The sequence below is a fragment of the Malus sylvestris genome, chromosome 11, assembly GCF_916048215.2.
Source record: "Malus sylvestris chromosome 11, drMalSylv7.2, whole genome shotgun sequence".
NCBI lineage: Eukaryota > Viridiplantae > Streptophyta > Magnoliopsida > Rosales > Rosaceae > Malus > Malus sylvestris.
The window spans coordinates 22,790,972-22,863,060 of record NC_062270.1 but is presented as its reverse complement, the minus strand read 5'-3'; the positions used below and the strand labels follow the sequence as shown (position 1 = coordinate 22,863,060).

At 39.0% G+C, this 72,089-nt stretch overlaps 1 long non-coding RNA gene and 1 pseudogene across 1 annotated transcript; one reads left to right on the top strand and one right to left on the bottom strand.

Moving 5' to 3' along the window:
* Nucleotides 1-30,953: 30,953 nt before the first annotated feature.
* Nucleotides 30,954-32,441, top strand: LOC126590313 (uncharacterized; annotated as a pseudogene).
* An 8,839-nt stretch (nt 32,442-41,280) lies between these two features.
* LOC126588188 (uncharacterized) lies at nt 41,281-47,235 on the bottom strand. Its single transcript, XR_007611355.1, has 2 exons — nt 42,151-47,235; nt 41,281-41,943 (listed from the first exon to the last, which is right to left on the bottom strand). It is a non-coding gene; the product is annotated as an uncharacterized LOC126588188 (long non-coding RNA).
* Between the last annotated feature and the right edge of the window lie 24,854 nt (nt 47,236-72,089).

Below are 72,089 nucleotides of genomic sequence, written 5' to 3'. Positions count from 1 at the left end.
TGGCTTTAATGAAAAGGTGATGGAAATCTCCTAGACAAGTCTAGGGTTTTAAAAGTTTTAATATGGTTATGGATGGTAAGAACATCATCCAAAACCATAAAACTATGCATGAAAACCAAATAAAATCATTTTCACCCAAAACCAAACTATGAACACCAAGAACAAAACCATGAACACTTTTTCAAGATTTGTGTCTTCTTGGTGATTTTTCAAACCCAAAAACTAAAGTGACAAGGTTTCTACTTTCTAGCTTTAAAATGATGTGTGGGTGTCTTACAATAAAACACAAACACATGCCCAAAAACCCCCAAAACCGTGCCAACCACAAAGAACAAAACCCCAAATTTTGTTCATGACTTATTCTTCATTCATGCATCTAAAACACCTTTTTACATGCATATCTTTTTCAACTCTTGATTTATATTTTTCAACCATTGAAAAACAAAAGACAAACATACTTTAAATGAAGAAATAATATCTCAAACTAGTTCAAAACTCAATTTTCATTCATGCATACAAAACATCTTTTGCATACATATCTTTCTCAACTATTGACTAACATTTTTCAACTAGTGAAAACAAAAGAAAAACATATTTTGAATGAAGCAATAATTATGTCATACATAATATTAATACCCATATGCATAAAATCTAAAAGGACATAGTATACATAAACCTTTGGCTCTGATACCACTTGAAGGGAAAATTATGAGCTTAACATGTGGGATTTCTAAATGACTAGCATGCACATACAATTCAAAATTTATATACATGAGCAACGGAAGCAATTTATCAAAAAAAATCAAAGCTATAGTCATGCAAATCCCCTTCAAGGTTCATAGGTTTATATATAATGCATAAAAACATTTTAGTAAAGAACAAAGTGAAAGTTTAGTCTTATACCTCTTGATCTAGACTTGAGACCAAGGATGGACCACCTCCCAGCCCTTTGTTCCTTGAAGTCCTTGAGCCTAGCCTCCCTCCTTGCCTCCTCCACTTTGTTAGTAAGAGTGCTCCAAGGTTCTCCTTAAGTCTCCAAAGGAGAAGACCTCTAAAGATCCACACCCACTAGTGTAGTGAGATGGATGGAGGAATAACCAAAAGGGTGAAAAATTGTTAGTAAATTCACCCTCTAGGTGGCCGGCCTTTGTGGTTTTAGAGAGCTATTTTCTTTTGCCTCTTTGTTGTTCAAAAACACACAAAAACCCTAATGAACTTTGTGCTATAAAGTTCCTTATATAGACAAAAAGAAACCTAGTCAACAACTTGACTAAATATCCCTCCCAAACCCTTTAAGTGGCCGGCCCTTTAGTGTTTGGTTTGGGCTTTGGGCTTTTATTATTTCAAGTCATCCTATGCTTGAATAAAAGCCCAATGGGTTTAGGCCCAATGGGCCCAATTAAACCCGAACGTTTCTTTAAGCCCAAAACGATCTTTTATCGCTTTCATGATTTCTTTAGACTTTCTAAATTAATCACAACACTTAATTTATCCAATTAATTATTTCCTTCATCCATTAATTACTCACTACAAGAGTGTATCGGTGTACAATCATTTTAGGTTCTAATTAGCAAGGCAGTGAGGTGATTGACATCAATTCATTTGATTATATTTAATCCAATCACTTAGTGAATTAAAACTTCATTTTAATTCACCTTTCTTCTTTGATGACTACATTTAATCATCTAGAAGAACTCACAAGCTATGAGTGACATCTTACCATATGTCATAGCTACCCAAGCTAATGTAGAAGTTGTTCGGAGAACCTATTCAGTTGGAATTACAATGCAATTCGATCCTTCTCTAAAACAATACTCTCAATCACATTATTAGGGTATGGATATATTATGTCAAACCCCTAATGTGATTATTCCTTCTTATATGATTCTATTGAGTCGTATAGGAACGCTTTCCTTTATTACGCTCGATACTTCGGCCGAAGATTCCCGAATCATATCTTAGAGTATTCTTCCTCTCTAATCCAGGATTAGAGATTCCTTGTTGCGTATTCACTTGCCTTCATGACTAAGTGGCTTAACCCCAATTATGCCGTGGACATCCGCGAATGGGGTGACTTTGACATAATCAAAGATTAAGTACTTAGCCACAAGACAACGACGATGCCTCAGGTCAAAGGACTACTTACATTATTCCAACCATTAGAGTTACTTGCTTGACATGTAAGTAGACCTCCATGCAAGTACTCTCGTTCGATTGTGTTCAGTGAACTCATTCCCTTAATGAGCACCTACATACTTGTCTTAGTGTCACAACACGAATGGGATGAGACTTTCCATCCTTCCATTTGAAGAGGACACAGTATGTACCGGTCTAAGCATTGTCAGTTTCCCTCTGACAATCCAATGACTAGGAACCTTTTGGACATAATGGTTATGTGAAGAAGGTCTCTGTAGTCTAACATCATTAGATTACTTCTTCAATCAATCCATTATCCATGGATATACTATTTAGGACATATATCGTTTATTGAGATAGTCCTAATTCGTGTCTTTGCCATTTGATGTATAAGAGTCATCCATACATCGATTCATTTGTCCTGAAAGGTTTCTTCCAAAGATTGACTTTCAGGGCATATTTCCAACATCACACATACCAGTTGCATGACATTTATGTCATGCACCACTTGCATGCTTTATGTCTAAAACTACAAATCAACACACACATCACTCCCTTCTCTCCAAAACCGGCCACCCTACAAGTGGGGTGTTTTTTGGGCTTTTATGTAATTACATAAAGTTTTGGTACTTTTGTGTAATTTGTAGTTTGACCCAAAAGTTTACGTATTTACGTAAAGGCCCAAAATCATTAAAGGACAAATTGTTTTGTTCCTTTAATGAAGTTTTTGAATTTGTTGAAATTTTTGGGTTCTAGTTGTAATTACATGAAGTAGTGGACTTTTGTGTTTGTACAAAGTGACCCCAAAAGTTTAAGTTTTGCAACATAGCCCAAAAGTTGAGGTTATTGCATTTTGGCCCAAATTAGGATGAGAACAAAATGGTTTTGTCTCTTTAAATGAGAATTGGATTTTCATTTCATTTAGCTCCATTTAAATCAATTTTATGGGTACAAAAACCAAATGAAAATGTTGCATTCAAGTTTAATTGGTTAAAGCGTTAATTAATTAAAGAAAGGGTGATTATGAACCTAAGCCTAATATAATTGAGCTATGTGAACGGCCGTTTCAAATTTGTTTGAACCATGGGAATGTGTAGATTAGATTTTGATTGTAATTTGATTTGATCAAATGTTGTAAAAGAGACAATCTGCAAAACGTGCGATAAAGCGATCTTCTGTCAAGGGTTCTCAATAGTAAACAATTGATGGTGAATCATAACCGACATAGATTCTCATTTTTCTCTGACGACCTATTTTAGTATGTAGTGGCGGTGCTATTGACACATAAACTGCGCACTCAATCACACGTAAATGTGAGACGTAATGCTCGTATCCAGTAACCAATTGTAATGGTGAATGAGGTTGGGTAGCAGTGGCCCTTAGGCGAACTAGTATAGTTGTGTGCAATATTGCATAGCCCTAGGCAGATACTAGCAGTTTGGTTCACATAACCAAAGTCCGAGCTATCAATTGAAGGCGCTTTTTGAAAGCTTCTGCCAGGCCATTTTGGGTGTGAACATGGGGTACAGGATGTTCCAGTTCAATCCCTAGTGACATATAATAATTGTCAAAAGTCTGTGACGTAAACTTTCCAGCGTTATCCAGTTGATTCGACTTTATCAGATAATTAGGGTGGTGAGCTGTTAGCTTAACAATTTGTGCTAGGAGTTTCACAAATGTAGCGTTGCATGTGGATAACAGGCAAAGATGTGACCATTGTGTCGATGCATCAACCAACACCATAAAATATCTAAATGGTATGCATGTTGGTTGGATAGGTCCACAAATATCCCCTTGAATCCTCTGAAGAAACTTAGGGGGGTTGTGAATAATCTTTGTAATCGAGGGTTGAGTATTCAACTACCCCAAAGAACACACTTTGCATGGTGGAATCCAACATAGGCAGGTAAATGATGCATGTTGATGCAAATTTCCGTCGTCTTCCGTCTTGACAAAAATGCATCTACAAAACAATCAACACCTTTGATCAGAGACCTAAGCCTCACACGCCCACGAGGTGGAGAGGGGTTAGGTCAACGGATCTTCGATGCCTAAGTTAGTTTCTCTGAGAGAGTAAAGTGTTTACGGCTTTTTAGGGTTGCAAAAAACTCTGAAAATTTGGTATAATATGGATCATTTATAAGGCTAGGGCCGACCATATAGTGTTTAATGGAGAGATATTCACTAAATATTACCAAGATATTTAATAGGAGATAATATCTTGAGATAATGGGGTAATTATCCCTAATATACTTAAATTGGGATTACTTACTTGATTGGAGTCAATCTTCAATTAGGAATGTATTAAAGATAGGATTTGGGTAATTAATCCTTATCTTTAATTCCTTGCCAAGGGCAGGTGAGCTGTGGGCAGTTATGTTCAGCTGCTGAGACCTCTAAGGGTGTGAGCTACACATGGGAGCATTTGAGAAGCCTACCCATTTATTGAGGGCAATCTTGTCTTTCTTGAATAAAAGTCTATGTGTCGCCTCTAGAATATTTAGGATTATTTTAGGCTCCATAAATGCCCTCACACCTACTGTGCTGCACACAGGAAAATGATTGTAGGTGTAGGAATCCCAAGCTGCTTAGGCTTGCAGAATTGTTTTCTAATTTGAACTTGATCCTTTTTTTTTATTTGGAGATAGAATTCTTCTAGGAAAAGGAAAATAATTATCCCCAATACCTATTTAACAATGCCTTAAGCAGGGGATTAAATAAATTTGGAGAACAGTTATTAACCTAACAAGAATGAGAAGCCAGTGGAAATTTTTATTCTCCATTCTTTAGCGTTCTTCTTTTCTTGCCCTTGCAAAGAGGCGTTTCTCATTGTTCTTCTTCTTCTCCGTGCCATACTAAGGTAAGAAAATTTTAAATTTTCGGGAGTCTTGGGACTTGAAAAATTGGCTCGGCGAGGGCCGAGGTGGTGTGAGTGAGACACAGCATAGAAGTCGTGGGCTGCTGCACGTGGATTGGTAGCATAGTTGTGCGGCACAGGGGTTGTCTGGCTTGGGTCAGGTGGACAGGCGTAGAAGGGTTGACTCAGCTTGGCCGAGGTGCTGGCGTGGACCAGGTGACACGATGCTGTGCTTGGGTCTGCTGGAAATTAGAAAAGGGAGTGAAAGTGGGAGTTTGACTCTTCTCCTAAGCTGCGTGTTGGGATTTAAATTTCCCATGCCGTGTCTTTTCTAGGAGGTGATCTGCTACATGAAATGTGCGCATCCTCAGTGTTCCTCAAATGCAGTTCGTGCAATGGTAGGGTTCTCGAACTTAAGCAGGTTCTTTGATCTTGGCTTGACCATAAATGAGTTTTGGTACTTCTTTGAGATTGGCCACAAGAAAGGTGTAGGGTAGCTGAGGTCTTGCCATAGGCTGCTCGATGCTTCTAGCAAAGGTGACCATGAGTGGGTGAGAAATACCTTGAAGGTAAGTAGAGCTGCATGTCCTGAAGGCCTTTATTAGTGGTAAGTGAATTGCTTCATTCTTGTCCTGCTTAAATTTTTGTTGCGCTACTCCATGACTTGGGCATTCCTGTTCAGTACCGTGAGTGGCGTTGGCTGCTCAACCCTTTTCGTCAGGAGAAGGGTGGCTTGCCTCCAAAGAAAGAGATAAAGTGGATAAAAGACGAGGTGTTGGCTCGCCCGATCGTTGCTGTAGAACCTACTACCAATAGTAGTGGAAAGAAAAGGTCTTTATCACCTACTTGTGAGCTTTCAGTTAAGAAGAAGCTTGGCTTCTTCTGCTGCTCATTCTGCTGCCAAGAAACTTGTCATTGATCTAACTTCCCCCAAAAAGGTGAAAGTAACCGTTGAGCCTGATCCCGTTAAACCTGTTTTTCTGAAGATGACCGACTTCATTGTTGAAAGGCTTGCCCAGTAAAAGAGTTCGATGACACTTTCGATGTCTGGGTTTGTATTGAAGCGTTCATCGGGAGTTAAGTCTGGATCAACTACTGAAAGGCTAGCCGCTATGAATAGCGAGAATGTGGATTCTATTGCTAAGGTGGTGCTTGGCCCAATTCCTCATTCTGTTGTGACTGACTTGTCTGCTAAGAAAGGGAAATCTACTCACAAGGGCAGTTGTGAGAGATCCACTGAGTCTGCGGTTGGAAAGTTTCCTGAGGTTTGTACGTTGCTGAATGCTAACTTGCTTGAGGACATCGATGCATACGTGAAGCTTGTTGACAGTGTTAGGGAAGTTGTCGTCCGTTCAGACTCTTTTGTGAATCTTCCTGCCTACTCGAGGAGATCCTCCCTGATTGCTACAATGCATAAGACTTTGAGCCTGGTAGCTAAGTTTATGTGCATTGATCAGGATGTTGTCAAGTGTGCTAAGGAAGCCGAAATGGCATCGGTGGCTCAGCTTGTTGGAAATATGCCCACAAAGCCACTCATTTGATGTGATAGCTTTTTGGAATACTTATTATGTTAAACTTTTATATGTTTAATGGAGGGCAAATCTTATTGTTAATCACTGTTTATTGTATCATGTGTTTAAGCAATAAGTGAATCCAAGGAATGTATTTGTTCTAAGAGATAAGTGATCTAAGTGAGTTAGATTATCGAGACCTTTCTCTTATGTTCATTCCTAAAACGTTCCTAGCCATAGGATTGCCAATTGGGCATTGACAATCCGTTAAGGTTAGTATGTGTTATGTTGACTCAAGTGTGAGTATGACTAGTCTCAAGTGATTTGGTGTTGGACACTAAGACAGACACATAGGTGCTCGAAATAGTAATCGAGTACACTGAACTACGATCAAATCAGAGTTTGAACATACATGTCATGTAAGAACTCTAAGGTTGCAATATGCAAAGTAGTCCTTTGACCTGAGGCATCATAGATGTCTAATGGTTAGGTCCTTGATCTTTGATCCTGTCAACGGCATTCCCTCAGAGTGTCCACGGCATTGTTGGGGTCAAGCTATCTAGTCATGTAGGCATATGAATGTACAACAAGGGATCTCTAACCTTCCATGGTGGAGGGAGAATACTCTAAGATATGATTCTAAAGTCTTTGGCCAAAGCAAATGAATATGACTAAAGGAAGGTTGTTCCAAATCATATTCAAGGGAATCATATAAGAAAGAATCACATTGGATAGTAGACATGAAACAAACTATCACTTAAACAATGTGATTAAGAGTATTGTATTAGAGAAGGACCGTATTGCATTGTAGTTGTAACTGGATAGGTTCTCCAACCAATTCTACTTAGCTTGGGTAACCATGACATGCTGCTAGGCGTCAACCATGGTTTGTGGAAGCCCTAATGGTTAGCAAACACTAATCAATGAAAGGGATAATTGAAATGTGGTTTCAATTCATAATCGATAGTTAAAAGTAACATCGCCCACTGCCTCGCTAATTAGAACCTAATGGATCGTACACCGAGTAAGGATGTATGTGAAGAAATCAAATGAAATGGATAAGCAATTAAATGGTTTAATTGAAGAATGGTCAAGATTAATTAATTAGTTAATTAATTATACGAAAGGTTCGTATTGGGCTTATATGTTGGTTTTGGGTTTCGGGGCCCAAAAGCGTTTTGGTCCAAAAGGCCCATTATGTTTAAGTTGTATGACAACTAAAACAAAATGGGCAAATAGCCCAATAACACCAAGGAGGCCGGCCATTAGGGTTGGATGGGCAAAGTTTGCTTAATTGCAAGTTTGCCACTCACCAAAGAAATGAAGTATAAATTCAACTTTATAGCTTTAGGGTTTGGTAAGTTGAAATTTGATGAGACATTTTTCTCTCTATTTCTTCTAAGAGGCCGGCCATTAAAGGAAGAAAACATCTAGCAATTTCTTCTTCTTTTAATCATCCATATCATCTTCACAAGATACAACCTTGGTGAAGAGACTTAGAGACATCAAGCTTTTGGTGTTTTGGAGAACAAATCCTTTTTCCTCAAATCATCAAATGAGCACTAAAGGGAAGAAAACACAAGAAGGATTCAAGGAGCTTGGAGGTGACTTGAAGGCCCTCCACTTGGGTGAATCCCTTGTGTAAACAAGGATGAGCTTCAAGGGTAAAGAATCACTAAATTCTTCTTTCTCTTTAATGTTGTTAAAGAGTTCATTTTGGTTCACCATATACTAGGCTTTGAAAGTCATGGGTTTTATTGAATTGTTTTTGGATGCATGCCTATATTAATGAGTTAATAGTATGCATATGTATTCAAATGTTCATACTTGTTCTTAGCTAGGACAAAATTTTTCCTTCACAGCTTCCCTTAGCTGCTGAAAACATCGATAAGCTCAAATATAAACTCGTCATTTTGAAGGGGTCTGATGTCTCTGCCCCCACTTCTTTCCAGCTGGAGATCACTCATCGGGAGCTCGCCCACTTGACTATTAGGCTTAGTGCAACTCAGGCGATGTTGGAAGCTAAAAAAAATGAAGTTAGTCATGTTTCTCTGGTGGTCGAGGACCTTGAGCGTGTCAATTCGGAGCTATAATATGCTTGCTTTGCCAAGGATGAGGAGCTTATCTTCATGCATGCTGAAGTGTTTCGCCTCGAAGAGGTTGCCAGTAAGCTTGACTCCAAGGAGATGGATCTGCAAGATGCATTGTCTGCTAGCGAGAACCTGAAAAAGGAACTGGATGAGCTGCATGGTGCTTACACTGGGCTTGTTAAAGACAATGTGCAGTTGAAAAATGAGAAAGTTGGTCATGAAGCGGCGCTTGCTTCTTATCAGGTCGATTTCTACAAGCTTGGCTATGTAGACCATCTTCTGGGCAGGCCGTCGGATTATGAGTTTTTTGAAAATGACTTCAAGATTCTTTCCATTTATCCAGTTAATCTGCTTGATTTCTTGTTTAAGGCTGCCTTTGGTGGAGCAGCTGAGGGTCGAGTAGTCCAGGCAGGGGCGGCTAAGGATGAGCTGATGGAAGCTTTGGCTGCTGGGAGTGGTGCAGCCACTGAAGGCGTGGCAGTCGGGGAATCAGTGGTTGTGCAAGCCACCAAGGAGTAGTCTTTTTGCTTTGACCTAGGAGTTTTCTTCTTTTCCTTTTTGTTCTACTTTGCTTGAACTTTGTTAGCCTTCGAGCCGGTTTATCAATTTGCTAGAAATTTAACAAACTGTTTTCCTTGTTTTTGCTTCATCCTTCTATTTTGCTGTGTCTTTTGTGAAACTTTATTGTAGGACGGGGGATTAGGTGAGCTGCTTCAATGAAGCAGTTAATGCCATGTCATCACTTAGGTTTTAGTTTTGGAAGCCCTGCCTGCTTGACGCGTCTTGCAAAACTCTGTCGTAGGATAGACAGTTGAGTTGGCTACTTCGGTGGAGCAGTTAACTCACGCGGTCACTTTAGGCTTCAGTTTTGGCTTTGGGGCTTCGGGAGCCTTGCCTACTTGAGGTGTCTTGCAAAACTTTACCGTAGGACGAGCAGTTGAGTTGGCTACTTCGATGGAGCAGTTGACTCATGCAGTCACTTTAGGATTCAGTTTTGGCTTTAGGGCCTCTAGAGCTTTACCTGCAAAAGGAAGAAATGCAAGATTTCCAACTTATAGAGCCGGCAGCCGAACTCGATGTCTTCATAGGAGACAAGTGAGTTCGTGTAGCTACCATAGCTGTGAATCTCAACTTTGTCTAGCTTCATGAGCTATAGCCCTCCCAGGGCGTATTGCGAATTTTTTTAACCTATAAGGCCAGCGGTCGAACACGTGCTTCGCTTAGAAAGTAGAGGACTTTTTGTGGCCATTATGGTTGTATTCCGACTTTCCAGTGGCTTTTTGATCTTTGGCCCTCCCAGGGCATGTTATAATATTTTTAACTTAGAGAGCTGTCGGTCGGACTCATGCTTCTCGTAAGAAATAGAAGAGGTCCACGTAACTGCTATAGTCATGACACTTAACTTTGTGGCTTCTTAAGCTTTGGCCTTCCCGGGGCATGTTGTGAGATTTTTTACTTATAGAGACGTCGGATAGACTTTTACTTCTTGTAGGAAGCAAACCAGGTCAACATAGCTGTTATAGTTGTGACACTCGACTATGTGGCTTATTGAGCTTTGGCCCTTCTCGGGCATGTTGCGAGACTTATAGAGCTTTCGGTCAGACTCGTGCTTCTCGTTGCAAGCAGAAGAGGTTCGCGTAGCTTCTATAGTCGTGACATTCGACTTTGTCCTGGTAAAACTTAAACCATAGACCGTTTGCTGGAAGTGCTGCTTGTAATAAGCAGGAAAGTCCGCATAGTCATGGTAGGCGTAAGTTTTAGCTTACGGGCTGCCTTGGGCTTTTAGCCATCGAGTTGTCAGCCAGGTGTCTTACTTACAGAATCAGACGACCCGCGTAACCACTTCAGGAGCCATCCATGGCTCTCAGAGGCGTTTTTTTGGCGTGAGATGTAGGCGAAGTCGTTCTTCAGAGGCCATATCTTTTCGAGTTGCAGCTTTGATCCCACAGGTCGTTTACCTAGTATTGCAACACTTTAAAATCAAGCCAGTTTATGAAAATTTGTGCGTCGAGGACAGACTATCTTGTCACGAGAGCTCTTTCATGGGCAGGGTTCCTGCATTTAGTGTATCTTTGGGTTAGAGACCTGAGATCCCGCGAAATTGAATCCTTTAGTAGGCTAAGTCTATTCCAATGGAATGACTATTTTGGCCACTTCTGGGAGTCATCCGACTCAGGTAGTCACTAACATCAGGCGAAACTAAGCAGTCGTACCACCCATCCACGTCTGGATATTCTAGATACGCCATGGCTGAACGTTGAGCGAGTATCTTCTGCTTGTCATATGGGTGGTTCTGCCATGTCTGCAAGGTAGTGGGCTTCTTACACCATGTCTGCAGGGCAGCAAACATCTTACACCATGTCTACCAGGCAATGGGCGTCATACACCATGTATGCACGGCAGCAAGTGTCTTGCACTATGTCTATAGGGCAACAAGTGTTTTACACCATGTCTGCAAGGCAACGAGTGTCTTCTGTTTTTCACAGGAGTTGGTCGGTTTGTTTATGCATTTGGCCCAGGCTTGCGAATAATTCATTTAATCCTCATTGAAAATAAAGGCTTTTATTAACTTTACTCATAGGCAATAATGTCATAACAACTAATAATCCTTGGCATGCGAGGTCTATATCCGTCGAGCTGCTTGAGTCTTTAAAATTTTTTATCTTGAAAAGGGTCCAAGAAACGGTGGGAGGTCACACGTAGTACTTCCTCAGGTTGTAGGCATTCCACTGTTTGTCGATTTCTTTGTCGCTCATAGTGGTTAGGGTGCAGTTGCCCCTTCCTCCTACTCGGCTAATTTTGTACGAACCTTCCCAGATGTAAGCCATCTTTTTAGGGCATTCCCATCTGGCGGTGATGAAGGCTTTCCTGAGGACTAAGTCTCTTGGTTGGTACTGCCAAATTTTTGCCCTTTTGTTGTAGCTGAAAATGAGCTACTACTGATAAATTACAATGCGGGTGATGACCTTCTCGCGTTCTTCCTCTACTAGGTCTAAGTTGGTGGCCATCTCCTTCTCGTTCTGCTCTAGGTTTGGCAGTATAGGGCTGATGCATGGCACTATGATGTTGGGAGGAATCATCACCTCAGAACTATATGCCATGGAGAATAAAGTTTCGCTGGTTGCTCGTTTCTTGGTGATGCAATATCCCCACATAACATCGAGGAGCTCATCTGGCCATTTGCCTTTCTTGTCTGAGAGGGTATTCTTGAGGCAATCGAGGATGGTCTTGTTGTACGCCTTGACCTGCCCATTGCCCTGCAGATACCGGGGCATGGACATGTGCTACTTAATGCCATATTTTTTGAATAACCTCGCCAAGTCTTTGCCCATGAACTGCTGACCATTGTCTGTGACGATGGAGTATGGGATGCCAAAGCGACAGATAATGTTCTTCCAAATGAAGTGCTCTATGTCCATATGGGTAGTTGTAATCATGGGTTCGGCTTCGACCCATTTTGTGAAGTAGTCGATCGTTACGATCATCATGCATCTACCCCCAGTAGCAGGCAGCATAGGTCATACCAGGTCAATCGCCCACTGTATGAATGGCCAAGGGCTCGTCTGTGGGTGCAGTTCGCTGGCAAGTAGTGCGGGCATGGGCTTGAAGTGCTGGTAGCTGTCGTACCTTTGTACATAATCCTTGGCATCTTGATGCATGGTTGGCCAATAGTACTAGTGTTAAAAGCTTTTTGCGCCAGGGAGCAGCCACCAAAATGGTTGGCCAATAGTACTAGTGTCAATGCCTTCGTGGATTGAGCAAAGGATCTTCAGGTTGTAGGGAGGCGATAGGCAATGAAGATGCAGTCTTGAGAATGATCTTCGAACGAGCATGTCGTTCCACATGTAGTAGTGTGTTGCCTTTATTTGTAGCTTCCTGGACTCTAGTCTGTCTGCGGGGAGAATTCCATTAACTATATAATCGATGATGGGATCTTGCCAACTCGCGGTCATGTTGATCAACGCCACTTCGCCTATTGGTTTTTCATCTATGCTTGGCTTTTCCAGGTATTCGACTAGGATTGAGCGTCTGAGCTGATGGTCTAGCGCGGAGCCTAGGCTTACTAATGCTCTCCATGGGCATTTTATGCTCGTGAAACCTGAGTTAGTGTGTACACTTGGAACGTCGCTAGCTGCTCTTGTACCTTTATAAGGTATCGGGCCATCTTTAGATGCTTTACTGCATACTCCGCTAAGGTTTGGTTGGTGATTAGTTGGGAATCAGAATAGATCGCGAGCTTCTTCACCGCTAGGTCTTTTGCTAATGGGATACCTACTAATAGGGTTTCATACTCCCCTTCTTTGTTTGATGCTTTGAAGCTCAGAGTGATGGCCTGATCGAGGATCGAGTCGTTTGGGGTAAACTAAGCCTGCCCCCGATCCTTGATAATTGGATGATCCATAGACTTGTAAACGCCAAAGATCTCTACCAAGTAGGGCAGGTACGGCTATGGCATGCTCAGCTGCCTCCAGAGCGCTTTTGAGCTGTGTTCCTGCATCCTTTTGTTGGAAATATGCCCTGAAAGTCAATCTTTGGAAGAAACCTTTCAGGACAAATGAATGGATGTATAGATGACTTTTATACATCAAATGGCAAAGATACTAATTAGGACTATCTCAATTAACGATATATGTCCTAAATAGTGAATCCATGGACAATGGATCGATTGAAGAAGTAATCTAATGATGTTAGACTACAGAGAACTTCTTCACATAATCATCATGTCCAAAAGGTCCTGGTCATAGGATTGTCGGAGGGAAACTGACAATGCATAGACCGGTACATACTATGTCCGCTTCAATTGGAAGGATGGAAAGTCTCATCCCATTCGTGTAATGAATCTAAGACAAGTATGTAGGTGCTCATTAAGGGAATGAGTTCACTGAACAAAATCGAACGAGAGTACTTGCATGGAGGTCTACTCACATGTCAAGCAAGTAACTCTTATGGTTGGAATAATGTAAGTAGTCCTTTGACCTGAGGCATCGTCGTTGTCTTGTGGTTAAGTACTTGATCTTTGATTATGTCAAAGTCACCCCATTCGCGGGTGTCCACGGCATAGTTGGGGTTAAGCCACTTAGTCATGAAGGCAAATGAATGTGCAACAAGGAATCTCTAATCTTCGTTAAGAGAGGAAGAATACTCTAAGATATGATTCTGGAATCTTCGGCCGAAGTATCGAGCGTAATAAAGGAAAGCGTTCCTATACGACTCAATTGAATCATATAAGAAGGAGTAATCACATTAGGGGTTTGACATAATATATCCATACCCCAATGATGTGATTGAGAGTATTGTTTTAGAGAAGGATCGAATTACATTGTAATTCCAACTGAATAGGTTCTCCGAACAAATTCTACATTAGCTTGGGTAGCCATGATATATGGTTAGATGTCACTCATGGCTTGTGAGTTCTTCTAGATGATTAAATGTAGTAGTCAAAGAAGAAGGTGAATTAAAAGGAAGTTTTAATTCAATAAGTGATTGGATTAAATATAATCAATTGGATTGGTGCCAATCACCTCACTGCCTTGCTAATTAGAACCTAAAATGATTGTACACCGATACACTCTTGTAGTGATACCACTAATGGATGATGTGATTAATTAGAAAGTCTAATGAAATCATAAAAGCGATATAAGATCGTTTTGGGCTTAAAGAAACGTTCGGGTTTAATTGGGCCCATTGGGCCTAGACCCATTGGGCTTTTATTCAAGCATAGGATGACTTGAAATAATAAAAGCCCAAAGCCCAAACCAAACACTAAAGGTCGGCCACTTAAAGGGAAAGGGAGAGAGTGAAAGTCAAGTTGTTGACTAGGTTTCTTTTTGTTTATATAAGGAACTTTATAGAGATAATTTGAAGGAGGGTTTTTGTGTGTTCAAAACAACTAAAGAGAAAGAGAAAATTACTCTCTCTTCAACACCAAAGGCCGGCCACCTTAAGGGTGATTTTAGCTAATCATCTTTTCACCCTTTTGGTCATTCCTCCATCCATCTCACTACACTAGTGGGTGTGGATCTTTAGAGGTCTTCTACTTTGGAGACTAAAGGAGAACCAAAGGAGCACTCATACTAACAAAGTGGAGGAGGCAAGGAGGGAGGCTAGGCTCAAGGAGTTCAAGGAACAAAGGGCTTGGAGGTGGTCCATCCTTGGTCTAAAATCTAGATCAAGAGGTATAGATTTATTCCTACACTTTGTTCTTTACTTATATGTTTTGATGCATCATATATAAACCTATGAACCTTGAAGGGGATTTGCATGACTACAGCTTTGATATTATTTGATAACATGCTTCCGTTGCTTTCATATATAAATTTTGAATTGTATATGCATGCTAGTCATTAGAAATCCCACATGAATCTCATAGATTTCCCTTCACCTTTAGGCTTGGGGTGAATTCTACTATGAAGTCCGCCAATGTCTGGGCTTTTATCGTCATGTGGGGTTGGTATGCTAAGCTGTATTGACCAAGTTCCAACGCCCACTTCATCATTCGTGATGAAGCATCTAGACTATGCAAAACCGATCACAGTGGGTACTGGGTCATGACAATGACCGGATGCCCTTGAAAGTAAGGTTTGAGCTTCCAAGCAGCAACACTAGCACCAAAATTATTTTTTCAATCTTCAGGTATCTAGTTTTCGCAACGAGAAGAGCTTTATATGTGTAGAATACAGGCAGTTGGGCACCCAGCTCTTCTTGTATGAGGGTAGAGCTTACTACTACTTCTGATACCACTAGATAGATGTATAGGTTCTTCGCTGCTTCCGGTTTGGATAGTAGTGGAGGTGATGTCAGGTACTACTTTAGGTTCTGAAATATTTTCTCGCACTCATCGTCCCTCTTATCCTTCTGCGCTTTTTTTATTACCTTGAAGAATGGCTTGCATTGGTCAGTGGATTCGAAAATGAAACGATTGAGTACGGTTACTCATCCAGTTAGACTTTGGATCTCCTTCAGAGTTGTAGGCAATTTCATGTCCAGGATCGCTTTGATCCGCCTTGGATGAGCCTCGATTCCTCGTTGGGTTACAAGGTACCCTAAGAATCAGCCTGAGGAGACACCAAATATGCACTTGGATGGGTTGAGCTTCATGTTGTATTCTCGAAGAATGGAAAGAGTTTCTGCCAAGTTACGAATGTGGTTTGACTGCTGCTTGCCTTTCACCATAATGTCGTCGACGTAGACTTCCATGGTGACTCTGATCTGCTTCTTGAACATCGTGTTTACAAGTCGTTGGTAGGTTGCTCCTGCATTCTTGAGGCCAAAAGGCATGACCTTGTAGCAGTATGTGCCTTACTAGATCACGAATGCGGTCTTTTCTTTATCAGGCTTGTGCATGGCAATATGATTATAGTGTGAGTACACATCCAAGAAGCTGAGTAGCTGGTTCCCGGATGTTAAGTCAAAGAACAAGTCGATTTGGGGAACTGAGTAGTTATCTTTAGGGCATGTCGATTTGGGGAACTAAGTAGTTATCTTTAGGGCATGTCTTGTTGAGATCGGTGTAATCTACGTATACTCTCCATTTGCCCTTCTTTTTTTTCATCACTAGCACGATGTTGGCCAGCCATGCTGAGTGTGCCACTTTCTTAATCAATCAAGCTTTTAGTAACTTGTTGATTTCTGCCTCAGTGATCGTTACTCACTATCGCTAGATCAATGCCAGGCATGTCAGAGGGTATCCATACGAAGACGTCGCGATTCTTCCTAAGGAAAGCCATAAGCTTTTCCTTTTTCTCTGGGCTCAAACGTGAGTCGATTCTAGCCGTCTTCTTCGGCTGGTGGGGATCAAGAATGTTGTTTTCTGCGTCCTCTTAGGGTTTCCATCTTGATTCATCTTCTAAGGCATTGTCAACCCTGACGCCATCTGACGGAGGTAGAGTCTTTTTTCTGCACTTCAGCTACTACTGCTGGGGCAAAAGATTTCTTCTTCGACTCCATGAGAACTTGCATAATGCATTGCTTGGACATGGCCTGGTCGCCTTTGATCTCTCTAACTGTTCATCCGAGATACGGAATCGAATTTTCCAATACTCGATCGATGTCACAACTCCAATCTTCACTAGCCAAGGATAGCCCAATATCCCATTATGAGGATATGGGTCGTTGAAGATCATGAAGGTCTGCGATGAGACAATCTGTGGGCTGGTTACGGCAAGTGTGATAATGTCAATGGCAGTTGAGGTGAGTTCATTGAATCTGGTTAAGACCTCCGTTTTAAGTTTGATTGTGCTTTCCAGGCCTGTCTTTTGGATGATTGAAAATTGTAGAAGGTTGATTGAGCTGCGGTTCTCCACATGACTCGGTCAACGATGTCGTGGGCCAGTTGTACAGAAATCACCAGAGTGTCATCATAGGGAAAGTCTACTCCCTCAGGATCCTGCTCGGTGAAGCCGATAATTGGTCCAAGTACAGCATCTACTACTTGAACTTGATTGACCAATCTCACCTACTGGATCTGTTGATTCAGATTGTCTTGGTCGGGGGTTCGGTATCGGCATCTACTTCTCACCTTGGCTGGGCAGCTGGTTTGTTGACAAACTGGTCGCACTTGCCTTCCTTCATGAGCTGCTCAAGGTACCTTTTCCATGTGTTGCAATCATTGGTTGTATACCCAAGACCTCTGTGGAATGCGCAGTATTTGGTCTGGTCCATCTTGGAGGTGTCGCCCCTTAAAAGTGGCAACGACTTAAACCATGGCCTGTCCTTGACGTTGTAAAGGATTTAGCTAATCGAGACTGAGAACTTGGTGTACGTCTTGGGCGTTGTGCCTCCCTTTGTTGGGGACCGGTCCCTGTGTTTGTCTCCTAGCTTGCTTTTGTTATTGAGTGGTTTATCGCTCGCCTTCTTTTGAGTTGGTTCAGAGTCTTTGCACGGCTACTCAGGCGGCTTCTAGGAGCTCTTTTCCTTATCCCAAAGGGAGTGCCTTTCTACCAAAGCATAAAAGTTTTCCAGGGATAGGTTCTCGCCCATAATCAATTCCTTGAAAAGTGGGTGATCTACTGGAAGCCCAATTCGGAAAGCTAAGCATGCAATGCTGTTATCGCATCCGACAATCTTTGCTTTCTTCGCTTTGAATCTCTTGACGTAAGTGCGGAGTGACTCATTCGGGTCCTTCTTCATGCTGAAGAGGTGGTCAGACTTCTTCTTGATCGAGCGGTAGAATGAATATTCCTTAGAGAAAACCAAGGAAATTTCACTGAAGTTCTGAATTGAACGTGGCGGTAGGGTGTGGAACCAGTCTTGCTTCTCGTCTTGGAGCGTTGTGGCAAAGATCTTGCACATGAGAGCATTATCGTCGATGTAGAGTTTCATGACACTTCGGTAGTGCATCAAGTGCCTGTCCGGATCTTCATCTCCTTTGAACAAGGTGAAATGTGGCGAACTGAACTTCCTCGGTGGTTCCGTCTACTGGATCTCATCCATAAAAGGTGACCTGCTCAGGTTGGCCACGTCTCTTCATAAGGCATTGTCGGTAGTGTCAATGCGTTATAATCTGCGTAACTTCTCTGCTACAAGCCTTTGTAGTTCCTTCTGGATTTGTGCCTGATGAGGTAGTAGAGCCTCCAGCTGCCTCTAGTGTTGACCTGCTGATCCATGTTACTTTTCGACATGTCCTCCTCATAGTTGCCCTTGGCGGGGGGCTACTAGTGGAATTTAAGCTGGATCGCTCTCATGCTCTCTTTTGGGCATCATGCGACTACCTGCTCCGTTACCTCGTAGGAAAATCTCTTTGTGGGCCTAGCCTTATGTAGACGCTTCTCCATGAAGGTCTTGAGTGCTCGCGGAGTATGGACCCAACCTCGAATGCACACTGACTCGTAAACCGAGTCAGGAATGAATGCTTCTCTACGCATATAGGCAAAATAAGACGTTTCCCCGAAAGTCCAAACGAGAGTGCACACTACCCGAACGCATGGTTCATGGAGGGCTAAGCAGCTCTTTGTCGGGACGTCGTTGAAATGAGTCACGTTCTTTCGCTCTTGACCTACTTCGAGACACCTCGTCTAGGGCGCACTGCATCTTGATGCGCTCAATGAGTTGGTTCACCAAGGTGGTTTGTAGTACGAAGGCGATCGTTAAATAGGTGAACTACTGAGGCAGGTGGTGGTCGCCATTCAGATTAGAAGAGTCTGGAAAATGGGCATCTCCATGTGTGGTGGATGTATAGTGGACTACAAGTACAAAGTTTGAGCCCAAAGCAGGCATTCCTACAAAAAAAAGTGAGGTGTAAGTAACCCTGAATCAATCGTGGGACCTGTGGTCAGAATCTAAACCGCTGGAGGTGGCCTTAGAATAGATTGAGCCACAAGCCAGGTTGTCTGAGCGGGTCACGAGGCACATTGGACTGGCGCCTGCTAGCCTTGGGCCTGCATGCCCGTGAGCCCTCCTGGCCGTTGGGTTACCACATCATGGCATGCTGGCTAAGTAGCTTGGGCCTAGGCCCGTTGGGCTGCCATGTTAGCAGCAGCTGTTGCATTCTAGTCTCAGGTTTGGGCCTGCTGTGGAACAAGGCATGTTATTACAGTGGGTTGGGCCTTCTGCACAGGGCTCACTGTGGCAGCTGCGAAGTTTTGGGCCTCCTCCCCATGGGCTTAGAAATGGACTTGGGCTTCCTACCTAGGGTGTGGTAACCTAACAAATATTCCCTTGAATCATCTGAAGAAACTTAAGCAGGTTGTGAATAATATTTGTAATCGAGGGTTGAGTATTCAACTTCCCCAAAGAACACGCTTTGCATGGCGGAATCCAATGTAGGAAGGTAAATGATGCCCATGAGATGATTTGAGGATACGTCACATCATGCCACGTCCGGGATGTACCAAACGGTCATGCCAAAGCAACAAAGTGTTCTGGAACTTAGGCATAGGGTCGGCCACATGGTGGGCTTCTATGCCGCTAATGGTTGTGATGCACAACCCACTCAGGAGACGTTCCAACTTGATACAGGCCTTTCCATATCCTTCAATCAATTTGAATGGGCCTACAAAAGTTGTCAGATGTGCTTTCTTAGGTACAAAGTTAGTAAAATAATGTCGCTCATGCAATATGGTGTGCATGGTAATACTATCAGCCAAACAACTAACTTTCCCACTAGACATATACCTAGAAATAAATTGATTAAATTGGTCATATGCATAAATATAATTCCATTCATTCAATTAATCAATTTGAGAAATAATATCCATAACATAACAATCCATAATTCAAAACAAACCAAAACCAAACAAATTATTCCAAATACTTGGAATAATTGTTCAAAATTAAACCATAAACCTTGAAAAATAGGGGGAGGGTCCGGCCACTCCTAGTGGGTTTGGCCACTAAGGCTAAAACACCCTAAAACATGTCTAAAATTTAATTGTTCATAGAAGTATATGCCTCCTGAAAAATCTGATATCTCTATAGATGTATTAGCATCTTTCGGATGATCCACATGTGAAAAGTTAGAGTCACGACGGGAATGATACTTGGCAATGGCCTCGGGGGTAGCTCGACATACGCGTGACCAATGATCCCTTGATCCATAGTGGTAGCACATGTCCATTTCAGTGGAAGCCGATTGAACGGGAGCTTTTCCCTTGTTTTGGAAGTTTGGAGCCTTAAGGGTAAGGGGTTGGCATTGCTGGGTCACATTTCCTCCTTTAGGTGGGCCTTAATTCTATTGACCTTGGGCTCATGGTGGAGCTTGCGATTATTTCATTGTTTCTAGCTGCTAGAATTTTTCGTATGTGCTTCAGGCGCGGTGTTCAAGCCAGTCTGTCGAGCTTGATGATTCTTCATTAAAAGCTGGTTCTACTTTTCAGCAAGAAGTAAAACAAAGATCAAATAAAAAAATTTGGTGAACTTTTGTGCCCTATACTGTTGCTGCATGACAATGTTGGTGGCGTGGAAGGTCGAATAAGTTTTCTCTAGGAGATCTGATTCAGTTAGTTCCACTTTACAAAACTTCAGAAGTGATCCGATTCTACAAACTTTAGATTTGTATTAATTCACGGACTTAAAGTCTTGGAAGCAAAGATGCTGCCAGCCGTGTCTTACTTCAGGCAAGTAGCTATCTTTCTCAATGAGGTACTCGATCTGCAATGCATAATGGATGTGTCTTCGAATGAAGATCATTGCATTAGCTTTTTGAGCTTCGTCAACAGGTTTGTCGTTGGTACGTGCCTCGATGGTGGCTCTAATACCCTTTGCAGTAAGATGGAGCTTCACGTCTTAAACCCACTTCAGGTAGTTTCTTCCAGATACTTCTAGAGCGATGAAATCGAGTTTGTTCAAGTTCGACATGTCCCTAAAACGGAGGGTACAACAAAAACATGGTTAGTCATACGGTGATCTATCTGTAGACATATATCGTAGGACATTTGGGTTCCATAGACATGTATTGGTTTAATTTATGCATGAAAACTATAAGTTTCATGGGGTAAGTTTTGAATGAAAACTTCTGGTTTCAAAGGCACTAAATATGAAACTATAGGTTCAATTTAGTTTTATTAACGATTAGTTCATAAAGGAGAGGTTCCTAGAAGAAACACAGAATGCAATATGATGATTTAAGTGTAGTGGATTTGAGTTTCTTCGAGAACTCAAGTGTGAGTGCTTCGGGACTACAAAAGTATGTCCACGGTTCAAAGTATACAAATAAATTATTGAATCGTTAATGTCCAAAAGTGATCTTCAGGTCAATCATTTTGGATTAATTATAAGATTAATGGACTGCAAATCACTTTTAATTAATTTAATAGATCGCAGTCGATCATGGAAGCAAAATTCATAATAACATTCAAGTTAAAATTATTTTAAAAAATGCCAAATAATAGCATTGGGTCTAAAAAAAGCATAGCCCAAAAGGGTTTGGGCATGCCACGGGCCTAGGTTGGGGAGCCCAGCAGCAGTAGCTGCTAGCGTTTGGGTCAAATGGTTGGACACGGGACAGGCCCATCAAAAGCTAGCCTTGGGTTGAGTTTGTGAAGCCCATCCGAAGTTGTGTTTCATTATTATTGGGTTAGGGCGAGCTAAGCCCAGCAGACACGGCTGCGGGTAAACAGGTCGGGGAGCAAGACAAGGCCAAGCAGCCTATTGCTGCTGATATTTTGGGCCAGGGACACATGGACAGATCCAAGGAAGGTTGCGGGGTTCCTTATATGGTAGGTTGGACTTTGAGCCCAAGGTAGCCAACCAAGCCGAAGACCTGGTGTGTCCGTGTGGTTACAGCAAGGCCCAAAGGGCTGCTGCCATGGTCGAGATGTTGAAACGACGTCGTCCAAGTGGCATGCTCGACGTGGATTAGTTGCAAGCCAGTGCGGAGGACTATGTTGATGGTGCGGCGATAATCCGTTAATTCCTACAATCCCTCAATTCCTTAGCTTTTGGCAAGAGCGCGCTGATAACGTGTTTTAGGCCTATGTAACAGAGCTATTATAAGGGAATAGAGAGAGGGAGGCCAGTGGTAATGAGAGAGAGAGAAGAGAGAGATTTAATTGTGAGGTGTTTGTTGTATCACCTCATTGTGCCTTTATTTATAGTAGTAGGAGAGGTAAAATCCTTACCCTTTTAGGATTACAACTCTTAATAGGTAATCAACTCCTAATAGGAATATAAGAGATATTCCTAGATTCACTAGGATTTACACAATCACATTCATATTTTAAATATGACTGCAACAAAAATGACTAATTAGAGCTCATATGATTATTTTTAAAAATATATTTTATAAATGCACCCCCAAATTTACTGTGATATTCTCTTCTATTCTCATTATAATTGGACGATTCCAAATAGGGTTTTCATGGCTGAACTTAACCTGCTTGAAAGTCTTATTTATCAAACCCACCATTTGAGCACAAAATCCCATTTGATTTCAATATGCTTGCTTCTTTTTAGAAAGGGTCGAGAAACTGATTTTGCGATAAACTTATAGGTACTTGAATTAATAATGGCAATCATTATCTTCCTTGAAATGGCGGTGATTGCCCAAGAACTAAAGCTCTATTTTATACATTTATACATAGCAAACAATAGATTACATTGAACTCAAATTAAATTACTATATATTTAGTTGGAGATTTGAGAAGAAAGAAAACGAGTCCGTGGAACAAACATAGAGTTTTTGTTACGACCCGTTCCTTAATTCAAAAATTGTACCCTTGCTCAGTCAATCATACTAGCGTCCACTAGCATAAGTATAGCAAGCAGGTTATGCTAGCATCGACCAGCTAACTCACTACTTGTAAAAATGAATAATCCTAGCATCTATTACGATAAAATATCACCTGCACATAATATATGGTTAGAGATAGCTATACAACATATATAAGAGACCATGTGGTGAAAATAAATCACCAATAATCTCAAGATATTGTCAAATATCATCATAAGTCTCATCAAAGACCAACATATATATATATAAAATGCAAAAACGTTTAGTTTTCAAAGGGATCCACTCAATATGAGCGTGATGTCTCGATAGCCAATTCATACCCAAGATAAGGTACAAATCTACCATGTGCAGGGGTGCAAGATCCGCTTCCATGAGTACTGCACCCACGAAGATTAGACAATTTTTTAATTCCTAACTTATTCAAATGGTTTCTCCCGTAAGGATAGATAGGCCAAATTCATAATCGAAAGGAGTAGGTTGAACACTCGCCATACGAGCAAATTGAGGAGATAAACAAGAATAAGTAGAACCTAGATCAATTAAAATCCGAGCAAGATATCCAAAAACATTCAACGTATCGGTGATAACATTAGGATCCTCATCGGCCTGCTGACGATTCATTAAAAACATCTGATTCTGCACTGCACCACCTGAATCACTTGAAGTACGTCCGTCACGAGATCTCTGAGTCTGACCCCAATGACCATGTTGGTTATTTCGACTCCAACTACTAAAGGCTGCACTGCTAGACTGTCCTTGAGAAGTATTATGATGAACTAACTGCGAAGTAGATTGTGGAACTAGAGGCATAACAGGTTGAGGAAAGTAGTGAATATGAGGATAAGAATATGGACTGGGCTGAAAGAAATGCTGCCCATAAGTACGATACGGTGCAAACCGTTGATATGGATTATTCGAAATTTCAGGCTCAAGTGGCTGAGTCATCCCATAAGATATCCTCGAATATTGCCTCGGATTAGGGCAATTCCTTCGATAATGTCCCATCTTACCACAATTGAAACAAACTCTCGTACCCGCTCTGCACTCACCTTCATGGTACATGAAGCAAGTAATTAGAGAAGTTTAGGATCCTTAGGAAAAGAGCCACCCCGAGATCCACTACCAGAGAATCGGCCACTACCACTAGAATCTTTGCTTGCACAAGGTGTAGTATTGTTAGATCCACCGCTAGTAGTAGATCCAGAAGGCTAACCCGTCTTCTTAAAAATCATCTTACTCTTCACTCCGCCCATAGACCTGTATCCTTAATTTTTTTTTTTTCCTTGAACTTATTTTTAAATCCTCTAAACTGTTTTTCACCACCACTAGTGCTCGCCTGTTTACCTTTTGCGCTTTTCCTTTTTCCGATTAATCACTTGTTCAACCCATTAAGCTGTGCTAAAAACTGTTTCATAGGTGACACCATCATTGACTATGACATAGGTGCACAACTCCGGATTAAGGCTACAAATAAACTGCTTCCTCTTCTCATCGGCGTCATCATGAATACCAAGGCAATACTCGACCAAGCGCTGAAATTCTCATTCATAGTGTACAATAGCCATGTCCCCTTGTTTAAAGCCAAGAACTCCTACCTCTTGATAGCTTGAAACTCATGGCTTAGAAAACTATTCTTAAACCACTCATTGAAGAGATCCTAAACTGTTGTGCCTTGGCCGTTCGTCAGTGCGGAAGTGAGATTCAGATTATCTCACTAAACTACAGACCCACAGTTGAACAGTTTAAATTAAAAGAAATAAAGACACTGAGAAATTTACGAGGTTCAGCAAAAACCTACCTACGTCCTCGGAGAGATATTGCTCTTCACTATGAGAATAACTAGTACAAGATACACTTGAGTTAAATCGACATAACCCAAACCCCAATCCCTTGTACACTCACAGAATTTTCCCAAGAGCCTCACTCTACCCCAAGAGTTTCTCACTCTCACTCTATTTTCTCTCCTTTGTGTCCTCCTTCGGATGCCTCTCAATGCATTACTAAATGCACAAATATTGCATCTAGTTATAGGCATACACTAGCAACTATGCTAACAAACAAGACCAAAAAGTCTTAAGTTCACATCACATAATTATCACCTAACCTACCTAGCATGCACCAAAGTCTATACCTAGTCTATAAAGTACAACTTTTCTCCATTTGTCATTTAATGCATATAAAATAAAACATGCACAATAAAACATGTACAATTGTGTGCAAGCAACCACAAAGTCAAGTCTTGCTTCCAACTTTGCTTGTGGTAGTCACCATGTCTTCTCTTGAAACAAGACTTCCATGCCACAACCGAAAGCCAAACACAAAGTGGCTACTGCCATTTCCCTGTAGCACTCAGAAAGTTACACTATCAAAATTATTGCCAACTCATAAGTATATGAGCCAAACACAACACAAACCTCATCAGCCCGACAGTTAAGATGCTTCGTCTTCCACCAAACTCTTGGCACTGTTGACCATGAAGAAAATCGTTGTGCTTACTCTCTGGTTCATCGGACATCTCACAACTTCAAGAACATCATCCATATGCTCCAACAAAGATTTTGCTTCTTCCCCGGCTCCACAACAATCGAAAGAGTAGGTAGCATGAATCATGACAATTTCTGCCTAAGTGTGACCATGACTCGCATTAGGAATCAGTTAGGCTATGCCTCAGTTAATTTTTGTAACCTCAGAATAGGAGTAGGTTCACGCTTAGGCGGCATAATTCTATCAAGTAGACACTTAGTACTACGGTCTAGTGGTATTCTTCTTCACTTGTAAGTGAGAGATCTTAGGTTTGGTTCTCACCAAAGGCGAATTTGAACCACATTATTACTAGCCCATTTTGAGGCTAAGCACACCCCTCCTCCTTAGTGTAGATAATATCGTTTGTTGAAAATTAAAAATAAATAAAAAGATTGTTTTATTCACACCTCGCATTTTTTTATTATACCCTACTTAGTATACCCCATATATACTTTTTAAATTGTATTTTATCTTACAACACCCTACTTATTTTCCAATACTACCTCACACCCCCACACTACACAATACATACACCCCACTCTCCACTTGACGCCACATCAAACTAACACACCCTGACCCCAATAACACAAGTTATGAGGCCGTGATGTGCTACCTAACACTAAATTGACTATAGTAAATGAAATCACAACAATCTCCATAATCGAAAGCATTTAATCAATAATTCAGAAATCGTACATTGACTCAATAAATCATACTAGCGTCCAATAGCATAAGTATAGCATGCAGGGTATGCTAGCATCAACTAGCTAAACTCACTACCTGTAAAAATCAATAATCCTATTGTCTACTAGGATAAAATATCACTTGCACATAATCTATGGCCAAAGATAGCTATACAACATATTTAAGAGACTATGCGGTGAAAATAAATCACCAATAATCTCAAGATATTATCAAATATCATCATAAGTCTCATCAAAGACCAACTTAGTAATATGCATTCCCATATAAAACATACATACATACATATATGTATGTCTATATATATATATATATATATATATATATAACGTAAAAATGTTTAGTTTTTGAATGGGTCCACTCATAGGTAAAGAAAACACCACAAATAACTGTAGGAACTTGCCAAAAACAAATTTGGGTTAAATAGGGGTCGGATCCCCCTCGGATTCGACATATTTTCTTCGAGTGCTCTTGCTAGATTCTGGAAAATAGAAATAGAATGCATGCCCAGGTTAGAGCCTGCATATTGGGTTAAGAACCACTCTTAATTATTAACAGAAATGTAGAAAGACACAGAAATGCAGAAAGAGCATGTATCGAAGAAGAAGAGAGAGAAGGGAAGAAGAGAAAGAGAGAAAGTAATTGATTACATTGATAATGAATTAATCTTTACAACTATGAGAATACAGTTTATATAGCCATCATGACTAGCTTACAACCTAAGCTATTTAACTAACTAATTTGATAACAGCCTAACTAACTATTGATGAGCTGGAATGATGAGGTGGACTGATATATTCAACATCCCCCCTCAATCTCAACTGGGTTTCCCAGTTGGAGATTGAATGAGTGCTTTGAGAAATGTAGAACTTAGGAAGTCCTTCTTGTCCATATACTCCTAGCTCTGCTGCTCCTCACCAATTAATCCTCCATGGCTTGCAAGCATTGAAAATTACTTAAGAACGATGCAATTTCATACTCATCCATCAACTTCCCAAAGAATTTCAGCCCCTCAAACTGATTTCTACACCTCTGTAGCTACTGTTTTCTTTTGCGATAAGGTACAACCACATATAGTTATCATCCTTTCAAACTTGCCAAAACTAAAACAGGTTGCTCATCCCATTATCATCACACATCACTTTTGCAGATAGAATATGAACAACTTTGCAGAATCTTGAACTAAGACACTCTTGGCAATCAGCCTTCTTGAGTGTACAATACCCAACAAACAATCAAACAATACCCAATAATGAATCAAAGATTCAATCTTTCAGCAATCTTTCAACAATGGCAATCGACCTTCAAATCCTACTAAACAATCTTTCTCTTAGAAGAAATGGCAATCGGCCTTCATATTCTTCTAAATCAGTTAATGTTCTACACACACTTCAGGCTATCGGCCTTTCTGAAGTGAAACATAAAAGGGAAATGGCTATCGGCCTCTCTATCCCAACAAACAGAAAACAACTTTCAGACAGCTTTATACTCCGGCAATTGGCCTTAAGGGAGTACAGCATACAATCACAGAGAACCCAATTAACAGACAATCTTTTAGACAACATAAAATCCCGGCAATCGGCCTTAGGGAAATACAATCAACAATTTTATAGCAACTGAGAAATGACAATTGGCCTTAAAGATTCTCAAATATGACATTCGACCTTGAACTCTTCACAAATCTGAAGTATACGGCGATTGGCCTTGACACTTCCGAAATTCCCAACAAAATTCTCAGTGAGACATTATCACAATAGTTGATATGCAGGAAAGAAAACTAGTAATCAGAAACAAAACCTGAGAACTTGAATCTTGAAACCCAGAAAACGCACTCGAACATCCAAGCTTGTACGAAGAAAAACTTGTTCACCCACAACGGAAGAGCAACAAATCACCAAGAACCGACCTCCAGCGATGACACACCTATACCAGAATCCTCGCAAACTCCGGCAATTGGCTGACATAAATTATCAAACACCTGGAGCGCACAGATCTTCATCACCAACGAAAACTCCATAGACAAGTATCGAAGCCTCCCAAGAACAGCAAAACATCATCATCAACCTTACACAAAGATCAGCTACCCATCAGAGGTACTACAGCGGAAGTCAAAAGATCATCCATGGCTCTGATACCATATTAACAGAAATGTAGAAAGACACAGAAATGCAAAAAGAGCATGTATCGAAGAAGAAGAGAGAGAAGGGAAGAAGAGAAAGAGAGAAAGTAATTGATTACATTGATACTGAATTAATCTTTACAACTATGAGAATACAGTTTATATAGCCATCATGACTAGCTTACAACCTAAGCTATTTAACTAACTAATTTGATAACAGCCTAACTAACTATTGATGAACTGGAATGATGAGGTGGACTGATATATTCAACATTAATTCGTCCCCAACACTTACGAATTAAAAACACAAAGAGAGATCCCTAATGGCTTTGAGCTCAACAGCTCTTGCAAGAGTTAGTCACCGGGGTTGGTGATACATTCACAGATAAGTAGCAGGGTCTAAACCCAAGATTTCTCAGCTCAAAAACACCCCCAAAAAACAAGGAAATAACTCAAACAAACGAAATAGGGCAATGAGTCTCACTTGAGTTCAAGTTACAAAGGTTTGAAGGGCTCGGCTTTAATGGTGGATCACCCTATAGTGGCTCGATGATGCATGCAAGGACATATTCAGTTTCCTTGAGTCTTAGGGATTCCAAATATATGATTTTGGGAGCTGGGTTTATGAAAGAATCGAAGTGAGAGCAAGGGTGAAGCTCTCGTAGCTTAGAGAGAGAAATAGTGTGTCAAAGAGTTAGAGAGAGAGAGAGAGAGAGAGATTTCAGAAAATGAGGAGGGAGAGAGAGAGGCTGGAATGGGTAGTAAACCCACTTCAAATATTTTGTGAAATTACAGATTTACCCCTCCATTTGCTTTTAATTACAAATAAACCCTTGAGGTCTCAATTCGTAGTTTGCTTTTGACGTAGAACTAACGTACGAAAATAAAATTATGAAACCTAAGAAAGTACGAGGATAGAATTCTCGAGTCGAGGCTTAATAGATTAATTAAGACACCTACTCAAGGGCAAAATAGTCATTTCACATATCTCGGAAATACAATACAATATTTTAATTGATTGAATGCTTCGATTATGGAGATTGTTGCGATTTCATTTACTATTATGGTAGTAAATACTATTATGTAGTTTTCACTAAACTGGTTTTCAAAACAGGGGTATTATGTTGAATGATTTTAAATGTGATAAACTGGTCCATTCACGTTTTGTTTTATCAACCCCTTCAAGACATAACAAGAGAAAGGAGAACACCAGTGGTGACGAGTGGATTTGGCAATGAGGCTTTCATCCTATGGATTTAGGGTGACGGTTTACTTACTGCAGTTTTATCCATTTTGTAATAATTGCATGATTGTACTTTTGATTATGCATAGCACTGCACTTTTACGTGTTTACTGTTGTGTGAAACTTCTAGTTGCTCTAATGTTATGTGATAATAACGGGGTTAAACCTTAGATAATTTGTGTCCCCAAGTGGGGAGTTTGATAAGCGAATTTGGTTGCAGCTTTGGATTTATTATTAATGAACGTTTCTGGTTCAATTCTTACACACCATAAATATCTTACCATGGCTTCGTCATTAAGTTGGCTTGTGACGTCATCTCCCGATGGGACCATATAGTCAATTTAGTGTCAACCTGTATCACAGCCTCATAACTTGTGTTATTGCGGTTGGGGTGTGTCAGTTTGATGTGGCGTCAACTGGAGAGTGAGGGGGGGCGTATGTATTGTGTAGTGTGGGGTGTGAGGTTGTATTGGAAAATAAGTATGGTGTCTAATGATAAATTATAATTTAAAAAGCATATATGGGGTGTACTAAGTAACTAGGGTATAATAAAAAGTTGTGAGGTGTGAATAAAACAATATTTTTTTTTAAACAAGTGATATTAGCTACACTAAAAGGGAGGAGTGGGCTTAGCCTCACAATGGACTAGCAATAATGTGGTTCAAATTCGTCTTTGGCAAGAATTAAACTTAATATTTCTTACTTACAAGTGAAGACAAATACCACTAGACCATAGTACTAAAATGCTAAAACAACCCTTTAAACATTATGAAATTAAAGTTAATGCATACAAATAAAGGAAAACTAATGAAAATGGTTTCAAAATTTTGAGTTTTAACGATAAGGACAAAATAAAGGATAAAGTGAATAGTACCATAATTGACTTTTTTAGTTAAAAATGTGGTTTGTTGTTAAAGTGAACAGTACTATGAGCTTTTCATTAAAGTTTCCTACAAATAAACGTTAATAAGTACACAACTTAATATTATGCGCCCTTTTTAATTTCACGCAAACTTATTTAGTTGTGTAAGATAAATATGTAGTGATGTGTATTGGAGAAAATTTGTTGTTAGCGATAGTCCAAATACCTCCCGAGAGATGAACTAAAAGTCCGTCATATTTAATAGGTTAGGAAAATAAGAAAGAGTAATGTTAGATAGACCACATATATAATACCATATTGGTATACAATTTGATGCGGCAATTCATATATACAACTAACATTTAATAAGATAAGTTCATTAATTGACGTGTTATATACACATTACTTGCTACACTATAAGTAAATCAATATAGTACAAAATGTGATCTAATTTTTTTTAATAAGGAATATTATAAGCGTTTGAACTTTAAAATTTAACTTTTTTGTCTTCTTAGTATAAGGAAGTCGGCAAGAATTCCATGCTTGTAATGTTTGATGTTCTATGGGGAAGAACCAATCGATCAAATGTTTACCGTACATCATCCATTTCAAGGCTTCACAGATATGTATGCCAAAAGGTATGGAATCATAGCTCCGAAAGCTGTGAGTTCTCTCGTATCCTTCTCCTTTTTGAGGATTTGGGGTGCCAAGTTGTGAACTTTTTCAAAGAATACACAACCATCATGGACTATGAGGCAGAAGTCACGGACTGCCTAAATATCACATTCGAAGATAGCCTCGATCTTGAGGAAAGGTTCGAAAATGACATTCATCTGGTGGGAAGGCTCATTGCAGACAACGAACCATCACAGACAATGGTCAAGGAAACCCTTAAGGCCATCTCCAACCGATGGCTGGCCAAATGGCTCGTTTTAGCCCTCTGTCCCTTCAAGATATTAATATTTTAATGAACAATACATGGCCATATTTACCTTCGTCTCCAACCGAGGACCAAAGGGCCAGATGGCTTGTTTTAGCCCTGTCGCAAAAAATCGTCTCCAACCAAGGGCCATAGGGCCAAACATAATTTATTATTTAAATTTAAAAACTACAACAACTTAAATTTAAAAACAACAACAACTTAAATATAAAAACTCAACCTATATTTCAAAACTACAACTAAAATTTAAAAATGACAATTTAAATTTAAAAACTACAAATTAAATTTGAAAACAACATTAACTTAAATTTAAAAATTTTGTGAGGAATGGTGAATGAATGGTTTACGTATTGATAGAGAAAAAAATAGAATTTTTGAGAATTAAAAAAAAAAGGCCCAAAAAACGTAAAAAAAAAAAGTTTTGAATCCAACGGTAACTGGCGCCAGCTAGCCGTTGGATTCAAAATTCTTTTTAAGAATTCTTGTCGGTTATAACCGATAGGAATACATTTATATTAAATAATATAAATGTGTTTCTGTCGGTTATAACCGACAGGATTAAGCGGTTTTTTGGCCAGCCCTCCAGCCCTCTCCGATTCTATGGGGCCCTCTTAGATTCCATAGCCCTCTGGCCTAGACCTCGGTTGGAGACAGTTTTTGGGTTATTTTCGGCCCTCTGGCCCTCTAGACCCTTCGATTGGAGATGGCCTAAGTTAGCACGGAACAAGATGGGTATGGTGAGGGTTCTACGAACTAAAGTGAACATTTACGCCATTACTGTAGGAGAGGAGGCTGTGGCAAGGAAAATTATGGAAGGAAACCCATGGTTCATCAGAGATTAACCTTTTCTGTCAAACTATGGCCCTCCAACCACTCACTCGACAACATCGAGCTTGATCGAGCAATTTATTAGATCCAAGCTCATGGGATTCTAAGGAATTTCTGTACAATGAAGAACGCTCGAAATTTGGGATAAAAAATTGGTTTTGTCTTGGAGGTTGAAGACCCTATGGAGACTCGATTCCAGGGATTCTTACGCCTAAGGGTAGATTTCGATGCGAACAAGCCCTTAATCACTAACTTCTCTGCCCCATGCCCAAGATTAGGTTCCTATACCATTCGATTAAGGTATGAAGGTCTTTGAATTTTTTGTTATAAATGTGGTTGACTTGGTCACTCAACTCGAGCAGTTGCCCTCACCTTGCTCCTCTATTACCTTCTAGCGAGAATAGGTACAATGGGAACCACAGGGTTGAACCCTCATCCAAAGCACCGAGAAAGGCCGCTCTAATGGGTGGCGCCAATGAGTAACACTGGAGATGTAAATGGAAGGGTAATGTGAAGGAAAAAATTTTTGTCCTAGCTAAGAACAAGTATGAACATTTGAATACACATGCAAGCTATCAACACTTTAAAGTAGGCATGCATCCAAAAACAATTCATAAAACCCATGACTTTCAAAGCCTAGTATATGGTGAACCAAAATAAACTCTTTAACAAAATTAAAGAGAAGTAAAGATTTAGTGATTCTTTACCCTTGAAGCTCATCCTTGTTTACACAAGGGATTCACCCAAGTGGAGGGCCTTCAAGTCACCTCCAAGCTCCTTGAATCCTCCTTGTGTTTTCCTCCCTTTAGTGCTCCTTTGATGATTAGAGGAAAAAGGATTTGTTCTCCAAAAACATCAAAAGCTTGATGTCTCTAAGTCTCTTCACCAAGGTTGTATATTGTGAAGATGATATGGATGACTTAGAGAGATTTTAGATGCTAGTAAAAATCCTCTAAGTGGCCGGCCTCTATGTAGAAAAAGAGAGAAAATGTTTCACCCAATTTCTATTAGAAAAACCCTAATGAGAAAATTGCTATAAAGTTCCTTTTATAACATTTTCTTTGGTGAGTGGCAAACTTGTAATTAAGCAAGCTTGCCCATTCACCCTAATGGCCGGCCTCTCCTTGTTATTGGGCTAATTTGCCCATTTTGTTTTAGTTGTCATACAACTTAAACATAATGGGCCTTGTGGACCAAAACACTTTTGGGCCCCGAAACCCAAAACCAACATATAAGCCCAATACGAACCTTTCGTATAATTAATTAACTAATTAATTAATCTTGACCATTCTTCAATTAAACCATTTAATTGCTTATCCATTTCATATAATTTCTTCAGTAACATCCTTATGTGGTGTGCGATCCATTAGGTTCCAATTAGCGAGGCAGTGGGCGATGTTACTCTTAACGATCGATTGTGAATTGAAACCACATTTCAATTCTCCCTTAAGATTAGTGTTTGCTAATCTTCAGGGCTTCCACAAACCATGAGTGACACCTAGCAGCATATCATGGTTACCCAAGCTAAGTAGAATTGGTTGGAGAACCTATCCAGTTACAACTACAATGCAATACGGTCCTTCTCTAATACAATACTCTTAATCACATTGTTTAAGTGATAGTTTGTTTCATGTCTACTATCCAATGTGATACTTTCCTATATGATTCCTTTGAATATGATTTGGAACAAACTTCCTAAGTCATATTCATATGCTTTGGCCAAAGACTTTAGAATCATATCTTAGAGTATTCTCCTTCCACCATGGAAGGTTAGAGATCCCTTGTTGTACATTCATATGCCTACATGACTAGATAGCTTGACCCCAACAATGCCGTGGACAATCCGAAGGAATGCCATTGACATGATCAAAGATCAAGGACCTAACCATTAGACATCTATGATGCCTCAGGTCAAAGGACTACTTTGCATATTGCAACTTTAGAGTTCATACATGACATGTATGTTCGAACTCTCTTTTGATCGACGTTCAGTGTACTCGATTACTCTTTCGAGCACCTATGTGTTTGTCTCAGTGTCCAACACCAAATGACTTGAGACTAGTTCATACTCACGTTCGAGTCAACATAACACATACTAACCTTAGCGGATTGTCAATGCCCAATTGGCAATCCTATGGCTAGGAACGTTTTAGGAATGAACATAAGAGAGAGGTCTCGATAATCTAACTCATTAGATCACTTCTCTCTTAGAACAAATACATTCCTTGGATTCCCTTATTGCTTAAACACATGATACAATAAATAGTGATTAACAATAAGCTTTGCCCTTCATTAAACATATAAAAGTTTAATACAATAAGTATTCCAAAAAAGCTATTACATCAAATGAGTGGCTTTGTGGGCATACTTCCAACATAATGATGGTGGTTTTTATGGTCTACCAGAAGAGGAGATGGATATTCAGACGAACATGTGTCTGGCCAAAAGAAAACCAGATGAGCTAGGAAAAATTCTCGTGGTACGATCTAATAATTCTCTGCAGACTTGGTCTCCCACGATGACACGGTCTCCCACACTCTTCCTGCAGGGATGAGTCACAATTCAAAACATACCCTCACCACACGATTAGACAAACGGCCAGATTATGGACACATATGGCATGCAGATATACGGTACACTCACAATTGTTGTTAATGAGCTATCCCTGGAAAAGGATTGGTTTGATCCCAGAAGAATACCACATCGAGGAAAGTTCGAACAGGCCCAACCCAGTTTAGAGTTCACAATCATGGACTTCTTCCCACCTCAAACTAAGTTTAATGAAGTGAGTCTTGAAAGCCTTAATATGGCATCTCAATTTATCAAACAATCCAACGGTGGTGAGGGAGAGAATATCGCAGCTTTAACTCTACCAGCCAGAAAACCAGAGTCGCTGTTAAAGCTTAAGAGTGGGCGTCCCCTTCATCTTTCCAACCTGAAACCCAAGGGATCTAAAGCTATTTTAATGAACTTCTCTATATCCATCAGAAGGAAGATGGCTTAGTGAGACTGATAAGTCAGGTTCTCGCATTACGCAAGGCGGTGGTGGGTTCTCAAGTACTCCAAACACTTGGATCACAACTCAATTAGAGGGTATAAAAGAGCAATTGGACAGGGTGCTGGTGACATCCAAGTGGAAAGAGAAATTCATCAATGCTTCAGTGACTTATCTTGACCTTAGTCAGTTAGATCACATTCCCCTTTTTCTATCGGTGGATGGGTAAATGGCTAGGCGTGGTGGTAGAAATGTTGATCAGGGAATCGAAAACATTAAAGGTCTAAAAGTTGAAACAATTGGGTTAATGATGATCAGGGAAACTTATTGGCAATCCAGATCCTGAAATTGCCAACTATATGTTTCGAAGGCAACGAGAGAAAAACGACTTTTTGTCATTGAAATTAGACATTAGTAAAGCCTATGATTGAATCAAATGTAAATACCTTCAAGGAATTCTGGAGAAATGGGGTTCTTAACCAAGTGGATCAGGTTGATGATGGTGTGTGTCTCAACTGTATCTTACTCGATTATCTTCAATGGTACCTCACGTGGTTATATAAGGCCATCCATAGGATTAAGGCAGGGTGATCCTCTGTCACTATACCTTTTCCTCTTATATGTTGAAGGATGTAGGCATTAATTGAGGTGAAAGAACGATCTAGGGTTCTAAAGGGTATCTCGATTTGCCTAGAATTCCCTTGACAAACCACTTACTATTTGTTGACAATAGTTTGCCTTTCTACCGTGCCAACAGGCTGAATGTCAGCAAATTATTGAAGTTTTCCAATCTTATGAAAGTTCCTCTAGAAAAAAGAAAAAAAGTTAATTTAGCCAAAAGCAAGGTATGCTTTAAACGTAACATAAAGAGACATGAGTAACTTAGGTTGGCTGCAATACTGGGTGTTCTTTGGGTTGACTGCTAGGTTGGCTGTAATACTGGGTGTTCTTTGGGTTGACTGCCATGCAAAATATCTAGGCATGCCGACCTTCGTTGGGAGAAATAAAAGTCGTCATTTTTTGCTACATTAAGGGATGCGTGTGGAAAAGACTTCAAAGTTGGAAAGGTAAACTTCTCAATGCAGCAAGGAAGGAAGTTCTGGTCAAGGTCGTGGTTTTATCCATCCTTATTTACACCATGAGTTATTTCTTGCTACTGAAACATTTCTGTGAGGATCTCAACATAATGATTGCCTCCTTTTGGTGGAATGGAAATGAAGGGGAAAACAAACTTCACTGGTGCTCTGGGGACAAGTTATGCATACCAAAAAAATGAGAGGGACTTGGATTTCAGAATCTATATGCCCATGCTCGCCAAACAAGGATGGAGACTTATTACCAAGCCTCATGCCTTGGTGGCAAGAATGTTGAAGGCTAAGTACTTCCCTAACGAAAACTTCTTGGATGCACAGCTTAAGTCATGTGTGTCATACTATTGGAAAAGTATGTGCACTGTTCATCAAGTTATTCGACGTGGCTCAAGGTGGCAGATAAGTGGTGGCCATTTAATTAGGATATGAAAGTATCCTTGGAGTCCACTTCCTTCCACCCTTTTCTCTTAGGCCGGCTTGATGTAATTTGGAGATGGTCAATGAGCTCACCCATCCTATTACTATGTCATGGAATCATGAGTTAATGCGTTCTCTCTTTTCTAGAATGTAGGTGGACTTAATTCGATCAATCCCATTAAGTTTTCATTCTTCTCTGGCTTATCTGAGCTGGCACTATGAGAAGAAAAGGAAATTCACGGTTAGGAATGCATATCACATTCCTAGATTAGGGATCCAACCAACGAACAATGGTGCTTCATCCTCGTTTACGGTTGTTTCACAAATTTGGCTCAAGGTTTGGCCGGCCAATGTCCCACCAAAGGTGAAAGTGTGCATCTAGAGGCTTGTGCAATAATTTTATCCCAACTAAGGCAAATCTTGTTGCTCACCACATTGCTACTAATTCATCCTATGTAGTGTGGAACTTTTATGAGGAAACAACTGTTCATATCTTGAAGGATTGCCCTTATGCCAAATGTGTATGGATGACTTCACATTTGGGCGTACAGTTGTGTGATTCTGCTCCTACTTCTTATATGGTATGGATTGAGGAAATCAGTGAAGGACTTCCCCTTAGTGACTTTGATTCATTTCTTATTCTTTGATGGGCTTTATGGGGAGCAAGAAATGAAAAACTTTGGTCAGACAACATTGAGCAAATGGACATATATGCTGCTAAGGTTATCTATCACTAGCAGGAACTCATTTCTACTACTAAAGCTCAGTTAGGAGTCAGAACTCGATTTCAAACACCCCCCAGGTAGTTGCCTCCGAGCGCTGGGTTAATCAAGACGGATATTGAGGTGCATGGAAACATGATTTGAGGGTGGCAGGTTATGGAATCATTGTTCGCGGAGACACCGGGAACTTTTTAGCAGCAAAGTGTGGCTAATTTGAGGATGCTTTCTATCGTTTTTAAGCAGAAGCTATGGCAGTCAGAGAAGGCTCGATTTGGGCAATGGAAATGGGGTTTTAAAACATTCATTTGGAGAGTTATTCGCTTCAAATTGTGGAAGCGTTGAATGACTCATCCATTAACTTGTCCTCAATTGGGCAAGTTCTGAAAGATATCAAGGCGTTGCCCATACTTTTTCCACAAGCTAATGCTGCTGCCCATAGGCTCGCACAATTCACTCTTTCCTATAGTCAAATTTGTATATGGTATGAGTCTCCTCCAAGTATAGTCCATGATTTACGTGTTGACAAAAGTTTGGTACTGTAATTGGCTTATGTAATGATCTTTTGTAACGACCTTATATAAGGGCTTTTATTAATGAATATGCTATCATTTCCTTTAAAAACATGGAGGGGTTTATTGGTATATGGGGTCTTATATTCAATAATACATTGTTAAGATAAATTTTTCACTATATGACATTGTATTATTAAATTGGAACATCACGTGACGTGAACTCGTTCTATATAAGTTGCTCTCAAAATCAATATATTTATCTGACAACAAACCTGTAGCCATGTACGGCTGTAACACGGGTTGTAAGTTTGCATTCCTAAAATGAAGTAAATTAAACTATGAGCTTGCAGTATGTGGAGCTTTCTATCATGGATGGCTGGTATTGGTTCCACTCGATTGAATTCTAACGCTGAAATTATTGGTTTTTGACTTTCTCTTTGAAGATTCTCTCTCCGTCGCGAGAGTTCTTCTTTTCGGTGTGAGCGTTTTCCTTTCTTGTTAAACTCTATTGTTATTGCTGGCCCTAGCTATGGCTGGGGTCGGTGGCTGTTCACCCTTGCCTTCTTTTTTTTCTTTCTTTCTAATTTCTTTTACTTCATTTTCCATATGTTTGCCATCTCGATTATCACTGCCTTTCCATCTCAATTGCTACTGATTTCATCTCTTTAAACCCCACATCAAATCCCTTTTTAACTCCATCCCTTGTGTCCATCCATTTCTATGTCTTTCAGCAACCCTTCTCTTTTGCTCCATCCTTTAACGTTTCTACCCCAACTCCGATCTGTATACACTTTTCTTTACCGCTCCTTGCAGTGCTTTCAGAAGGTGTGTAGAGCTCCGGCTAGGGTGTTTACACCACCACATTCACTCTGTTTGCCTTTATTGGCTCTTTTGTTAATGGGTTACGTATTTCCATTAGTGTTTTTCGTTCAGTGGATGCGATCGGAAGGATGTTCGTTGTGGGATGCGGCAAACTCCATTTTCTTCTCTTTAAGAAACATGATATCTGGCAGCCGTTGGGGATGCTAACAAGCAGTGGTTTAGAGGCACTATTTTGGTGATGTTGGCAATAACAAAAGGATAGGGTATTCTGTTTTGGAGTGTTTCTCTTTTTTGTCTTCAATGTAAGACTGGGCACAGGCTTGGTCGGGCCTAATTTTGAAGAGACCAGACCGGACCCAAGTGTAAAAGAAACTGGCCGGGCTTGACAGGGGATAACAAATTTTAATATAAGAACCGGACTGGGTCCACGGGTCATTGGTTGAAACGGGCCTGGTCCACAGGTCCTTGGTTTTTTTTTTTCGAAACCACCACTTTTCTCAACGTCTTCACCAACATCTGTCGAGGCCACCCTGTCCTCTCCTTCGACGCTAAATCCCTAAAGCCCCTGGAGTCCCAATCCTAGGAATCCCAACCCCTCAACTCATCTACCTTCGTAGCGAAAAGCTAAGTCCATCACGATCATAAATCTACAAAATCTGTATGAAATCGAAAAGGGTATAAGCAATGCAAATTGCCCTTCACACACCAACGCCAAATACACAAAACCCAAATCAAATAATGCAAAACAATAAGAGGAAAATGAATTGTAAGGTTGAGCAACACCTTCGCCGTAGCTAAGCCAGTAACATAGAGAAACTGGTATGCCGTCTGGCTTCAGCTGACGGTTCGAACTTGGTGGCCTTCTGATGGCTCGAGCTGGTAGAATGACTGCAACTTTAAAATTCCCTAGAAATCGTACATCCACACGGAGTAGTCGTAGCTACCGAAAACAACTCGAGACCCAGTGTGATCGACGACGAGGGCGAAAATGACTTTTGTGTATCCCTTGAGAACAATCTCATTGCTCACCAGAATCCGAAACCTGTTTTCGAAATTCGCCTCCGAATCAGAATCGAAATCGAAATTGTCCCTATTATGGAAAACTAAGAATAGAGGAAAATCAAGAGATGGGTGGGAGGAGAACCGAAATCTCGCGGTGCTGATGATGGGGGTCTTCGTTGAGGAGGAGAATCGAGAGATGGGTGGTGCGACAGCTGCAACGATTTTGAGTTTGATGTCATCGAGGTCGAGGAGTAAAAGACAAGTGACAGAGAGTATGTGGGTGGGAGGAGACGAGAAAGAGTCAAGTTACAGACTGGGTTGGGCCAATAGACAATAGAGGGTAATGGGCAATGAACGGTCCGGGCTAGGGGCCCGTTTTCCCCAATCTCTGGAACTAGCCCGCCTCATTATTTATCAGGAACTTGCCCCCCCCCCCCCCGCGCCCTATTTTGTATTTGTAATTTTTGGACCCGGCCCGAACCACAAAGACCCGCCCTGACCCGCGAGTCCAGGACCCGTTTGCCCACCCCTACTTCAATGTGTGCCTTGGGCCCTTTCTTGTTTTGCTTTGAGGTCTATGTATTTTTCTTTATGAGTATCATGTAATTGGGCCTCTTGTGTATACCTTCTCTTTGTACTTTGTTAGCCTTTGCTCTGGAATGCTATTTCCAGTTTATCCAAAAAAAAAAAAAAAGACTTTCTCTTTAGCCATCTATTATTTTGCATTTAACATGACTTTTCAGTTTGGACTCTATTCAAAATTTGTAGAAAATATTAGTTTTGCAGATATAAAAATCTTGAACCCTAATTTGGATCTAAAATTATGAAGGACTGTCACTATGTTGTCTCAACCAGACCATCATCAAAACTAATTACTCGATCGTCTCTCATACGTTGGGGTTCCATTGCGAATTTAATAAACAATCATTTCTTATTTAATAAATAATAATTTTTGGACAATATATTCTTACAAAATTTAACAATCAATATTCAATCTTAATTGAAACCATCTCACCCTTACAAATTGAATAATTTATGTTTGCCATTTAATAATGATTTAGGGTCTATCCATAAAACAAATGGAGCACAATTGAAAGAGAGATATAGAAATACTCTTGTGCTTGTTGAAGAAAATAATACACAACTTAGTTTTTTATTGCTAGAGGAAAGTGGAAAAGAGTAACACACAAGTTTTTTTATTGCTAGAGAAAAGAGGAAAAATTATATATTAAGTATAGACTCCACTTAATGAATTGTATTATAGATAAAGGGCTTGTTTGGAAGTATTTTAAAATGACTAAAAGTGCTTTCGGTGAAAATGTTTTTTAAACCAGTCCTTAGTAAAAATCCAAGTGGATTCTAGAAAAGCACGTTAAGTGATTCCGGCACGAAGCACATAAATGCTGCTTCTTCTAAACAGTACTTAAAGTGCTTTAAATCAATTTCACTAAAAGCGCTTTCAATCATTTTAAAATTACTTTTAAACGAACCCAAAATCATATCAAGATGATTTTCTTTTTAGTCAAACTTTTTTATTAGAAAATTTATAATCGTATGTAATATATAGGTGGATGAAATTTTTTGGAACCCTCAGAAATTCAGGACCTTGTGTCACTGCGCCTTTTGCGCACCCTAACTCCACCTTTGCTAATTACGTTTCCACGTAGATTCATTATTTTTTATAACAATATTAATGGAGGTTATCCATGGAAGTCAAGAAGATCTGAGAGAGAGAGAGAGATAATGAAAGAAATATTACAATTCTTTGTGAAATCTCAAAAGTCAATTACAATCCTATCCTCAAAACCTTTTTATACTAGTTACAAAACTTAGCCATTAAGTAATCCTTATAACTACCTAGCTCACTAGATTATGACACATGTCATCATCTAAAACCATCCATATCACTCAATATCCCCCTTCAATCTCAACCAGGAAAACCCAGTTTGAGATTGGAACAATGAAAGCAGGACCATGAAGTCCTTTAGTGAGTACATCAACAACTTGGTCTGCAGTAGCTATATACTCCACCTGAAGATCACCTTTCTGAACTCTTTCGCAAAGAAAATGGTAGTCTGTGTCCAAATGTTTGATTCTTGTGTGAAAAACAGGATTAGAACATAAGGCAAGAGTAGAAACATTATCACAATACAATAAAGGAGGTTGTGACAAGAAAACATGGAGATCTTTTAAGATTAATCGAATCCAAGCAATATCTGCAACGTTATTAGCTAAGGCTTTATATTTAGCCTCAGTGGAACTCCGAGAAACACTACTTTGCTTCTTAGCTTGCCACGAGACAGGATTAGACCCAAAAAAAAAACAACATAACCTATGGTTGATCTCCTGGTATTTACATCAGAGGCCCAATCAGCATCACCATACGCCAGAATCTCCAAAGAATCTGCAGAGGAATATGTTAAACCACAGTCTAAAGTACCCTGTAAATATCTGAATATACACTTGACAAGATGGAAGTGTGCATCAGTGGGATTGGACATAAACTGACATGCATAATTCACAGCAAAAGCAATGTCGAGCCGAGTAAACGTCAAGTATTGCAAAGCTCTTACAAGACTTTGAAACAAAGTAGGATCAGACATATGAGTACCTTCATCTTTGAATAATTGAGTATATGGTTTGCAGGGAGTAAGACAAGGTTTGCAAGACTCCATGGCAGCCTTCTTGAGCAAATCCTTAACATACTTTGATTGAGAAATAAACAGATTACCATTGTCCTTATAGGAGGCCTAAGAAAAAGGTCAATCGACCCATATCCTTCATATCAAAAACTTCACCAAGATTGTCAATAACTTGTTACACCAAAATAGAATCCGAGCCAGTGATAATAATGCCATCCACATACAAGAGAAGAATAACTGCATGACCATCATGGTGTTTCACAAACAAGCTAGGATCATAATTGGAAACATCAAAACCAAGGCTAGGCAAATATGTCGTAAACATAGAATTCCAAGCCCGAGGAGCTTGTTTAAGTCCATAAAGAGACTTAACAAGTTTGTAAACATAGTGAGGCTGAGCAGAATCCTGAAATCCTTGTGGCTACTTCATAAAGACTTCTTCTTGTAAATCACCGTGAAGAAAGGCATTTTTAACCTCTAATTGACGTAATTGCCATTTTTGTGCAGCAGCAAGAGCAAGAACAATTCGAACAGTACTATGACGAACCATAGGACTAAACGTATCAGCATAATCTAGGCCTTGTTCCTGGCTATAACCTTGAGCCACCAACCGAGCCTTGTATCGAGTAACAACACCAGTTTTATCCTTTTTAATCTTGTAAACCCATTTGCTTCCTTTAACATTTCTATTTGCAGGAGGAGGTACCAACTCCCAAGTGTCTTACTTTTGTAAAGCATTGAACTCCTCTTTCATAGCTTCTTGCCAATAAGAGTGAGACACTGCAGCCTTGAAAGATGTTGGTTCATTAACATCCACTATGCTCAAAACAACAGTATATCCTTTAAAACCAACTTCATTGGACATGTTGAAGGAATCAAGGTTGGAATCAACTAATGAAGACACCTGAGAAGTTATAAAATCTAACACAGCCACAGTACCATAATGTTGCCTAGAAATCACACTTGTACGAAGTCTTGTTCGCATAGGATGAGAAGATAGAGATGTAGTTGAATCAGTGGGATGAGAAGAAGCGATAAGAAGAATTACTTCGAGCTAGGATGCATGATGAACAGGCAACAAAGGTTCTGTATGTTGTTTGAGATGAGAAGTAGGAGCTGAAGAATAAGAGAACTGTGAAGAAGACATATTGCCCAGAAAACTGTTAGATGAACTCACATCTGCACTATTAGCCCTTTGTGCAAATGACCCTGTAGCAGAGTCTGACATATTCTCATACCCGGAACCAGTAGATGAACCCTCTTCAATAACATCAAAATCAGTAGCATTATGTCAACCAGATGCAGAAGCAACTGAATAAAAATGTCCATGAGGTGAAGGTAAAACAACAGGCACAATGATAGGATGATGAGCAAGTACAGGTGCTTGAGAAGAAACAGAAACCATAGGTATATGAAAGGGAAACACCTTTTCATCATGAATAACATGCCTCGAAATAAACATTTTCTGTTTTCCTCGATGATAACAGACCACACCTTTATACCCCAAACATATCCCAAAAATTTGCATTGCTCTGTTCTATGCTTTAATTTAGTAGTACTATAGGGTCTAAGATCTGGGTACACAGCCGTACCAAATATTTTTAAGGACCCCAACTCAGGATGTGAACCAAAAAGTTTGAAATAAGGGGAATGCATAGCTAATGATTTACAGGGCATTCTATTGATAAGAAAAATGGCCTGAGAACAGGCATGAAACCAGAAATTATGAAGAAGTTTACCTGTGGACATTAAGGTCACTGCAATTTCAATAATATGCCGATGTTTCCTCTCAGCAATGCTTTTAAGGACCCCAACTCAGGATGTGAACCAAAAAGTTTGAAATAAGGGGAATGCATAGCTAATGATTTACAGGGCATTCTATTGATAAGAAAAATGGCTTGAGAACAGGCATGAAACCAGAAATTATGAGGAAGTTTAGCTGTGGACATTACGGTCACTGCAATTTCAATAATATGTCGATGTTTCCTCTCAGCAATGCCATTTTGTTGAGGGGTATGAGGGCAAGAAATGAGGTGAACAATACCATTAGATCTGAACAATTTCTTAAAAGCATTACTTATGAATTCTCCACCACTATCAGACTGAAAATATCACACAGGTGCTTGAAAATGATTTTTAATGAAAGCATAAAACTGTTCAAACACTGAATAGACTTGAGATTTGTACACAAGAGGAAAGATCCAAGTAAATCGAGTACAATCATCAATGAAGCTAACATAGTATTTATACCTTTCAACTGATACAACCGGTGATGGACCCCAAATATCACTACTAATCCTTTCGAAAGGTTTTACAGACACATGTGAACTCGAAGAAAACACTTGCCTTGACATCTTGCCATTTAAATAGAACTCACAAACATGCCTAGTTACATATGAGGAATATGGAACCTTAGAGTAAGAAAGCATACTATGCAAGACTTCATTACTAGGATGACCTAGTCTATGATGCCACAATGAGGTTTTCACCAACTGTCCAAGGAAAACAGTGGGCTATAGTAGCTTATTGTAGATGAAAAATAAACTCTTGGGAATGTAGTAGAGGCCTCATTTACTCCTTCCTCTCATTTGAACCTTCTTTGTTGCCTTGTCCTGCACCCAGAAACCATACTCATCAAGAATAACAAAACAATGAATCCTTGCAGAGAGTATAAACAGATAACAAGCTAGCAGCAAGGGCAGGAACATGTAACACAGTAATGAGATTTAAGGGTTTAGGCAAAGTTTTAATAGAGGTTGAACCAGTGTTCTTGATAGAAAGACATTCGCCATTGCCAACAGTAATCTTTTCATCTCCCTCAAAAGGTGTAACCATATTAAGGTCTGCCATGTCTCTTGTTATATGGTGAGTAGCACCAATGTCCATGATCCAAGCTTGTTAAGAAATAAAATCAGCTGAAAAGTTAGCAGTCATAGCAGTGAGAGAAGAAGGTGGTTGAGCACCTTGGAATGCATAGTTGTTGCGATGGAAACAATTCAAAGTTGTATGTCCGCATTTGCCACAAATCTGGCATTCAGGAATTCCTTTAGCAATAATAGATGGTTGATCATTTCTGTAGAAACAATTAGGTGCAGTATGCCCCCTTTTGCTGCAAATTTGACACTTAGGTATGATATGCAATTTCTGTCCAATGTTACCATTCCAAGAACCCCCTGATGAACCACCCTTATAATTACTGCCAGAAGTTCCAGAAAACCCTCCATTACTGCGATTATTAAATCTAAAATTGCCACCTCCATTATATCTCTGTTTGGAACCATTAAAACCTCCACCATTGTTTGTGTTGTGGAACTATGATCCTCCATAAACTTGCCCAGTAGTATATGAATGACATCCATTTCCGTGATTGTTTACAGGACCATTAAATCGCTGAAACTGACCTACATAGCCAGTGCCCCCCGAAAGGTTAAGAGTTTCAGATGAATAAGAAGACTCTTCTGGATAAAACTGACGCTGACTGCCATAAGTAGAAGACGCTCCCTGATGACATGAGCAATTAGCTGCCATTGCAGAAGATTCCCCTTGTGAGAACATTCCAGCCATAGAAAACATAGCAGATGATTGTAGATCATCAGTCGTCTTCTCAGCACTTAGAAGTTGATCTCTAAACTCTTTTAGTGTAATAGGAGACTCACGAGCAACTATGACAATCCTAATCATGTTGTATTCAGCCGGTAGCCCAACTAACGATGCAACAATGAGATCATTGTCCGAAACAGTTTCTCCTGCAGCAAGAAGTTGATCTTTAAGATGTTTAAGTCTGAGAAAATACTTTTCCACCGAATCAGATCCCTTTTTGATGGTATAAAGCTTAGTTTTGAGATGATTGACTCAAGCTCAGGACATAGTAGCATAGCAATCTGACAAATAAGTCCATGCTTTATGAACAGTTTGACTCCCCACAACGTATTCAATTACTTCATCACCAAGAATAGCTATCAACAAACTCAGAAGTGTTTTGTTTGCCTTAATCCATTCACGGTATGCAGCAGTAATTTCCTTGGTAACCCCTTTCTCCAAACACATAACATACTTCGGAGGACACACATTAGTGCCATCAAAATAATCAAACAAATCATAGCCTTCAAGAACAGACCTAAATTGGAATGACCACTTAGCAAAATTCTCATCATTTAAACATATTGTAAGGATACCAAGTAATCCATCAATCTTGAGTGGTTGAGATGCCAATTAGACAAAATTACATAAATGTAGTCTTCAACAAAAAACCAAACAACAGATGAACAAGCAAAGGCTTCGTGCTTATATCAAAGAAGGAGCTTCGTGCTCAAACAACCACACAGATCCACAAACTAACGGCTTTGTGCCTGTATCAAAGAAGAGCTTCGTGCTCGAGAGACTTAGACAATAGTAATATCTTCGATTGCGTCAGAAATTTAGGGCTTCATGCCCTAGATGCACAATCCAGAGAGCTTCGTGCTTAATTTCGCAAAAATAATCTTAACTAACAAACATAGAACGTCCATAGCAGACATCTTCATCAAAAAATAGTATATTCAGCAAGATGTATCAAAATCCAAAGGTTGATCTATGTATTTAAGCAGAGATGGCTTCGTGCCGCATCATCAAAACACACTCAATATCCACAATACAGAGAAAGAGAGAAGCGAAAGAATAATATGCTGAACCTGAACCACAATCAGAACTACAATCGGAACCGCAACAATCGTCAGAGCCAAAACCCCAAACACCAACTCTAATTCGCCAACTTGAAATCACCGACTTGAAATTTCTGACTCAGATAGTCGAATTCCACACAAATCAACACAGATTATCACAGAGACTCAGGCCCGATGAAAAACCTAAGCTCTTGATACCATGATAACAGTATTGATGAAGGTTATCCATGGAAGTCAAAAAGATCTGAGAGAGAGAAATAATGAAAGAAATATTACAATTCTTTGTGAAATCTCAAAAGTCAATTACAATCGTATCCTCAAAACCTTTTTATACTAGTTACAAAACTTAGCCATTAAGTAATCCTTATAACTACCTAGCTCACTAGATTATGACACATGTCATAATCGAAAACCATCGATAATTTTAACTATAATAGGTGAATTGTTTTGGTGGTTGAAAATTGTCTTCAACCTATGCACTTATTCATATAAATAAATCATCACTTGAATGTAAAAACAACATATGATATTCTTACATTCAAGTTTAATCCATTATTGGATGAAAACGACTTTCTTTAGAAGGAGCATCCATGGAGCATGCCTCGTTTGATGTCTAGATTTGGCTTGACTTGAACAACCTACTACATTCAATGAATGTTGAACATACATATGATGTTAGCGTACATATTTTGTCCAAGTGAAGATAAAAGATGAATGAGCCGGGTGCATTGTAGATTTTCTTCAAGATTTCTCCATCTTCTATCTTTAGTTAGACAAAATCTGCAAGTTCACATCCATATTTTATTCAACATTCATTAAATTTAGTGAGTTGTACTAACCCAATCCCAAACATCAAACGTGAATCATTTGATAATCTTAATTTTTCATTTTTTTTACTTTTTAATTTTTGTGCTTTAGATATGAAGAGTGTATAACTAATGGAGAAAGGATAAGCATGAAAAAGGGTGATAGGAAAAAGGGAAAGAAATAAAAGATGAACGAATAAAAACAAAAAATTTTAAAGTGAAAACAACTTGAAATAGTTTTGTTGTTTTAGTTTTCCATTTGGCCTCGTTTTGTTAGATCTTGTCCCTAATTTTACAATATTAAATACTAAAAGTATAAATTGACCAAAATGCCTCTAGGCGAGAATGTTAACTTTCGTTGACCATTTTATCATGGACGTAACCCATTCTTTTGGCATATTCGTGTAGCACTCGACATTACGAACATGCTGGCTCAAGAATCGAAATTGGAGTTACAATGGAGGTTTTACGAAATTATGAAGTCGATGAGCAAATTAGTCAATTCACTATTCTAGATATTGGTGGTGGACATTATTATTATTTTAATAATTTTTGTAGTCGTGGGGTCCACACCTCATTTCTCTCTCCCTTGCCCCATGTCCATTCTTCCCTAGCACTCTCGGACTTTCTCGAACTCTCCCTCTCTCTCATCTTTTTCGTCTCTCTCTCTCTAACTCTCCCTCATTCTCCGTGAATCACCAGAACACCACCACTCGCCACTTCTTCTGGTGAGCCTCGCAGAGATAGCTCGATCTCGTCCCATCTCTCTTCTCGAGCCTAGAAACTTGAACAAACCCTCACGCTTGCACTTAAATTGAAGAAACAAAACTCTAACAAGTTCTTGGATTTTTTTTACTAGCTAAGCATCAGGACCATTCAAATTCACTTTTTAATGACAATTTGGTCGTGTCTATAACCCTTGTACTTGGTTTGGAGGAAGTTGGATGCAGAAAACATCTTTGGAAATTAGCCCAGTTTTCCAGCGAGGGATCTAACAACTTTCAAGCCATCGAGAACCCTAATGGTATATTTCGATTCCTTGTTCCCTGAGCTTCAATTTGGTATATTAGATTGTTAGTTTTAGAGGAGATTTGAGGTTGATCAGAGCCAAAAAATTTCTGGCCTTCTTTTTCGTAGAAACTGATGACCCAAAGTGGGTCAACTTGACCCGATAACCAGAACCTAGATCCAAACCCATATTCGAACTGACCCAAACCCGAATATAACCCGAATTCGACCCTGACCCATTTCTAAATCCAGTTAAACTATTTCAAGGAATATTCTGTTAACGTTCAGTTAACTTTAACAGAATATTCTGTTCGGAGATGAAATATTTCATTAAAGTTAATTGTTAACCGTTACTTAACCAGCGTTGACTTTTTTTTTTGAAATTCTCCCAAGATCCCTCCTTAGGGTATTTCTATGAATTGGTTCCATTTTCAAGCTCTATTTATATGTATGTGTAGATGTATTGTTATAACATTGAGAATTATGAATTTACCATGGCATGATCATACATATGTTAACTACTTATCATACATGCTTACATTGGTGTTTGTATTCATCGGGGCCAAGGTCATTCTTCACACGTATGTTCACATCACACCGATACACTCACCTTGGATCCATTGTAGGTGCCAGTCATGTCCTAAATTGCTATAGGCAATTAGGACTTGTATGTGATGCTCATAGCGCCAATCTTCACATGATTATAATACTAGGGCGTAAATCATTATTACACTAATATTCATGTTCGAATATCTCTGCATGAACTCATGTGTCAGCATATGTCGATGAGCCTCAGGTGTTATCTGTTTTATATGCGAAATATTGTGAATTACTACATTCTTGAGATATAACTAATTGTAGTAAGTGTTTTCTTACTATACGTAGCATATTTATTTGGAAACTATACTTGTTTTATGCCAAGGGGTTATACGTTTTCGAATAGGTTTTACAAAGCTTTATTTTTAGGCCCACTCATCCTTGTTTTTGCCCTTCTAGGATTTAGTGGCATAGCTATCATGTCGACGAGGATTCCTGGAAAATGTTGATATAAGAGATTACTTCTTATGGTATAATTCTTATTTTACTTTTACTGTACCTTACTTATGCTCTGACATCACATGTGAAATGAGTTCAATCCCGCTCACATATGCACTCTTGCATTTTGTCACTTTTAGGTTTAAATTTACACATATTTTTCACATCACTTCACTTTATGGATTCGTCACCTTCTAGATGTCATCCAGCACAGCTTGATTCAAAGTTCCGGTCAACATTCCGGGTTCAGGTGTGTCATGTTTGGTATGTTGTTGTTGACCTTAAAAATTACAAAACCTACGTGTCAAGTAACTACTGAGCTAACTACATCCTTCTATTGATGCATGGGTGCCATTTCGCAACCGAGCTCGACTGAGCGAATGAGATGAATACGGCGGTGTGGTGATGAAACACACTATCAACTTTTGCACAGAGTAACATCGACGAAGGAAGGAACATTATCGGCCTATAGTTTTAAAAGCTGAACATAAGGTTATGCCTTCGGGTATGAAATTTAATCTTCTGCACCATGGTCAGCAGTTTCAACTATATTTATGAGAATGTAGATGAGTCAAGCATGAATAAGGTTATAAGGACAATGATACTTAAAAGAGATGAGTGTCTTTATAGTAAAAGTAGTTCTGCCATCAGAATGTCGAACTTTGAAATGCACTTGTGAGTAAGTGACTATAGAATACCTCACTTCGCTTGAAAGAATCAAAGATTTTTTACCGGTTGAGTCTTGGATAGATATCCAACTACATTAGGAATAGTGATGTCAATCCAAATTGAAGGTACTCCTAAACTAACTAATTTTACAGCTCCAATCATATTTATTCGAACTAAATATGTTGCTAGTTTGTGAACCCAGTGATGTTTATCCAAACTAAAGGGCTCTCGTAGAATGTTTTGTTTGTGTCTTGAGTTGGAGGTCATCTCTACATTGCAAAACCACTTCTATTTATAGGGGTGAATTTCGTGATAACCAAGTTTTCCGCGTGGTAGAATCCTACCAGGATTGTAATTCCCCGGCCTGATCCTGGATATCCTTGACTTTATCTCATCAAACCTTTCTCATGCTAAAACTCTACCTCTACCAAGTCTTAGCCTCTATGACTTGAATTAGGATTCTGAACCTAGTCTCTTTACAGACCAAATTCATTCATTATCTGATCAGCCATAAGTTTTAATTCTTGGACTGATTCGAATCTTATCAAAACCCATCGTGATCCTTAGCGGTTCTAATTCATCTAGGACTTGTCTGTGCCACATTTAAGTATGATCCTTTAGTAATTAATTCAAATTCCATTAGGACTCGGTAGAATCCTTGGCATTCCATTCTTCAACTAAATGTCTCCTGGACAAATGATAAAGCTAATTATATTTTTTTAAATTGTTTTGCTGGAGTAATGTAGGAGTTGGGTCATGTAATCTACCTAACAAGAAAACACAGCCTCGCATGAAAAATATTGTTGAGCTAAAAAAATAGATTGAATAACAATAATCTAGATGTACAATATACATACCAATCTACATTATTTGTTTTTCGGTCAATAATTTTGATCAATACCTTCAGACTTCGTTTGTTAGAGAAACACCCCAAAAGCTGCAAGAATCACCTCAACAGCCGTATGAGGCTCCTCAAAGCCGCTGGAATTAGTCCCAGAAACATCCGATTACAGCGAGAAGCATTTCATTAGTGTCGCAAGAAGCATTTCATTAGCGTCGCGGGAAGCATTTCAACGGCCTCAAGAATCTCCTCAAAGCTGCCGGAAACACTTTCTCAGGACTAGAATAATTCAACGTGACACTAGACTAAGCACTCAGGAGCTACTGCAAGAACAACAAAGCATTCCCTAGGACTTGCTTTTCATTCGGGATGATTTGGGCCTAGTTCTTGTTAACTCAAAAATGGAGGACATGAAGGTTTTGGCTCACCTCTTTATTCATGGTTTTAAGGCCCTTCAATCCAGAAAGCCCCCAGCAACAGTTAACAAGTATCTAACTTTTCTTTATTTACTATCTTCCATTACTCTCATTATTTGTAGGGAAATTGACACAAATGGGCCATTTCCTTAATCTTGGAACCAAAATAGGATTTTTGGAATATGCACACGACATGCACAACAATATAAAGAAATAGGATTTTCCTAAAACGTGAGATGACCAAATTGCACTCCCATGTAAATGGGTTATTTCGTCTAACCCAATCAACATTTACTATCCTTGTTCGAAAACCATGACCCCCAGTTCAACGAACCCCTTACCTGAATGGCGCAACCCAATTTCTGCCAACGCCAAGATTTGAAATCCTTGTCCAATTTTTCGACTGATTTGCCAACGTTTACTCCTTTTCTAAAAATCTCTCGCTCGACCCCCAACTTGAAGAACCCTAACCCCCATACGGCGCAACCCAAATCCTGTCCTATTTTCCGACCGACACCAACTTTCCAATCTTTTCTATAAGTTTCGCTGCCAAGGCGAGTTTGGTATCAAAATTAAAAAAAAATAATAATAATAATAAAAAAAAAAAGAGGTACATTTAGAATTGACTTTTGGTTATTTGAACTTAGTTTTTTCCAATTTGGGAATTTATGATTTTGGGTGCAATTAACTGTTTAGTACACTTAATTTGGGGAAATTAACTAATTAGGATTTAGGGTTTTGTAATTGCATGTATTTTGAAGTTAATTTTATTCATGGTTTGTGCGATCTTTATTTGTTCATACTATGTACATATTCTGTGCATATGCTTTTGATATTGCTGGAAACTAGTTGATTGGATTTGGTTTATGAATTGGTACATATTTTGAGCATGTGTAGATGTTGGGCATACTTGCTTGAATTTGGTTCATGAATTGGTTGAATTTGAGCATATAATGTGCATATACTATGCATATCATGTGTTCATGTTATGTTATTAATTTGATGTGCTTATAAAACCTTATGTTTCTCATTGTTGGATTCAAAGGCGCTGTTGAAAATCTTGCAAGTCGAAAGTCAAATCTTGTCCTTCGTTGGAATTTGTGTGTCTGCCAGACGAGGTATTTCCTGTTAATATCTCCTATATATCATACACCTTGGGGTGAGGCCAATTTTCAAAGGATCAGCTCAAGAAATTCGAGGATTCTTATTTTGGCCATTTGGTTGATGTGGAGCACATTGACTAGTTTGGCCATCTCAACCATTATGTTATCCTTAGAGCTATTAAGGATAGTGTGACCAATGATTCCATAACCTTCCTATTTGGGGAAGATGTAGCGACTTTCGAGAGTTGGGAATTTTGTTTAATCGGCGGACTAAAGTTCAGAGAATCCCCCTAAATAGAAAGGAAGATGAATGTCGTATTAGAGAGACATATTTTGGAGAAAGAAGAAAACCCTAAAACAATTGAAGGACCAAATCAATGGGTGCCAAAACAAAGACAATATATACCAGCTAGGCCTCCTATACTTCGTCCACTTTGTTGTTTTAGGGAAGGAGAATGACTCACCCATTGACTACCATCTGCTTGAGTTGGTAGACAATGAAGAAAACTAGGAGACCTGTCCCTGGGGTTTTGCATCCTTCGAATTTTTTATGTGAACCATGACCACTACTGCTTTAACTTGGTACAACATTATAAAGAAAAAAGAGTAGAGAAATTGGGGGCTAGGATCCAAGATTCGTATAACCTGAGGGGGTTTCTGTATGCATTCTAGGTAATTTCATTTTTCCTTTTTGTTATAAGTTTAACGTACTTTTACATTTGTTTTTGTTGTAACTTATTTACATTATCACTTTCAATTTTGCAGATTTGGTTGTTTGAAACTTTGTCGTACCTAAAGCAATAAACAATTGAAGGGTGTTGATGGAAAACCTTCAGTTATTGCCCCTGATTTGATGTTGGGACACCAATATAAATTTGTCGCATAAGAAGCTGAAGATGGGTATATTTGCTCACAAACGGCACAGGTTCTTTTTATATCATCCCTCAACAAGTTCTTCCAATTTTAATAAACTTACTGCATTTAAAAAAAATTGATTGTACTAACTTATGCAACACCGATTTTATCAAATTCAGCTTGTTGTCCAGCCATTACTCTCACTGAGGTGGGGAAAAAAAAAAGCAGCTTACTAGAGTAGCATGTATGATCTAGTTGAGCCTTTAACAGAAGGAACACTGGAGCTTGAATGTATAGGTTTTGCCAATGTTGATCATGAGTCCGAGGCTACTCTTTCACCAAGAGGCAAAGAAAAGGCGAAGACGGGACACCAAGGGAAGCGAATATTGCCATCCACTTCCAATTTAACGATTCGTACATAAATCTGCATACATTGTAGTTTGAATTTAGACACATTGTTGTACTATTTTTGTGAATGGATATTGCTTTTGGGAGTAATTGGTGAAATGATTGTTTTTCATATGCAAGATTATGAGTTTGTTCCATGGAGAAAGTTTAATGAGTTTGCACAATTGATGGAGGTCCAATTGAGGACAATTTTAGAGGAATTAGAGGTTGAGCTAGGTGCTCGAAGGGCTTTGGTTGCCAACGTTGAGCGCCTACTAGCCAACATAGGCGACCAATTGTTTCAGAAGGTCCCGAGCCCTAAAAAGTCAGTAGGAACAGCATGGGACATAGAAAAAGTCCTCGAGGATACCAAGTTGTAAAAATCCCATACTTTTCCACAAGACCATTACATAGGTTACGAAGATCTTACCATATCGTCTGCTTAACCTCACACCTCTACCGCTAAACAAAAGTCGCATGCGAGAAAGGACACATTTATATTAATAAGAGATGTCACTTTTTTGACTTTTGATGTCGTCTTGCCCAACACAGCTTTGGCTTGCGATGCAAATGATGTCACCCAATCACTCATGAATATATTGGAGTTTAAATTGGATGCTGACTTGGGAGAAAGCCAAGTTATGTATCTTCGAGAGGAAGATGATGACATGGAGGTTAGCGAGCATAATGGCCAAAATAAGGAAGGCTTCGAAGTGAACAAAGTCGTCGGTCCATCTAATTTCAAGCCACTTCTCGATAAGGGAATACGGCAGAAGCGTAAAGGAATGCAACTTGTGCACCCTTTCACTCCTTTCCAAGGCTACAAAAAAAAGGAATATTTTCAATAGTCAAGTCGACAATGTCGAAGTTATCCCAGATCTCATATGAAATATCCTCAAGCCCGATGTGGTGATTTTCGTCGACGTCGTGATGAACTGGGTTCATTTTTCGAGGTACATTCACTTTTGATGGTGATTCAAATAATTGAATATTCAACAACTGTCCAAATTGGAATAACAACTTGTGGTTTTTTTGGTACCAACGATACAGTCGACTTTTACACATTGGCTATTGTGGGTAGGGATTTTTTTACTGCACTCATCCATCTGGAGGGTACTCTGCACAGTAACATAAGTATTTTTTTTTTTTAAATTTGTTACTACTTTCTGTTTACCACATTATAAGTGAGTGCAAGTGCTTAATATTGCCTTTTGCAATGCATTTCACCTTGGATTTAGCACATCAACGTCGACTTCACCTTTTGAAGATGCGATCATTGGAGCATTCTAAAATTTTTAGGTAAGTTTTATGTTACTATTCTTACCCTCAATTTCATTTACTTATGTTCGTAATATGAATTCATTGTCGTTTACAAATAGGCAGACATGTCCTTTGTTTTTGTTTTATGTGGGAAAATCTTTAATTTTGTTGCAATGCATCGGTGCAGGAAAAAATGAAAAAGGAAGCTGCGAATTTTGAGAATGCCAAAACAAATGTTAAGACCAAGGGGAAGGCAAAGGAAAAATAAGCTTCTGTTTTTATGCCTTCGAGGCACTTGATTAATGTCACGTTGCATTGAGGCATGACACCACACACGCGTGCATAGGAGGATGTTGATGAAGTATTCATCCCATTTCACGTGATCGGTCACCACTGGCTGTTGGCACATGTCCATCTCGTACGTCACACCATCATAATTTATGATTCACATTTCTCAAGGTCAGGATGGGTAAAAATGAAGAAACAGCTTCCACATTTCTATTTTGAAATTTCCAGTCCTCAGAAGGTGACTGGATTTGGCAAGGCACGACCTGATTTGAGCCTAACCCAGAAATCGATGGATAAACCGTTTAGCATTTATCATGTAATCAAATGTGAGTAGCAAGACAATGGGTACGTTCTTTTCTGACTTATCTTTAATTTCATTTTAAATGTCTTAAATATGGAGTGCGTTGTTACGTGCACTTGTTGTTCTGTGGTAAGGCGGCCTACGGAGTTTTATTACTTAAATTTGCTAACTACCTATCCACCTACTTGGCCATCGACGACTAAAGCTTGCGATTGAGTTCATATGAGGTAGTGCATATCTGTGAAGTCATATGGAAGCAACATTTATTTGACTAGTTTTTCTTGTTATAACAACGCAAAACATGTTGTCAAGTTGGCTTGAAGTTTTTCTGGTTATAACCAAACAATTAAGTTTCGTACACTTTGCGGTTTATTCACTTAAATGTAATGTAAATTTAGTACATAATGGATCGGTGTTTGTCTTGCCATGTAAATGTTATCTTAATTTTAATAATTTTAGTAATTTTAGTAATTTCAATTTGCAATGTGCATGTCTTGTGTTGATCATGTAGTGAGCATGTTATGTGCATGATTTGTGCATGTCGTGTGCATGTTCTGTGCATGCTTTGGTCCTATGATTAAGCAAATGGTTAATTTCCCGATAATAAATAACATTGAAGTAATGAAATATTAAGGTCCTTCTTATAACAATCCACACACAGAATTATCTAAAGATTTAGATTATGCAGCTACGTTTCTTTATGTTTACCCCAGAAATCTCTTCAACCTAGCTTGTGGGAGGAAATCATGTGCGTTATCTAAACTACTGCATGTGCTTGTGCTAAGCATGTAGTGTGCATGACATGTGCATGCTTTGTGCACGTCCCAAAAGTCCTATTTTGGTCCCATGATTAAGCAAATGGCTCATTTCCCAATAATAAATAACATAGATAACATTGAAGGGGTCCATCTTATAACAATCCATATACGAAATGTTGAAATATATGAAAATTTGAAGGACAGACAAAAGAGTTCAAATTATTCCTAACACGAAAGAACCATAGAACAATCTAGCGAGTGGCCCTAAAGGCAAGTGCCTTGTAGTAGTTAATGGTCGCCCACTTCCCGTCAACATCCACTTTCATTGCATAGAGGTGATACATCTTGAACCCCTCACAAAGTCCCAATTGATAGCCTTGGTTGTATTGCTCGCTCATTCCATCAATGTACGTATCGGATGACATGAACTTCACAATCTCTTTTGTCACGATCATCTTCATGGGTCAACGAGCCATTTTCAATTTCCGCTTCAAAGATGTGAGGTTCTTTGCGTGATTTCCCTCATGCTTAGTAATCCTCCTTACAATTGTTGCAAGCTCATATGGATCCCACAAACCGATGTCAAGTAGGAACGAGAAGAAGAAGATTTTCGCGGGGGAGGGGGGGGAGATGGGAGCAAGAGAGGGAACAAGAAGATGAAGATTTCATTGCATGGGTGTGGTTATGGATTTCTTTGTTTGAGGGATGAGGAAATGGGGTGTATTGTGTTGTCTTTTATTGATACAAAATCAAAGGACAACCACATATTTCGTACCTATCCCAAAACTCAAAAATGCCGCCCAAATTTTGACCCATTTTGAATTTCCCAGCTAGGAAAAAATTTTAAAATTTACTATTTCAAATCTCCATATGCACATGTCATGCACATGATATGTAAAATTGGTCCAGAATTCCAAATTAATTATCTTAATATAGGGCTTTTAAATTGGAGTAAGTAAACTTTTGATATTTTGTTATGTTCTTTTAAGCATAGCTGAAAAGCATACGGTGGCTTTTACACTAAATGGTGAACAAGAGTGAAATTGAAGTAGTCATTAATCCCATGTCATTACAAAGAGAGGGTATTCAAATATTACATCAAAGTGAACAAAAGTTATCTTGATGCCCCAAGTTCCCAAATTAACAAGAAAGACAATGGTGCAGCAAGTTCAAAAGGTCTATGTAAGTTTCAATGGTGTAAGACTACACAAAAAGGGACCTTTACGGTCTACAAAAAAAGGCAGCATAACCGAGTATCATTGAAGCACAAAAACATCAAACTTTTCCTCGCTACGCCAATGCCTCGCCTAGAACAAGCGCCTACGAATGAGGTTATGCTTGTCGGTAACGTTGATATCAAGTCAATCTGTGTTGGTCATGCTCCCTTTGTGAAGGTAGGCGTACACCCGAAAGAACTCAACACCGGCTTCGTACACCTTCTTCTTCATCATCTCCAGCTCACCGGACACTTGAACCGCCTAACACTGCCCTTATACAAACAATGTTTATGTTTGAGTTTGAGGATTCTCACTTTTATGCGGTTTTGCCGAGCTCGGAATCTATGCTCGTGCTCGATTTCCTACAACCACTCAACTTTTCCCTGACAAAGCTTTTTCTGCTTTTCAATCTCGATGATCCGACTCTGGAAGAATGATGCATGTTCCCTAGTGACGATGTTTTCCGATTCAAATCGAATTTTCTATTGACATGGTTCTCCACGTTGGATTCCTGGTGGGTGTCAAGTAATCAGACATATTGGACTTCTTTTTAAAAAAGGTTGTTAAGGTGATGAAGTTTGCAGTGTATGTGCATGTGTGGAGTGAATAGTGTCAAAGTGTAGTTTTAATAGGCGAACTAATACATGATTGCCTAGCAAAATAGGCTATAAAGTGGCGCGAAAACTTGTTATGTTGGCCTCGAAAAAAAGGGATAAATGGCGATACATAGCACAAGAGTGGGACACATTCCCCCAATTTTTAAGGAACAATTTGTGATAAAGGACTACGTGATATCGGCCTAGGGATTCTTTTGCACTTGGCGCCAAAAAGGATGAGACATACAATATTTTTTAAGGTTTCTTATGTGGTAAAAGGCACCAACCTCATCTTAGTGTAAATCCCAAACTAACAAGTATTACTTGCTTAGCAATTTTTGGGTTCCATAGTTTCTGTTTAAATGGATTGGTTGGCTTCATAACCTTAGTGATAAGACAAGGTAAATGTGTTGTAGATATGTTGTAGATCACCTCACCTTCATGTCTTGTCCTAACCTACTTGAGGTGTGGATTTGTATAAGATGTGACCTTTATTGTCACCTTGGATTCCCTCCAAACCCGCAAATACCATGTACAATGAGAGGGAAACCTGGAAAGGTCCCTTAGCAATTTCCCAAACCAAAAACACATGTCAACTCTAAATGATGAATAATAATATTACAAAAGTAATAGAGTTTTTAGTGAGGTTTTGTTTGGGTACTTAGTGATATGTAACCTTGTATATAAGTTTGTGTATCTATCACTAATGTTTAGTGCTTTTTGTTTTGTATGTAGTTGTATGCAACAAGTGTTAAAAAATGTGTACAACTTGTTCGATAAGTTCAGACATACGTCACTGAGAAGTTATATAAACTATTTTAACGGCGTGCATTTATTAAAATACATTGCATTTGGTTGCTAGCATAGTTTGTGGTAGGGGTGTGAGATTTGACAATACACTTACCCATATGTTGGAAATGAAGTAGAAGGTGTTGATAAGCTAAAAGATGGGAAGACTTTTTTCTTCACACAATATGGAAGCAACATTGAAGTTGGGACAAAAAAAGAGTGGTGGGATTCCTACAAGTTTTGTAGGTTATATGCATCACATCCTCACTACATAAACACCTTCAATGCAATCCCTCTTTTACCCAAGGAAGATAGGAGATTGCACAATAACCTTGTAAACTATAGAGCACTTTCTTCTAGGGGTGGGCAAACGGACCTTGTACCCGCGGGTCGGGGAGGGTCCATGTAGTTTGGGACGGGTACAAGTCGGGTCCAAATATTGTAAACTCAAAAAGGGGCAGGGCGGGGCAGATCCTAATATATGAGAAAATAGGCTTCCGACTCGAACTGATTCAATTGTCCATTATATGAGATTAAATCTCCACCGTGTATTTCTTAAACATTAGATCACTCTCTCTCCACTGTTTTCATTCTCTCTAAGTCTCTCCACCTCTCTCGATTCCTTGAAGACTCAAATCGAAGTATCGAACTCATCTCTTGACTTGGATTCGCAACGGCAGCAGCTGCGCAGTATTTCATTCGTCTGTCCCTCATCTCTTGGTCTCTCCTCTGTCGACTCTGTCCTCCAATTTACCCAACTTGAGACACAACCTCAAGGTCTTTCTCTCTTCCTACTCCGACCACCACCATCATATCTTCTCAATTCTAACCACCACTCTGCTATACGTTTGAAGTCTTCAATTTTAAGGTATTGATTGCTAAAGATTTAGGATTTAGGGTTTTCTAGATATAGGAATTTTTGAGTTGTGGACCTAATAATTTCTAGTTGTCTGATGATGGAATTGACATATTAGTTTTCTAATTTTGAAGCTTTGCATTTTATTTTATTTTATTTTTTGTTTTTTGTTTTTCGTTTTTGAAATGAGATTAGAATTATGAGAATTTTTAGATTTGAGGCGTTGGGGATTGGTGGGCAAATATTGGGGTGGCTCAATACTGACATGTTTATCAGTATGTTTGTTCATTGTTAGCGTGTTGAGGAAGAACACTTTTTGTGATCGAAAAATCTGGAAATTTTATTTGTTTTTGACTCATTTCACAGTATTGCGTTTTTGTGATTTTGATAATTGGGGAATTTGTTAATTGTTGAATCCGACTATTCTAGAAAAAAATTGGATTGGACCCGTGAACCTGTCCCGATTTGGCCCGTTTTAAACGGGTCAGGTTAGGTTCGGTTTCAAAACTCAAATTTCCTATAACCGGCTCAACCCGCCCTATTGCATTTTAAAAAGAGTCTGGTCCAATTCCTTCAAATATGTGTTCGGCCCGGTCTCTGCCCACCCCTACTTTCTTCCACTCTTAACCCTAGATTCCCAATTATCCACCCTAATTTTCACGTGTAAACATTTTCCCCAATTATCGAATAGACTTTGTACTGAATCCCCAATTAGCAAAACCATAGTTAAATTCACGAACTCGTCTTTTTCATGCCAATTTACAACAAATTGTCTCACAAACCTTTAAGATCTCACCAGAGATACATGGAGGCAGGCGGCGGCGACAAACGCCCCACCCAAACCCTAGAGAACCCATCCTTTCCACTTTCACGTTTTATGTACAATACTATGTATAACTTGCATGTATATTATTGCTTCAGCAGTTAAACGAAACAACACGGTGTGAGTGCACATGATTCCAAAATGACTCCCAAATTTTAAACGCATTACATCGAATTACTGATTCCACCTACTTTACCACCAGCTAGCGCTTCTGGCTTGTGCACCGTGTGGTTGATATCATATCAAGCATTTTAACAAAGCAAAAGCAGACTGGAAATAGCTAAACCCAACAAATGTTTTTTGAGCTTTTGACCTCGAAGAGGAACAACGTACGTACAATATAATAGTATGGCAAAATAGAAGTCAAAGCAGCTTTTATTATTATTTCTTTTACTATTGTTTAGTGCTACTCCAATCCGAGTCCTGACCTTGCGTGCAGTCGATCACCTCACTTTAACGATATCATTCATATAAAACGAATTTATTAATATTGTGATATTCTGTTTTAGTAAAATATATTTACATGGGAATATAAGAGCATCCTCAATGAGGAGCTCTATATGGGACTAGAGAAATTATGGATCTAGCCCATTTTAGAGCTTTGAGGAATCTTTGAAGTTTTAGAAAAAAATATCTCTTAATGAGGGGCTATATATTTCAGGCTCTATGTGAGGCTATATATATTTATTTATGTAGTAATTTGATTAAGCGATAATTTTTTTTTTTGTATTAGCTTTTTTTAGGTTGATTTTTGGACGTGCTATTTTTTTATGGACCTTTCAACCTAAAAAATTCAAAATGTGACAAAGTTAGATTTAATCACTTATGAATTGTTCATTGGATTAGATTCTCTTATCTCAATCTCATCCGTTAAAAGAAACAAACCCTCACTTCACCCTCTTAAATAATTTGATTTTTTACGTATAACACAACAATTTACCTAGCACCAATTGGTAAATTAGTATCATACAGTTTTGAAACAAAATTATTTGAAAATTTCATCCACCAATGCCCATGAAAGTTAAATCAATTTGAAATTTAAATTCTTATAGAATTTAAACAATCATTAATTAGCCAAATTGCAAGAAAATAAGTAAAAAGGAAAGTATAAGTTTATTCCCAAGTGGAGGGAGGGTGATAGAATTTTGTTCAGATAGGTTGCTACTTTTTTGTGGAACCCATTATTTTTTTGGGCTAGATGTAGTCCGATTTTATGTTACTCAAGAAGAGAGTTGCTAATTTCAGTAGTAGATCTAGCTCTATTTTCTAATTCATTGGGCATAAAATTACTTTTTAAGACTTGAAATATAGTAACCTCATAAAGGATAAACCTATAAAGGATGCTCTAATTACACGTTACGAACTCAATTTCATATTACTTGCTCTCTACCTACGCAAGAATCATGAGTCGATACGAGTTCATCACTGAGGGCAGCCAGCCTGTGTTGTTACCACAGTAACTTTCATCATTTTATGTCCCGTACTTACTCATGGCAGGCTTGTCAGTCTAGAAAAAAGATTTACACTTCTTTAACTCTGTCATATGTGAAAGGTCACGTCCGAAAGCTCAGTTGGGTCTGAAGAGTTTGACTGGAAACTGTCTGGATGCCTATCTCAATGGAACATCTGCATCTTCAGACGACTTTCAAACCTCTCTCTCTCTCTCTCGATCGATTTGATTAGCATTCAGCGGTCATCGTTCAGAAATCAGAACCTAGCTAGCTACCTAGCTATCTTCTTCAAGCTTCAGTCTTCAGGGAAAAGGATTCTCGCTTTTTCTAGGAATTCTAAGATTCTGTGATCTCATAGGTTCATTGTATATTATGTTATCAGTTTTTATTAAGTATTATTCATATTTAATTTTAAATTTTAAATTTTAAAATAATTTTTAATCGTACGATGAACAGGTAAGATCAAAGGATCTCGAGAAAAAGAATCCCCAAATCCTTTTTCTCGCTTGATCATTTTCCCAATGATCTTAAGAATCTCCTGATCTCATCCGTGTACAATAGACTGGGACATCTGGACAATGCCTACTGACTATGCAGGTGTGTAACAAACAAGATTTCTTTTCAAAATTAATGACACAGAGATTAAATATTTAAACCGTCTCTTAAAAATTACATAAGAAGCTGTTAATGGTTGAATATTTTTTTTAACAATTAAAAAGATTTCAATATGTTTTACAAAAATAGTCTAAAAACTTGCTTCATCTCAATTTGTTTTTCAGTGATCTTTTAATTTTCTTCATTTACAACAAGTGAATTAGCGGTACTACTTACTCCATGGTAACTTTGATCACATGATTCATTACGTCAATTAACCGTGTTTAGTTGACCCATTGTTGATAATAATGTAAACTAAACGTGAATTTGAAAATAGTGGTACACTTGTGCATTGTACTTTGGAGAGGAATTGGATCCTCTCCTGAGCACAAGCTCAGGATCCTCCTGATCAGCCCACATGAACGTTGAATTTTGATCAAACGGTTACAATTATTATAACTTTTAAATAAATCCTCTATTTTTAACCGTTTGATCAAAATTTAACGGTTCACTTAAACTGATCAACAGGATCTTGAGCTTGTGCTCAGGAGAGGATCCAATTCCCTTTGGAGACGGTAAATAAGCCCTTCACGAGATCCTGACATCCAATGGCTGCTACTCAACACAGTAACACTACCTAGCTAGCTAGCTTACTTCCCAGCCACACACATTACCACGTAGATTTCTATGGCAATGTTATATCGCTATCATAGCATTGTGTTCTAATAATACAACGTTCTATTAGTCCAATGACTCGTGTAAGATTTTATCTACAAAATATTATATCGTATTCATATCATATAAATTCCTTTCGAGTTCATTCACTAAGTCTGTCCAAGCATGTATATAGAGCTGGTTCTATTCGCCATACCAAATCAAAATGGTCGGTAGGGGTAGGTATAAAAATCGTGAAATCGAATCGAAACACAAATAAACTATAAAAATTGTGTTGACTAAAAAAGTCAATATAAATTCAAGAAACAGACCAAACCCTTCATACCGGTTTCAATTTTTATGTTGGCAAAACCGCTTATAATCGAACATAACTGTAAATATAAATAATTAATTGGGTATTGAAAATTTGTAAATTTCAACTGTTTGATCATATTTCTTAGTAAGAGTGCCTCAGTTTTTCGTTTCTAGATTGCTAAATTAATAACCATAATGAGTTTGGTAAGCTAAATTTGTTAGTTATGTGTTTGTGTTTTGTGAATTGTTGATATGAATAATATTGATTAACCTTGTAAAGTTTTGGTGCCATAAATTTTTTACTCTTCTATTATAGATTGATAGGAGCATATTTATGCAACTTAGTTAGCTTGTTTCTTGGCATTTACTTAGTTTAATTCTAGTTATTTTAGTACTTTAAGCTATTTTTGTGTGTTTGTAGGTTCAAATAACAAAGTTGTCAACAAAGTGCTATTTGGAGCATTTTGGAGCATTTTTGGACCAAGATTGGATAGTGCAAGCATGAAGACATGAGGATGGACGTTTTTGAAGATTAGAAGGCTAGAAATCAGCATGTGTGTGTGCAAGTGTGTTGACCTACAACTACAAACATCCATCCACTACACCCATTACATCCACTCATTACCACAACACTCACCCACTACACCCATTACATCCACTCATTACCAAACATCCATCCACTACACCCATTACATCCACTCATTACCACAACATACACGACTACCACCTTAATTAGATGGTGGTCCTCTCCCTAGCCTATAAATACATCCACCCTTCACCATAACAAGAATCAGAAAAAATCCATCTAAAGACACTACATTCACATCTCACAACTCCATACACTTACACTTTCATTCCTTGGCTGTGAGCACCATCCATTCATCCATTCATCCATCCATTTCCCATATATCTCAAAACACAACTCCATACACTCCATTCCCTTGGCCGAGACATTCACCAATCCTAAATACATTCATAACCTTTCCATATATCCATACACATCCTTAGACACTTATGCTGCAACAAGGTGGTGAAAACGAAGGTCCTTGGCGTTTCAAGCTTGAAACTTTGGAGCGTTTTAGGTGTACTTCATTCTTGCTTTCAATGTCTACTTTGTTATTTTCTGATTTTGTTGCAATTATGAGTAACTAAACCCCCCTTAGCTAGGGGGGAATTCGAAACCATGTTCATGCTTACAATATGATTTGATTACTTTCAGTTGTGATTCATAAGTTGTGAATTCAATTTACTTATCCATTTGAATTAAAACTGATTTGTCTATGTTGGTTGAGAGTGCACGCTTAATTTTCATGCATAAATTTGATGCGAGGATATAAGGGAGTTTCACCTAATTGTTATGAACTTATATTCACAAGTAGTAAAGGTTGCTTGTCACAACCGTGTTAAGTAAATTCTTGGCATAAGTTTCATGCAATTCATAGTTACAAGTGCTTCGTCAATGCTTATGATTTTCATAGAACTTAAAGATTCTTGCTTGTATCTCTATTATGCAATTCATGTAGGGAACTTGTGGGGAATGCTTTGGGTTGTTGTATGCAATCATCCAATTCAATGAAATTAGGAAAATCTGAGGGTTAATTAGTGCAATTCACGGTTAATCTGGGGCGTTGGGAATTCATGGTTTATTGAAAAGCAATTGGTGTTGGAAATATGCCCTGAAAGTCAATCTTTGGAAGAAACCTTTTAGGACAAATGAATATATGGATGACTCTTATACATCAAATGGCAAAGACACGAATTAGGAGTATCTCAATAAACGATATATGTCCTAAATAGTGTATCCATGGATAATGGATCGATTGAAGAAGTAATCTAATGATGTTAGACTACAGAGACCTTCTTCACATAACCATTATGTCCAAAAGGTTCCTAGTCATTGGATTGTCGGAGGGAAACTGACAATGCTTAGACCGGTACATACTGTGTCCGCTTCAAATGGAAGGATGGAAAGTCTCATCCCATTCGTGTTGTGACACTAAGACAAGTATGTAGGTGCTCATTAAGAGAATGAGTTCACTGAACACAATCGAACGAGAGTACTTGCATGGAGGTCTACTCACATATCAAGCAAGTAACTCTAATGGTTGGAATAATGTAAGTAGTCCTTTGACCTGAGGCATCGTCGTTGTCTTGTGGCTAAGTACTTAATCTTTGATTATGTCAAAGTCACCCCATTCGCGGATGTCCACGGCATAATTGGGGTTAAGCCACTTAGTCATGAAGGCAAGTGAATGCGCAACAAGGAATCTCTAATCCTCGATTAGAGAGGAAGAATACTCTAAGATATGATTCGGGAATCTTCGGCCGAAGTATCGAGCGTAATAAAGGAAAGCGTTCCTATACGACTCAATAGAATCATATAAGAAGGAATAATCACATTAGGGGTTTGACATAATATATCCATACCCTAGTAATGTGATTGAGAGTATTGTTTTAGAGAAGGATCGAATTACATTGTAATTCCAACTGAATAGGTTCTCCGAACAACTTCTACATTAGCTTGGGTAGCTATGACATATGGTTAGATGTCATTCATAGCTTGTGAGTTCTTCTAGATGATTAAATGTAGTCATCAAAGAAGAAGGGTGAATTAAAATGAAGTTTTAATTCACTAAGTGATTGGATTAAATATAATCAATTGGATTGATGTCAATCACCTCACTGCCTTGCTAATTAGAACCTAAAATGATTGTACACCGATACACTCTTGTAGTGAGTAATTAATGGATGATGGAAATAATTAATTGGATTAATTAAGTGTTGTGATTAATTTAGAAAGTCTAAAGAAATCATAAAAGCGATAAAAGATCGTTTTGGGCTTAAAGAAACGTTCGGGTTTAATTGGGCCCCATTGGGCCTAAACCCATTGGGCTTTTATTCAAGCATAGGATGACTTGAAATAATAAAAGCCCAAAGCCCAAACCAAACACTAAAGGGCCGGCCACTTAAAGGGTTTGGGAGAGATATTTAGTCAAGTTGTTGACTAGGTTTCTTTTTGTCTACATAAGGAACTTTATGGCACAAAGTTCATTAGGGTTTTTGTGTGTTTTTGAACAACAAAGAGGCAAAAGAAAATAGCTCTCTAAAACCACAAAGGCCGGCCACCTAGAGGGTGTTTTAGCTAACAATCTTTCACCCTTTTGGTTATTCCTCCATCCATCTCACTACACTAGTGGGTGTGGATCTTTAGAGGTCTTCTCCTTTGGAGACTAAAGGAGAACCTTGGAGCACTCTTACTAACAAAGTGGAGGAGGCAAGGAGGGAGACTAGGCTCAAGGACTTCAAGGAACAAAGGGCTTGGAGGTGGTCCATCCTTGGTCTCAAGTCTAGATCAAGAGGTATAAGACTAAACTTTCACTTTGTTCTTTTCTAAAATGTTTTGATGCATTATATATAAACCTATGAACCTTGAAGGGGATTTGCATGACTATAGCTTTGATATTATTTGATAAATTGCTTCCGTTGCTCATGTATATAAATTTTGAATTGTATATGCATGCTAGTCATTTAGAAATCCCATGTGTTAATCTCATAATTTTCTTGTATGCAAGTGTGACATGTGTGGAGAAGAACCTCCTAGCTAGCCTTTTATCCATTCACTTTACTCAAATTCGTCCAGATTTCACTAGTTCTTTACTTTACTTGTTTTGTTTTCAAATTCATCAAAACCAAATCCCCCTTTACTTTGTTGAGTCACATTAGTTAGAAAGTGATTTCGTTTGTGTTTTTAAGTGTTTTGAACCAAGTTAAAACCTATTTTTGTCCAATTTCACTCTTAGTGGCAGATTTGAGTCTTTTAGCTTTTTTTGTGCTGTTTTTAGTCTTTTGAGTTGTTTTAGTGTTTTATGGTTTAGTTTTGCATTCTTTGAGTCTAGCTTAGTGTTTTAAACTTTGTTTTACGTTTTTGAGTCAGTTTAGAGGTTATTAGCAAGCCCTCCTAATCCCCGGTCCAGAACGATCCCTACTTACATTCTTTACTACAATTGATACAAAAGGGTTTAATTTGTGTGCTAAGTTAATTTCGCATCAAATTTTTGGCACTGTTGCCGGGGATTAGCAACTTTGTTAATCCCTTGTTATTTCCTTTTTGTTTATTTTCATGTGTTTTTATGTTAGTTACTGACGTTGTTTGTTTTCTTGTTTTAGGTATTAGTTTATGACTTGGAGTTCTCATCCGATTCGTGAGCATATCTTGGACTTTGACGACAATTTTGAGAGGACTTTGAGAAGGAATAGGAATCAGCAAGATCGTAACCCACCTATTCCTAAACTTGAGTTTGAAGAACATCCACTTAAAGAAAAAGAGGAAGATCCCAACATGGCAGCGGACAATTGAACAATCAAGGAGCTTTCTGCTTCAGGATTGGACAATGTCGCTCCCCTATGCATCCAATACACCCTGGCTACCCCAGGGAAGACGGACGAGTTCGAATTGAAATCAAGTTTGTTGCATCACATTCCTAAGTTCCACGGGATGTCCATGGAAGATCCTAATAAACACTTGAAGGAGTTCGAGGTTGTTTGTTCGAGCATGACCCCTGTGAATGTTGATGGGAGCATTCTGAAAATGAAGGCTTTTCCCTTTTCCCTCTTAGAAAAGGCTAAAGATTGGTTGTATGAGCTAGCCCCTGGAACTGTCACATCATTGGAGAGTATGAAACGGGCATTTTTAGAGAAGTTTTTCCCAACTTCTCGAGTCATTCTACTACGCAAAAGGATTAGTGGCATTCAGCAAAACCAAGGTGAATCATTTCCCACTTACTATGAGCGTCTTAAAACCCTTGTTGCTTCATGTGAAGGGATATCTATGAGATTCATGTGGGATTTCTAATGACTAGCATGCATATACAATTCAAAATTTATATACGAAAGCAACGGAAGCATGTTATCAAATAATATCAAAGCTATAGTCATGCAAATCCCCTTCAAGATGTATAGGTTTATATATGATGCATCAAAACATTTTAGTGAAGAACAAAGTTTAGGAGTAGTTTTATACCTCTTGATCTAGATCTTAGACCAAGGATGGACCACCTCCAAGACCTTTGCTCCTTGAACTCCTTGAGCCTAGCCTCCTTCCTTGCCTCCTCCACTTTGTTTACAAATGAGTGCTCCTAGGTTCTCTTCAAGTTTCCAAAATTGAAAACCTCTAAAGATCCTCACCCACTAGTGTAGTGAGAAGGATGAAGGAATGACCAAAGGGAGAAAAAAGATGATTAGCTAAAATCTCCCTATGGTGGCCGGCCTTTGGTGTTGAAGAGAGAGTTATTTTCTTTTTCTCTTTTGTTGTTTTGAACACCCAAAAACCCTAATGAAAAATATCTCTATAAAGTTTCTTTTATAGAACAAAGAAACCTAGTCAACCACTTGACTTCCTCTCTCTCCCTTTCCCTTTATGTGGCCGGCCTCCTTAGTGTTGTTTGGGCTTTTGGGCTTTTATCATTTCAAGTCATCTTATGCTTGAATAAAAGCCCAATGGGTTTAGGCCCAATGGGCCCAATTAAACCCGAACGTTTCTTTAAGCCCAAAACGATCTTTTATCGCTTTTATGATTTCTTTAGACTTTCTAAATTAATCACAACACTTAATTAATCCAATTAATTATTTCCATCATCCATTAGTTACTCACTACAAGAGTGTATTGGTGAACAATCGTTTTAGGTTCTAATTAGCAAGGCAGTGAGGTGATTGGCACCAATCCAATTGATTATATTTAATCCAATCACTTAGTGAATTAAAACTTACTTTTAATTCACTTTCTTCTTTGACGACTACATTTAATCATCTAGAAGAACTCACAAGCCATGAGTGACATCTAACTATATATCATGGCTACCCAAGCTAATGTAGAAGTTGTTCGGAGAACCTATTCAGTTGGAATTACAATGTAATTCGATCCTTCTCTAAACAATATTCTCAATCACACTATTAGGGTATGGATATATTATGTCAAACCCCTAATGTGATTATTCCATGTTATACGATTCAATTGAGTCGTATAGGAACGCTTTCCTTTATTACGCTCGATACTTCGGCCGAAGATTCCCGAATCATATCTTAGAGTATTCATCCTCTCATAATGAGGATTAGAGATCCCTTGTTCCGCATTCACTTGCCTTCATGACTAAGTGGCTTAACCCCAACTATGCCGTGGACACCCGCGGATGGAGTGACTTTGACATAATCAAAGATCAAGTACTTAACCACAAGACAACGATGATGCCTCAGGTCAAAGGACTACTTACATTATTCCAACCATTAGAGTTACTTGCTTGACATGTGAGTAGACCTCCATGCAAGTACTCTCGTTCAATTCTGTTCAGTGAACTCATTCCCTTAATGAGCACCTACATACTTGTCTTAGTGTCACTACACGAATGAGATGAGACTTTCCATCCTTCTAATCGAAGCAGACATAGTACATATCGGTCTATGCATTGTCAGTATCCCTCCGACAATCCTATGACCAGGAACCTTTTTGGACATGATGGTTATGTGAAGAAGGTCTCTGTAGTCTAACATCATTAGTTTACTTCTTCCATCGATCCATTGTCTATGGATTCATTATTTAGGACATATATCATTTATAGAGATAGTCCTAAATAGTATCTTTGCCATTTGATGTATAAGAGTCATCTATACATCCATTTATTGTCCTGAAAGGTTTCTTTCAAAGATTGACTTTCAGGGCATATTTCCAACATCATGTCCACATCACCAGATGAAGGAGGAGCTTCTTCTTCAATATTTCTATGAATGGCTTCTACCAATTGAACGCCAAATGCTAGACGCCTTAGCGGGAGGAGCTTTGGTGGACAAAACACCTGTGGCTGCCAAGACCTTAATTGCTAACCGAGCATTGAATGCTTAACAATATGAAGGCGTTGGTCAAAGGGACACCCCACGGCAACAAGTGAATGAGGTAAGTTCCACATCCGACATTCAATCGCAGTTAGCTAATCTTACTTCCATTATGTCTCAGATGGCCGAAGGAATGAGGATGAAAGAACCAATTATATATGGTTTGTGTTCTATCCAAGGACATGCCTCTGAAAAGTGCCCTCAATTGATTGAAAATGGTGGATGAGAAAGCGCCAATGCAATTGAATTTCAAGGCCACAATCAGCCAAGGAACGATCCATATTCTAATACGTACAATCCAGGTTAGAGAAACCATCCAAATTTCAAGTGAAGAGAGCCCCAGCAACCCCAACAACAAGGAGGCTTTAGGCAACAACCTCCGGGCTTCTATACCAAGCAATAACCACCAACACAAGCCCTATAACAACCTGCCCAAAACACCTCAGGTACATCTTTAGATAATGACACACTTCTTAAGTTACTCACCAATTTGTCTCAGGGGCAAGAAAATCAAGCCAAAGCAATGCAAAACCAAGACAAAAGGGTGGACCAAATGGAGAAGCAAATTAGGCAGATTGCGGAGTTTGTAGGACAATTCAGAGAGTAAGGTAAGTTGCCTAGTTCGACCGTTGTCAACTCGAAGGGAGGATTCGAATCTGGAAAAGCCATGAGTTTGCGAAGTGGAAAACAAGTTGGATCTGATCCCCAACCGTCCAATTCACGTTCTAACGAGGTTGAAGAGTTGATAATTGAAGAGGAGGAGCAAAGCACCCCCACGGCAAGGGTGGAAACATCTTTGCCGCAGGCCCCAAAAGCTCATAAACCATCCAATTCAGCCAACAAAGGTGAGGAAGTTCTAATTTTGATTAATTCTAACCTTGTTTCTCCAAATGTACCCTTTCCTCATAGGTTTATGCAATCAAAGAAGGAAGAGGCTGAAAAGGATATTTTGGAAACGTTTAGAAAAGTTCAAGTCAATATACCACTTTTGGATGCAATTAAGCAAGTTCCAAAGTATGCCAAGTTTTTTTAAAGAACTTTGCACAACTAGGAAGAGAATTTCGAGCAAGGAGGTTGTCAAGGTAAGTGAAAATGTCTCAGTTGTTTTACAGCGTAAACTGCCCACTAAATGCAAGGATCCGGGTAGTTTTACCATTCCTTGTGTAATTGGGAATACTCGTTTTGAATCTGCCATGTTAGACTTAGGTGCATCTATAAATGTCATGCCTTATTCAATCTATGCATCTATGCACTTAGGCGAATTGAAAAAGGATGGTGTAATTATACAATTGGCCGATAGATCTAATGCCTATCCAAATGGAGTTTTGGAAGATGTTTTAGTG